The following is a 72,089-nucleotide window of genomic DNA, read 5'->3' on the forward strand; positions in this document are numbered from 1 at the left end:
ATGGAGGGGAGGCTGGTTTCTGTGATGTGCTGAGCTGTGTCCACAATTTTCTGCAGCTTCTTGTGGTCGCGGGCAGAACAATTGCTATTCCAAGCCGTGATGCATCTGACGTCTTCTACAGATGTACTGTTGCAGGTATCCTGACTGGTTGCATCATGGTCTGGTATGGCAATTCGGATGTGCAAGAATGTAAGAAGCTGCAGAGAGTAGTGGACTAAGGCCAATATATCAAGGGAGCATCCCTCTCCACCATCGGTTGTATCTACATGAGGCGCTGCCTCAAGAAGGCAACATCCATCATCAATGATCTCCACCATCCGGGCCGTGCCATCTCCTCGCAGCTACCACTTGGCAGGAGGTACAGAAGCCTGAAGTCCCACACCACTAGGTTCGAGAACAGCTACTTCCCTTCAACCATTTGGTTCTTGAACCAACTGGCACAACCCTAATCACTGCAGTTTAGCACCACTATGACCACTTTGCACCACAATGGACTTTATCTTTTTTTGGTTCGAATTGTGTTCTTTCTTATAAAGATTGTGTATAATTTATGTTTAATTAATGTTTTTCTTCTGAATGCTGCTTACCTGATGCTCTGTGCCTGTGATGCTGCTGCAAGTAAGTTTTTCATTCCGCCTGTGCACACCTGGACTTGTGCAGATGATAATAAACTTGACTTTGACTTTGGAATTACTCATAGACTGACTGATGCAATACAAAAGGTAAAGGAAATTTAATGAATACCCCAAACAGCTCACATTTGTAATTCATTTCTTCTTCAAAGTGATTTTAGATTCAATGCAGCCAGTTATGGCACAAGCTTTAATTTGCAGAGAAAGGGGAAGGGACAAGAGAACAAAAGGAAGGTAGGTCTTTGATAGTATGTTGAAGAGGAGTGACATTGGAGAGTGAGAGAGGGTGATAAAGGATTTAATGCTGTTTCTCCACAGATGCTGCCCACCAGAAGTGTCTATCCTATAGCTTCTTTACCATCTGTCTACTTGCCATGCCTGCCACATCCACTAATATACAAAATAAGAAATCAAAAAAGCTGCCCGCACTGTAGGTTTGCCAACGTCTTAAGAGCAAGCTGTTGCAACAAGCACTGCAGAGACTGCAGACCCGAGGAAGGGTTTAATTCCTCCTGATGCATGCAGTGTGTCTGGAGTTAGGTCCTCTTCTATGGTTTTACAAATAAAAGCCACCTGGATCTATGCTGCATTTTCGATTATTTGCTCCATGCCCTTTACAGAATTATCCTCCAGACCTCCAAGCAGTTGACGGCGTAACAAGAATGAGGTTAAAAGGTAAAGTCCAAAAACACTACAGATTATACTTGAAGAAATGTTCTCAATTGACAAGGGAACAGCAAGTTAATAGTTTTTAAAAAACTACAAATGCTTCAAATCTAAAATAGAAACTCAGCAGTAATACTGGAGAAACAAAGGACTGCAGATGCTGAAATCTAGATGAAAAACCTTATGATGCTGGAGGAAATCAGCAGGCCGGGCAGCATCTGTGGAGAAAAGCAGGCGGTCAACATTTTGGGTCAGGACCCTTCTTCAGGACTGAAGATAGGAAAAGGGGAAGCCCAATATATAGGAGGGAAAAGCAGAGCAGTGATAGGTGGACAAAAGAGGGGAGGTGGGGTGGGCACAGGGTGGTGATAGGTAGATGCAGGTAAGAGATAGTGATGGGCAGGTGCGGGGGATGGAAGAGCAGATCCACTGGGGGATGGATCAAAGGTAAGGTGAGAAAGCAAAAAAAAGGTAGAAAAAAAGGGAAGCAAGGTGGGGAGGGGGTTGGGGATTACCAAAAGTGGGAGAATTTAATACTCATGCTGCAAGGTTCCAAGACGGAAAATGAGGTGCTGTTCCTCCAGTTTGCACATGGAATTCTGGCAGTGGAGGAGGCCGAGGACTGACATATCAGTGATAGTGTGGGAGGAGGAGTTGAAGTGACTGGCAACGGGGAGATGCAGATCGTGGTTACTGACAGAGCGCAGGTGTTCTGCAAAACGGTCACCTAGTCTGCGTTTGGTTTTACCGATGTAGAGGAGGCCACACTTGGAGCACCATCTCTCTCACCTGAAAGGACTGTTTGGGACCCTGGATGGAGGTGGTGTAGGGGCAGGTTTTGCACCTATGGCAGGGGCAGTGGAAAGTTCCTGGGGTGGCAGCGGGATTGTGGGGGGAGGGGGGTGGAGGAGGAGTGAACTAGGGAGTTGTGGAGAGAACAGTCCCTGTAAAAGGCAGAAAGGGGTGGGGAGGGGAAGATATGCTTGGTGGTGGGGTCCCATTGGAGATGGCCGAAGTGGCAGAGAATGATGTGTTGGATATGTAGGCTGGTGGGATGAAATGTGAGGACAAGCAGGACCCTATCCCTGTTGGGTCTGGGAGGGGTGGGCGTGAGAGTGGAGGTGCAGGAAATGGCAGAAATCTGTGAAGAGAGAAAAAGAGAACTTTTCAGGTCTGGTACCCTTTGGCGTACTGATAAAACTTGCCACAAGACAAACTCTTCACTCAGATGCAAGCAGCCTAGGCTTGCACGGTAGGAATAACAATTAAAGAGTGACAAAAAAATGTCCAGTTGGACAGGAGAACGAGAGTCAAATGGCAAATCAGCAACTGATCACATAGCACAGATGAGGTGATCACTTTGCAGGGCACCTACGCACACTCTGCCAGGGTAATCCTGAGCTTCTTGTTGCATGCCGTTTAAATTCTCAAGCAACACACACAAAGTGCTGGAGTAACTCAGCAGGTCAGGCAGCATCTATGGAAGCAAATAGTCGACCTTTCAGGTCGAGACCCCTCATCTCGACCCGAAACATTGACTGTTTATTTCCCTCCAATAGATGCTGCCTGACCTGCTGAGTTCCTCCAGCACTTTGTGTGTGTTGCTCCAGACTCCAGCATCTGCAGAATCTCGTGTCTCCGTTTAAATTCTCAATCCCACCTCTATGCCAACCTGCCTGCAACCTCCTTCACCGCCATAGCGAGACCCAAACTAGAGGAACGACCGCTTATGTTCTTTCTAGGCAATTCACAACTTTCTGGAATGAACATTGAATTCTCCAAATTCAAGTAAACTGCTGTATCGTCGTTTCTCAAAATATGCCTTTCTCAGCCTGTTTATATAATACAACGCTGCTGGTCAGTACGCATACTCTATATTACCTGAACCTATCTTAACCTATCCTAACCTACCTCCAAATAGTCTTTTGTCCTCACTTCTTTTCTACGCCATGATTGGGAGGTCTGTCAACTCAGTCAATGATGTACAAGTCTCTGAGCTCACTTCCTGGAAGTGGTCATCTTGCGGAACCGTAATGTTTTGCGGAATTTCAGTCGTTTGAGTTTCCACTGTTTCGACTACCCGACATGTTGTTTTCTATTCCTTTCCTCCAGCTGCTTCTGCTGTCGTCGTTTGGAGCGGCAGGTAAGAATATCGAAAGGGGTTAGATTCTAAATACACCACGGCCGGTGCTGTGCTGGATATAGCAAAAGGCCCCTCTCCGGCCCGGGCTCACTTTCGGTGAGGATCAGGAAAAGACAGGCAGTAGTTGCAACAAAATAAGCGAATTAGTAGTACAAGTAGAAATAAATGAGTATGATTTAGTAGCCATTATCCCGAAGTGGTGGCAACGTAACCAGAATTAAATATTCAGGATACTTGCTATTTTGTCTGTTCCTCCTAGGAGGAGAAGCTTGTATGTTAAAGAATGGTATAAAGGCACAGTATAGCACAGGAACAGGCCCTTTGGCCACGATGTTGTGCCAAACTAATTAAGTTAATGACACTTAATCCCTCCTGTCTGCACATAGTCAATATCTCTCCATTCTCTGCATATTCATTTGCCTATCTAAGAGCATGTTAAACATCTCTGTTGTAACTGTCTCCATCATCACCCCTGGCAGTGCATTCCAGGCATCTGCCACTCTCTGGGGAAAAAAAACTTGCCCTTCGCATCTCCGTTGAACGTTTCCCCCCTTGCACCTTATGTGTATGCCCTGTAGTATTAGACAATTTGTCTATGCCTCTCATAACCTTAGAACTTCCATCAGGTTACCCTTCAGCCTCTGCTGCTCAAGAGAAAACAACTCAAGTTTGTCCAATCTCTCCTTATAGTGCATTCCCTCTATTCCAGGCAGCATCCTGGTAAACCTCTTCTGAACCCTCTGCATAGCCTCCACACCCTTCCTACAATGTGGTGACCACAACTGAATGCTGTACTCCTGATGTGGCCTAACCAGAGTTTTATAGAGCTGAAACGTAACTTCCTGACTCTTGAACCTAATGCCTCGACTAATAAAGGCATCTATATCCTGCTGTATCCTTTGGCAATCTATGGTGTCCACAATACAACCAACTTTTGTGTCATCAGCATACTTACTAACCCGCCCATCCACATTTTCATCCAAGTCATCAGGGATCCCAGTAGGGATTCCTGCAGAATACCACTAGTCATCGACCTCCAGCCATTGACTACTACCCTCTGCCTTCTATGGGCAAGCCAATTCTGAATCCAAAAGGGCAAGTCACCATGGATCCCATGCATCTTAATCTTCTGGATCAGCCTATAATGAGGGACCTTTTCAAACACCTTACTAAAATCCACGTAGATAACATCCACAGTTCTACTTTCATCAATCTCCTTCGTCACCTCCTTGAAAAACTCAAATCAAGTTAGTAAGACGTGACCTGCCTTGCACAAAGCCATGCTGACAGTCCCTAACTAGGCCATGCTTTCCCAAATGCTCATAAATTCTATCGCTAAGAATCCTCTCCAATAGCTTTCCTACCACTGAAGTGAGATTCACTGGTCTATAATTTCCAGGATTATCCCTATTTCCCTCCTTGAACAAAGGAACAATGTTAGCTACTCAGAAGCCCTCTGGAACCTCTCCTGTGGCTAGAGAGGACACACTTGGTTAAGGCCCCAGCAATCTCATTTCTTGCCTCTCAATAACCCGGTGTATATTGCATCAGGTTTTTGGGACTTATACACCCAATGTCACCTCTTTCCTTATCTCAAAATTCCTAGCATAGCAGCATGCGCCACACTGATCTCACTGTCGTCCATGGCCTTCTCTTTGTGAATATTGAAGCAAAGTACTCATTTTGGACTTCATCCACACAGGACAGAGAAAAGATATGCCTCCGAGCACAGAAAAATAAAGAATTAGTTTTCTTGGAGCGAAGGAAATTCAAGGGGCAGAAAACATTAGTCCATAGGCTCCAAGATGGTAGTTGTTATTGTAGAACATTGTATAAATCAGGAGATTAGAGGTGCATATAATGAAGGTAATAAAATAATCATGGGGGATTTTAATTTTCCATGTAGGCTAGGCAAGCCAAAAAAAAGCTAATAGCGTGGTGGGTGAATTCATGGGTGTATGGAAGGTGGTTTGGGAGATGAGTTTGTTGAAGGACCAATGAGAGGTTTAGTGTTGTACAATAAAAAAGGGTTAATTAGTACTGTTGAAACTATAGTGTCTTTGAGGAAGAGTGACCATATTATGACAGAATTTTGTGAAGATTAAAAGTGATTTGATTTGATCTGAAACCTGGGTCTTAAACCTAATCAAAGCACTGTATGAAATTGAGCTGAAACGGACTGTAAGAAGGAAAAGATTAACAAAAGTTATTGTTTCCCTCCATTCCCTTGTGGATGGAGACAAAAGAAATTGTGAAATAAGGAACTGGAGAGAAATTAAATATTTCATGGAAGGAGATATGGAAGAATTTCTGGAAATGGTTAAGAACAATTATTTTCGAGTGAATGGTGAGCTGAGGGAAATTAGCATTAGTTTTTAAAAAATCTGGAAGAATTAATAGGGCTGAAAGCCAATTCCAGATTGGAATGTTGCCTCACCATCTAAGAAAGAAGGGAAAGAGAAATCAGGAGACTACAAATCACTGAGCTTGAAATCAGTAGGATTTGCACAAATCTACTGGAGAAGTGGTAACAAGACGTTTAGAAAATAACAATAGATTGGGCAGAGTCGATAAGGATTTAAGAAAAATCATGCTTGATAAAACCTGGTAGAGTATTTTAAGATTGTAACTTGCAGAATAGATAAGAAGATGCAGTGGATGTGGTGCATTGGACTTATAGAAAGTTTTTGACAAAAGATTACTAAACAAAATTAAAGCAAATTGGATTAAGGATAATATCCTTGTGGGGATTGAGGATTGATTAATGGACAGAAAACAGAGCAGGAATAAATGGGTCATCTTCAGGCTGGTATTCTTGTTTTAGGCAATTGTCTCTTACAATTATTCTGAGTTCAGCTGGAACCCTGCCAGGCAGGGTAAAACTCAGATCAGCCTAGAATTCTTAGAAAAGTTTAAGACTGGGCAAGTGTTGCAAACAAAATAATATTAGATACAAGCACTGCAAATAACATAACATAAGGCATTATAAGAGATGACCAAAGATTGCATGTAGTAAAATATTACTAAATGCAGAGTATTATCTCTGTACTCTAATGACCTTGCAAAGCTTCAACTCACAGCTATAGCTTCAACTTGCATGTACTTCTCACCAACTCTGACTCAGAATGCAATTCACTTTGGTGATCACACGATCCAAGGGAAAGTGGCATATGAATAAAAATTGACTCAGTGTATAAAGCAAAGGGTGGTGGGAGATTTGGTGTATGCAGTGGAGTTCTGCAGAGAATACCAGGTTGCTTTTTTTTAAAGACACAGATCAATGATTTGAATTTCAAAATAGCAGAAGTTCACCAATGATACCAAAATTAGCAGTGCGAATCTTGGAAAGAAAGTGGTAGGCTGTAGAGAGTCACCAATAGATGTTATTTGTGACAATGGAATTCAGTCCAGAGAAGTGTGAGGTGCATTTAGGGAGGGCATAATTGGTAAAACAGGGGAGATGTGATTTAGAATTAAATGTCGGTGGCGTGACAAAGAAGCTTGTAGTTGATTCAAAAATTGCCTATGTAGTTGAAGTTATTGAAGAACTATTTGTATTTTATGATTGTAAGACTGAAGTGTGGGGCTTGAGACCCTCCCTCCATAGCATACTCCTGGCTAATGTGCAATCATTAGAAAACAAGACACAGGCCTTTGGAGCAATACTGCTGTATCAGAGAGACGTGAGAGGCTGCTGTGTACTCTGTTTCAGAGAGACATAGTTCAGCCCCAGCTCTTCGGACATGGCGCTTCAGCCCAAGGGTTTCACTGTCTACCACATGGATCAGATGGTGGTGTCAGGTAAAGGCAGAGGTGGTGGCGTTTGCTTCTTGATTAACTCGTCATGGTGCTCAGACATGGCGGTTCTGTCTCAGTCCTGCTCTGCCTACTTGGAACATCTGGTGGTCAGATATTGTCTGTACTATCTGCTGTGGGAGTTCTCTGCCGTTATCCTGGTTGCAGTATATATTCCAGCCCAGACAGGTGTCAAGCTGGCATCGGAGGAATTGAGAGCTGTGATTAACAGGTACAGAATGGCACACCCCCATCTCAAGCAGACTAGCTTGAAGAAGCCTCTGCCAAACTACAACCAGCATGTCACCTGCAACGCCAGAGGACCTAACACATTCAACCACTGTTACACCACCATCGAGCACCCATCAAGCCATTTCGCACCAGTGCTTCGGGAAATCTGACTACCTGGCCGTGTTTCTGCTTTCTGTGTACAGGCAGAGACTAAAGAGTGTGGCACCAGTGGAGAAGACCACAAAAGCATGGTCAAGGGAGCAGAGGAGGTATAAATGATTGCTTTGAATTGGTGGACTGAACCATATTCAGGGATTTATCAACGGATCTGAATGAATATGCCACAGTTGTCGCCGACTTCATCAAGATTGTGTGGACAAGTGTGTGCCCATTAAAAACATATTAGCTCTTCCCAAATCAGAAACTCTGGATGAACCAGGAGATTTCCTAGTCTGCTGAGGACTAGATCTGTGGAATTCAGAAATGGCAATCTAGAGACCTACAAGAAGTCCAGGTATCACTTCCAGACAGCTATTGTGAGAGTGAAGAAGCAATTCCGAATGAAGCTGGAGGTGTAAACAGGTGGTCAACAGCTGTGGCAGGGCTTGCATGCCATTACCTCCTACCAGGTGAGAACGAATAGCATAAATGGCACTGACACCTCACTCCCTGATGAGCCGAACGCCTTTTATGCACACTTTTAAGAGGGAGAATAATGACATGCCTCCACGAGTCCCCACAGCACCCAACAATCCTGTGATCTCAGTCTTGGAGCCTGATATCAGAATACCCTTCAGGAGGATGAATCCTTGCAAGGCATCAGGCCCTGATGGCATACCTAGTCGAGTGCTTAAAAACCTGCGCTGACTGGCTGGAGTGTTCAGGGACATCTGCAGTCTGAGGTTCCCACCTACTTCAGGATAGAATTTTACTGGTGCCCAAGAAGAGATGGGTGACCTGCCTCAGTGATTACTGTCAAGTAGCATTTACATCCATTGTAATGAAATGCTTTAATTCTCCTATTGCCACAATAAGTCTACAGCAGATTCTATCTTGCTGACTTTCTGCTCTGCTCTGGACCAACTGGAACACTTGTATCAGTCATTGTTCATTGACTACAGCTCAGTGTTCAACACCAACATCCCCTCAAACCTATTGTCCAGCTCCCAAGACCTGGGCCTCTGAACCTCCCTCCATAATTGGATCCTCTGACAAATTTCTACAGATGTGTAGTAGAAAGCATTGTAACTGGTTGCATCACAGCCAGTTATGGGAGCTCCAGTGCACAGGAACGCAAGAGGCTACAAAGATAGTTCTCCCTACCATTGAGGGCATCTACAAGGGGTGATATCTCAGGAATAATACAATATTAATATTTCTTTATTAGTCTCTTGTACATCGAAACACACAGTGAAATGCATCTTTTTCTGTCGAATGTTGGGGGTGGGGGGAAGGGAGTCCACAAGTGTTGCCATGCTTCCGGTGCCAACATACCATGCCCACTACTTCCTAACACGTATGTCTTTGGAACATGGGAGGAAACCGGAGCACCCAGAGGAAACCCACACAGTCACGGGGAGAACGTACAAACTCCTTACAGATGGTGGAATTAAACCTGGGTCGCAGGTCCTATAATAGCATTACGCTAACTACTACACTACAGTGCCTGCCATCCATCATTAATGACCCCACCATCCAGGCCATGCCCTTTTCTTGTACTTCCTGCCTCCTACAGGATTTGTACCTCCAGACATTGTCTGTACCTGACCCACACCTCTTGAATCTTGAGGTGTGGGTAAGGTATAGGCAGAGCCTGTACCTGGCTCGCATCTCAAAATTCAAGAACAGCTTCTTCCCTGCTGCCATCAGGTTCTTGAACTGACTTGAAAATCCCTATTTCTACATTGATCTATATTTCCCTCAGTTTGTACTAATGTCATTATGTTTATTTTTGTTTATTTTGTTGTGCAAGTTCTGTATAATTAGTTTTAATTTAAGTTTATGCAATTTTTTATGTTTGAAATGTACTGTGCTGCTGCTGCAAAAAGCTAATTTTCATGACACTTATACCCTGGGTATGTATGCCCATGAAAATAAACTTGAACTTGAATAATGTTGTACTATCATCTGAAGAGTCTACTAGACTCTTTGCTGCATTGGTGAACTCAGGGTGGGGGGGGGGGGAGTGGGTGGAGTTGTAGACTTGCTTCTGCAAACACAAGGAAAGGCTTTTTTTTAAAGTAATTTGATGCAAGTTTGTCATGTTTCATGCTTTGCATTATGATTTTTGAAATGACTACACAAAAAAATTCGCATTAAATAATTGAGTGACAGGTGCAATTACATTGGCCCATACAGCAAATTAATTAAACAGTAACAACTTAATTGCAAGTACATACCTCTGATTGTTATGCTATTTATGTTGTTATGCTATTTATAAGGTGAGAGCAGTTGGAGGAGCGAGAGCAGTTTCTTTGCAGTGATATTGTGCTGATCATTTAATGTATTTGGTGACTGTTTTTGTAATTGTCAATGAACTTTTAAGAATATGTGTAAATCTCATCAATTGTACCATTTCAGTAAATCTCAGTTCAATGTTGTTCAGCTAGCAAACCTTGCTCATTTGTTCAACACTGCTCTATTGGACCTGAACTCTGTTTAGTTCAGAGAAATAAACTGTGAACTCTATATTCCAGAAGCTGAATGGCAATCCATTCCCACTTGCTCCCTTGTCTCAACCACCCCACCCTTTGGACGGTGACCCCACCACCCATTGTTTCCCACACAGTGGATTCGGTTTGCTTTTGAAATCTTCCTAGCAGACACAATCCTGCTTTCGAAGACCTCTGGTTTTCACCATTCTTGCTGTGTTTATCATATTTGCTTTTTTTTTAACACCTCCTTGGACTGTTATAAATCTCATCACATCAGGAGTGAAAGAAACTGTACAGTCCTTTCTGATGCCAATGAACACCAAAAGCTTATGGTTTTCAATGTCATATTGGTCTCATTTTCAACTGGCATATGAAAATATCTGTACATAGCCATTCAGTACCAGGATGATCCAAAGTACTTAACTTTGAATAGAGAAGTTTCAGTCTTCCACCCTTCTTTGCCTAGCTAAATGTGGTCTCATACTGAACTTCTGACTTATTTCAATCACTTTTTGATTTTTAAGATGAGAGAAGATATCTTTATTAGTCACATGTACATTGAAACACAGTGAAATGCATCTTTTTGCATAGTGTTCTGGGGGCAGCCCGCAAGTGTTGCCATTTTTCCAGCGCCAACATAGCATGCCCACAACTTCGTAACCCATATGTTTTTGTGGGATATGTGGATTGTTCTTTGTTCTGTTAGATTTTCTACACCATCTGGACTGCTTCACTGGCTTCACACCCTTGACTGCCCTTATATCAACCACCTCTACTTGTTCTCCTCACCCCCTGCAACTTATCCTTAAGACAAGTCCCAACGTTGTCACCAAACCTGCCAACAAAACTGGTGCTGATATTAGCAAACTGGCCTTATCACATGGGTCCTGAACACAAACTCTGAGACTTCCTCCCACTGTCTGCAATTTAGCTGCATTGGCAGACATCAGGCCATCATTTTTCAGTCCCACGCATAGCCTGTAACCTCGGTTCATCAACGGGCAGTGCAGTGGAGTGCTGTCTCACAGCTCCAACAATCTGAGTTCAATCCTGACCTTTGGGGCTGTCTGTCCAGAGCATGGGTTTTGCTAAGTTAATTGCTTGGCCACTGTAGATTACCCCTCGTGTGTAAGTAATGGTAGAGTCTGAGGAGGAAGTTGATGAAAGTGTAGTGAGAATAACATTTTGGGATTAATATAGAATTAGTGTAAATAGGTGGTCGATGGTCACCATAGTGGGCCTGTTTCTGAACTGTGTGATTCTGAGGGTGGCTGTACTCTAGAATGCAACATTATCCTACCACCAGTCATACCTTCCCCTCTCCTCCCCTTTCTACTTTTTGTAGGGACATAACTCCCTGGTCCACTCTTCTATGTAGACCCTGCACCATGTCCCCCACCCCCAACCCGCCAGTCATAGTACCTTCCTATGCAACTGAATATACAACACCCATCCATTCACATCTTCCCATCCCACTGTCCAAGGACCAAAACAATCATTCCAGGTAAGTCAGTGATTCATTTGCACTTCTTTAATTTTGATCCACTGCATTCAGTGTTCACAGTGTGGCCTCCTCCACAATGAAGAAACCGAATGCAGCTTTGAATGCTTTGTGGAGTACTTGCACTCTGTCAGTAGAGGTGATCCTGAGCTTCTTATTGCATACCATTAATTTTCAATTATTTTATTATTCTGACCTGTCTATCTATGGCTTCTTTCACTGCCACAATGAGGCCCATTGTAAGCTAGAAACATGACACCTTATCTTCTGTCTAGGCAGTTTGCAACCCTCTGAAATGAATACTGAATTCTTCCAACTTTGGGTAAACTGCTCTCTCATCATTTTCCATTATCGTGCTTGGGTCCCTTCCTCACACCATTTCTATAAAATATCTCACTAATGGTCAGTACTTGCTCCCAGTCACTTAATCTGTCTTAATCAATCTTTATACAGTCTTTTCTTCTTGCATCTCACTCCTCCCGCAGCTCTGCTTTCAAAACTGACACCCTTCCACTCTTCCCCCAGTTCTGAGGAAGGATCCTTGACCCAAAAAACTCGTTTCTCTTTCTGTTGATGCTGTTTGATTGGTTGAGTTCTTCCAGCATTTGTTATTTTTCAGATTCCATCAGCTTAATTTGTTTTTCTTCCTACTGTACACTTTCCATTTTGTTCACTCCCTGCCCCTGCACCCACTCCCACCCACCCCCCCCCCCCACTCCACCCATCCACACCCACTTTTCTCTGGAGACAAAAAAGACTGCAGATGCTGAAATCTTCAAAAAAAACACCAGAAGAACTCAGCAGTATCCACAGAAGCAAAAGTTGTATGTTGACATTTGGGTGGGACTGAGAGAGAAGAGGAAAAATTTACTAGTATGTAGCAGTATAAGGGAGGGGGTGGACAGAGACTAGTAGGTGACAGGTGTAACCATATGGGGGGGGGGCAGAAGGGAGGATGGTGATGGGATGGGAAGGTGAACAAAAGAAGAAACCTAGGTGGACAAGTGAGTATCTGTGGGAGAAGAATATCGGGGGTGTCGGTTACCAGAAATTGTAAAATTTAATGTTCATACCAATAGGTTGCAAGTATGCCAAGTGAAATATGAGATATTGTCCTTCCAGTCTGCATTTGGCCTTTCCATACAAAAGAGAAGGCTGAGGACAGACAGGTCGGTGTGGGAGTGAGAAGGAGAATTAAAATGACATGCAACTAGAAGCTCAAGTGTAGGTGCTCCACAAATCCGTTGTCTGGTGTACATTTGGTTTCTCCAATGTAGAGGAAGCCATATTGTGAGCACTGAATGCAATAGACCAGGTTGGAAGAGGTGCAGGTGAATCTCTACCTCACCTCTGAAGGCTGTTTAGGTTCCTCGAATTTGGTGAGGGAGAAGTTGAAGGGACAGGTGACAGGGACAGTTGCAGAGGAAAGTGCAAGGAGGCAGGGAAGGTGGGTGGTGAGGGATGAAGGGACCAGAGAGTCACAAAGAGAGTGGTCCCAATGGAAAGCAGAAAAAGAGGGAGGGGAAGATGTGATTGATGGTGGGATCATGTCAAAGCTGGCAGAAGTGTCAAAGTATAATATTGGATGGGGGGGCGGGGGGGTTGATAATGGTGAAAGGTGAGGACCAAGGGAGCGTTCGCACTTTCTGTCTGGGAAAAGGGAGCTGGTGTGGGAAAATGGAGGAAATGTGTGTGTGGGCTCCACCAACTATGGTAGAGGGGAAGCCATGTTTCAGGAAGGAGGGGGACAGATGCAGTGGAGGTGGGGAAATTAAGGAAAAGTGATTGCATCCTTTTAGGAGGCAGAATGGAAGGTGTAATTGAGGTAGCTGTGGGAGTTGGTACATAGAAGATGTCAGTGGCAAGTCTGTCTCCTGAGATGGAGATGCAGAACAGGAAGAGAAGTGTCCGAGATGGTTCAGATGAATTTGTGGGCAGGGTGAAAGTTGGTGGCTAATGTGAGGAAATTGAGTTCTGCACACATGTTGAAATAGGCTTGGAAAAAGGATTATTCCACGAAGCCAACAAAAAGTCATGATAGCTAGAGCCTGTGCAAGAGGCCTTGTCTACAGCTTTGGTCTGCAGAAAGTGGGAGGAATCAAAAGAAAAATTGTTAAGCCTAAGGACAAGTTGTGCAAGTAGATGAGAGGAGGGAAATTGGTTGAGTCTTTGTTCGAGAAAGAAACGGAGGTCCCCAGGAGCTTCCTGATGTGGGATGGAGGTATATAGAGTCTGGACGTCCATGGTAAAGCTGTGCCAGTTGGAACCAGGGAATTGGAAGTTATCAAAATGGTGGAGGGTATGAGAAGCGACCCGTATGTAGGTGGGAAGGGACTGGATAAGGGAGACTGGATGAAGTCCAAGTATGAAGAAATGAGTTTGGTGAGGTAAAAGCAAGCAGAAACAATGGGCCTACTGGGACAGTCCTGTTTATGGATCTTGGGTAAGAGATAGAAGTGGGCAGAGCAGGGTTGGGGCACTGAGGTGGGAGGCCATGGAGGGGAGATCTCCTGATATGAGATTTGTAACAGTCTAGTAGCCTGATGTTTGGTAGTCGGGTCGTGGTCCAGAGGAAGATATGACGAAGTCCTTCACTAGGCAAAAGTTGGTGTGCCATTTTACAGCGGCACTGACTTTGTTTGTGGGTTTGGTCTGGGATGGATCTGATTTTTTTGTTTCTGCCTCTTCAAATCTGTTTATCCGTAACTTTCTGTAGTTCTTGTTTAGATCATTACTGATTTAGATGGGGTAAATAGAGGAAAGCTGTTCCCAGCGGTTTCAAGGACCAGGGTACGGATGATAAAATATGTGGAGAGTCTGAGGGAATGTTTTAAAAACAAAGATAGTTCTGGTATGGAACTTGCAGCCTGCCAGAGTGTTGGAAACGATGGGACTCCTGAGTCATGTCAGGACTTGTGTGTAAACCTCTGGTAGAGACCATCCTTTAGTCTACGTACAGCAGATTTTCCATATTATTGGATGTTGTTATTAATGACCCATCAAACATTTATTTCACTTTTCTTTAAATATTATACAGTAGAATAATTATTAATGCCCCAACACATTTAATTCACTTTTTCTTAAAATTTATTATTCTACTGTGTGATATTTAATGACGAACAACAACTTTAAAGGAGCATGGGTAATAAGTTTAAAAGGAATGTGGGAAACAAAACCAGGTAAGTTTAAGTGGAGCACATCAACTGAAAAGGTGTGTTTTAAAGAATACAGGAGTCAGGATCCCAGCAAGTGAACGTGGAGTGCCAGAAACATCACATATGGAATCATAGGTAATCAATGGTGCCTTTTGAAAAGCATCAATTTGAACAGCTGCACTTGTCCATTTGCCTCGTTCCTTTCCTTTACCAGAGCCAGATGCTAAACCATTGGGATTTTCCAATAGGTGGATAGCAGATTGTATACTGTATTCTGTGATTTAGGCAATGGTGTAGTCACAATAAATGTCAGGAATTGAGCTTCTGAAACTTGTGTAAGAGGAGAAATTGGACTTAAAATTGGGTTATTTTCAATTTGATAAACATATGAGAGGTTATTTAAAATTGCTTAAGCTATGCTGAACAATTCATAAGATGAACAATAGACATAAGAAATTAAACAGTTTTACTTATGTACTTCAAAAATTTATCTTTGTGTCTTTTATTGTGTGTAATTTGAAGAGCCTTCTCAGTGCACTGTGAATGGTGGAAGCTTGCAATGCTGTCTGGGAGTGTGGCTAGTTTGTGACAGGACCTAGTCAGGGCAAACTGAATCTTAAATGAACATAAAGAATCAAGAGCAACATAATCATTGTAGATGTAACTTGTATTTAAATTTCCCTCGAATCGAGTGGAAACTCTGGTCCCATGTGGCCATGTCCTAGAACACCAGTGTATAATTCCATCAATATTTGCTCATATATGTTCTTGCTGCTGAATACCAGTATGTCTCTGTCATGCTTTATTTATTATATTTTGTCTTTTATCTTAATCAGTTGAAAAAAGAACAGTGTATGGCACCTATGGTTCATCAGTTTTTCTGAATCCTGAATACCAAGGTAATCTCAGCAAGAGTGAAGTTTTATGGAGCTTCACTGACAGCAGCAACAAATCTGTCATTATTTTGGATCATTTTCCTGGTAAACCTACAGAGCAGCCAAGTGAACATTTCAAATCCCGTTTACAGTTTTACGATTCTAACGGCTCTTTGTGGATAAACAACCTAGCATCTGAGGATCAAGGTTATTTTACCTTTCGTGTAAATGGACAAGAAAGAAGAAGAATATATTTGATTCTCATCGGTAAGTGGTTTCACATGTTTGTAAATTTTAGAAGTACTGAAGTTTGTGAATTATTAATTTATTCAAGAACTTTACCTACAGAATTTGTGGTTATCAATTTGTGGTTCATTGAGGACTAAAATGCATGCCTCCCCCGACAGAGAAAATGTTCAAAATTGAATGCAACTGGTCAATCATCTTTTACAGCTGTGATATATCTGCTATGCCATGTTGTTGTTCCCATGGTATTATGATTTATCAGCCTATGCTGTGCTAGTGGGCTGAACCAGAGCCAAATCAGAACAACTGAAGTTTAGTTTGTGAATGCATGGTAGAATGGAAATGTGAAGGAGGAGAATATTGGAGAATCAGGAATAGATTGGGAGATGAAGGATGGAAATACAGGGGGAAAAGGACGTGGAAAGCACAAGGTTTATGAAGGTTAATTGTATGCGTGATTCTCATCCTGTGGTGCTCTGCCTGATGTTGTCTCAGTATCTTTCTGTAAATACTCTAGAATATCTGTGGAAAGAGAAAAACAGTTAAATTTTCAGATCAACATCCTTTCATCAATGCTAATGAAAAGCCATTGACCTGAAATCCTTATCTCTTCACAGATGTACCTGACCAGTTGAATGTTCCCTGCACTTTCTTTTTTGTTTCAGATTTCCAACATCTGTGAATTTCACAGCTGAAATAGTCTTTGGATTGTTGTCATGGTGTATCTTTATCAGTCCTATGGTCAACTCTGATGTAATCAACCTTGCATTTATTTCTCTGAATCTTCAATTGACCACTTTCGGAGAACATCTCTCCCACATGTTTCAGTGCAGTCTTGCAGTTCATAGAATGTACACAATTAGTTGGTTTTACCTTGCATGCATTGGGAGTACATTACACATTGCTTCAGGTCATTGAATATCACTGGTTGTTCCTCTGCCACCATCTTTCATGCCACCTTTGACACCTGGTACATGGTGTTCAACTGCTCCTCTGAATCTGCCTCTGTCAATCCCTCTCCATGGCTTATTCTTCACTCAGTTTGATGTCCTTGTCACAGTACATTTCCATTGGCATAGAATTTCTTCTTTAGCCTCTTGTATTGTCATCCACAACACGCAACATCTAAGCCACTGTGGCTCCATGATCCCTTTTTTGGCTTTTGTCACAGTTTCCTGTGGCCTACTAAGAATGTCAAGGATGGTATTGAATTAAAAGAAGTCCTATAATGTCGTGAAGATTAATGAAAGACCAGGGATTGAGAATTTTTTTAAAACCAAAAAATTATGGAGGGAAGAAGATGAGTTAATAGAGTAAACCAACAAATGAGTATTAAAAACAAACAGCAAGAGCTTCCTTTGTACATAAAAAGGAAGAGAGTAGCTAAAGTAAACATTGGTTACTTAGGAGATTAGACTGACGAAGTAATAAATGAAAACAGAAATTGGAGAGCTTCTAAATAGACAATCTACATAATTAAAAATATGCCATTAAAGCATGCATAGCTAAAGAGCTAGTGTAGGAGGGAGGGCTTCAGAAACCTGGTTCATTGGGATCTCTTCTAGGGTGGATGGAACCTGTATAAGAAAATTGGGTTGCATTTAAACTGGAAAGGCACCAACTTCCTTGGAAGGAGTACAGTGGGTAAGGCGGATGAGCTTGGAGCCTGGAGCAGTATATGGAACTATGATATTGTAGCCAATACAGAAACTTGGTTGAGAGAAAGGCAGGACTGGTAGCTGTTTCAGATATGAATAGAATCATAAATGAGGTAGGGGAGTTGCATTACTCATTAGGGAGAAAGTCATGGTTGCACTTAGAGGACATCTTGGAGGGTTTATCTAGTGAGGCCATATGGGTGGAACAGATATGCAGGCAGGTCATTTGGAAAGATGTAAAAACAACAGGGTAATTGTAGGTGATTTTTAACATCTCCATTATTAATTAGGACTCCCTTGGAGCCAGGGCTTGGATGGGACAGAATTTGTTTGGTGCAATGAGGATTGTTTCTTGAAACAATTTGTAGTACTAGACTAACTCATGGACTGTATTAGACCTTTTATTGGGGAATGAGCTGAGCCAGATGACTGATGTTTCATTGGGAGAGTATTTTGGGAATAGTGGCCATAATTCCGGAAGTTTTAAGATGAGAATAAATCTGGTCTTCAGGTGAAAATGCTAAATTGGAAGAAGGCTAATGATAGTATTAAGAGGGAACTGGAGAAGGTGGATTTGGGAATGGTGGTTTAAGGGTAAATCTACATCTTGTTTTAAAGGTCAATTAATCAGAGTTCAGAACGAGCACGTTCCTGTGAGGATGAAAGAGAAGGATGGTAAAGTTTGTGAACCCTTGGATGACTAGAGACATTCTAAGTTCAGTCAAAGATGGAAAAGGACACAAATGTAAGGTTTAGGAAACTGAAATCAGAGGAAAGTAAAGGAGGCAGGAAGGAACTGAAATAAGAAATTGGGAGAGCTAAAAAGGGCCATGAAATGTCCTTGGCAAGTAGGATTAAGAAGAATCCCAAGGCAGTATATATGTATATGAAGATTAAGAGGGTAGCTAGGGAAAGGGTAGGTCCACTTGAGGGCAAAGGAGAGAATATATGCTGGAGCCAGAAGAAGTGGGTGATGTCCTTATTGAGTATAGGTAATTCTGCTATAACGCATGTTCCCACAAAGCAAATTAGATATAACGCGATTGACGAATTAGAGAACACTACTTGTATTGTGTGGGCCAAATTGGTTATAATGTCATTTCAATTAGCAACTAGAGAACCACTTAAGAGTTAGAAAACTGAAGAGCAGAAAAATGCTGTCTTGTAAACAGTTTCTTTTTCCATGTAAGGTGGTTAAATCCCCAGAGCCTGATAGGATCAATCCCAGAATACTGAGGGAAGCAAGGGGGGAGATTGTTGGGGTCTTGACAGAGACCTTTATATCCTATTTATCCATGGGAGGTGCCAGGAGACTTGAGAATAGCCAGTGTTGTCCCTTTGTTTGAGAAGGACAACAGGGACAAACCAGGAAATTATAGGCTGGTGAGCCTGACATCAGTAGTACAGAAATTATTAGAGAAGATTCTTCAGGACAGGATCTACTCGTGTTTGGAAAAACATGGACTTGTTAGGGATAGTCCAGCACAGCTTTGTGCAGAGGAAGTCCTGTCTCTCAAACGTGAGGAAGTAATGAAGACTATTGAGGATAGGGCAGTGGATGTTGTTTACATGGACTTTAGTAAAGCATTTGACAAGTTGCATTATGGTATGCTGGTCCAGAAGACTAAGTCACACGGAATCCACAGTGAGTTGGTAACTTGGATCCAAAACTGGCTTTGTCAGAGAAGATGGAGGGTAATGGTGGAGGGACGTTTTGTTTTACTGACTGAAGGTCAATGACCAGAGGTGTTCTGCAAGGATCAGTGGTGAACCTCTGTTATTTGTTAAATGTGTTCTTTCTTTCTCTCTCTGTCTGTCTCTTCCACACCCCCCCCCCCCCCCCCCCCCCCCCCCCCCCCCCCCCCCCCCCCCCCCCCCCCCCCCCCCCCCCCCCCCCCCCCCCCCCCAGCATAAGCTTGATGAATGGTGGGCAGGCTTAAGCAACTGGATGGCCTACTACTCCTGGTTTTTTTTTGTGTACATTAATGGTCTCAATATTGACATGGATATAATGGTAAATCACTCTCTCGCAGTAAATTTCCCTGCTTGAAAATGGGGGTAGGGGAAACTACAGATACTAGAAATCTGAAATTAAAACAAAATGCTGGAAACACTCGGCATGCTCGGACAGCATCTGTAGAGAGAAGCAGTTAATGCTTCATGTCCGAGATCCTTCATCAGAATTTCAGCATTGGCAGACTGTGGTCTCGACTGGGCCCTCAATCTGTGATTTCCCAGTGAATGGGGTTGGGTGTCCTGCCGGAGAGAGATCATCTTACTTGGCCTTTACCTGCTTCCTGTAGGAACAAGAAATCTAAGCTCAGGATTTGGTTGATTTGCTCTTTGAGTACCAGAGCACCAACACTCCCAAAGGCATCCCATAGCATCCATTACTACTGTGAGTGCCAGAGCTGTTGCACCATCATCATGTGTGCTGTGCTCCAATACCCAAGCCACAATGAGTGCCAATGCCACAGAAATATGCAACTGCAAGGATCAGCCCTTTAATACTGGTACCAGGTTCTGCAGTAGGAGGCAACTATTCAAAGTCAAAGATGATTTGAATTTGTACAAATAGCTCAAATGCAACTTCTCACAAATGAGAAAAAGAAATCATGTCATCAATCAATTAGGTAACAGAACCTCGAGCACTCTGTTCCCTAGTTGTTAACATGTTAATGTAATGGGAAATGACAGAAGAACAAATTTGTTGATGGCTCGTCTCTGGAGCATCTGGGCAGTAAGACACCTACGTTAGACTATTGTTTATTGACTACAGCTCCACCTTCAATACTTTAATTCCAAGTAAACTCACCACCAAACTCTGAAACCTGGGACTCAACACCTCCCTTTGCAACTGGATCCTTGACCTTCTGACCAACAGACCACAATCAGTGAGGATAGGCAGCAATGCCTCCAGCATGATTATTCTCAACACTGGTGCCCCATAAGGCTGTGTCCTCAGTCCCCTGCTCTACTCCCTGTACAGTCATGACTGCAATTGTGCTCTAACTCCATCTACAAGTTTGCAAATGATACCACCGTAGTAGGCCGTATCTCAAATAACGATGAGTCAGGAGTACAGGAAGGAGATAGAGAGCTCAGTGACATGGTGTCATGATAACAACCTTTCCCATCAATGTCAGCAAAACAAAAGAGCTGGTCATTGACTTCAGGAAGGGGGGTGGTGCACATGCACAGTGTCTACATCAATGGAGCTGAGGTTGAGAGCTTCAACTTCGTAGGAGTGAACATCACCAATAGCCTGTCCTGGTCCAATCATGTAGATGCTATGGCCAAGGAAGCTCACCAGTGGCCTCTACTTCCTCAGGAGGCCAAAGAAATTTGGCATAGTCCCCTTTGACACGCACCAACTTTTATCGATGCACTATAGAAAGCATCCTATCTGGATGCATCACAGCTTGGTATGGCAACTGCTCTGCCTGGGACTGCAAGAAACTGCAGAGAGTTGAGGACACAGCGCAGCACATCACAGAAACCAGCCCCTCCATGGATTCTGTCTATACTTCTCACTGCCTCAATAAAGCAGCCAGCATGATCAAAGACCCACCCACCAGGGACATTCTCTCTTCTCCCCCTCTCCCATCAGGCAGAAGATACAAAAGCCTGAAAGCGCATACCACCGAGCACAAGGACAGCTTCTACCTAGCTGTTATAAGACTATTGAACGATTCCCTTATCTGAAAAGATGGACTCTTGACCTCATGATCTACCTTGTTATGACCTTGCACTTTATTACTTACCTGCAATGCACTTCTTCTGTAGCTGTGACATTTTGCTCTGCATTCTGTATTGTTTTACCCTGTACTACCTCAATGCACTGTATAATGAATTGATCTGTATGAACCATATGCAAGACAATGTTTTTCACTGTACCTCAATACAAGTGACAATAATAGAACATAGAACACTACTGCACAGTACAGGCCCTTTGGCCCATAATGTTGTGCTGACATTTTATCCTGCTTTAATATCTGTCTAACTCTTCCCTTCCACATAGCCCTCTATCATTCATGTGTCTATCTAAGAGTCTCTTAAATGTCCCTAATGTATCTGCCCCCACAACCTCTGCCAGCAGTGCGTTCCACACACCCACTACTCTGTTTTTAAAAAAAACACTTACCTCTGACATCCCCCTTGTACACCTCCAATCACCTTAAAATTATGCCCCATTGTGTTAGCCATTTTCTCCCTTGGAAAAAGTCTCTGACTATACACTCGATCTATGCCTCTTATCATCTTGTACGCCTCTATCAAGTTACCTCTCATCCTCCTTCTCTCCAAAGAGAAAAGCCCCACCTCACTCAACCTATCCTCATAAGACATGCTCTCCAATCCAGGCAGCATCATCGTAAGTCTCCTCTGCACATCCTTCCTATAATGAGGCGACCAGAACTGAACACAATACTCCAAGCGTGGTCTGACCAGAGTTCTATAGAGCTGCAACATCACCTCGCAGCTCTTGAACTCAATCCCCCAACTAATTAAGGACAACATGCTATCTGCCACCTTAACAACCCTATCAACCTGTGCGGCAACCTTGAGGGATCCATGGATGTGGACCCCAGGATCCCTCTGTTCCTCCACACTGCTAAGAGTCCTGCCATTAACCTTGCCTTCAAATTCAATCTCCTGAAGAATATCACTTCACACTTTTCTGGGTTGAACTCATCTGCCTTAGTGCAGGATTCCCTAAAGGTTAACTTGCAGGTTGAGTTGGTAGTAAGGAAGGCAAGTAGAAAGTTAGAATTCATTTCGAGAGGACTAGAATACAAAAGCAAGGATGTAATGCTGAGGCTTTATAAGGTGTTGGTCAGACCATATTTGGAGTATTGTGAGGCAGTTTTTGGCCGCATATCTAAGGAAGGATGTGCTGGCAATTGGAGAGGGTCCAGAGGAGGTTTATGAGAATGATCCCAGGGATGAAGTGTTATCCAATTTTAAGTTCCCACTCCTACCTACTGCAAAATCACACAGTGCCACAGATTAACTCTGTTAAAACGTGTTTATTAGCAGTATACTGCCAGGGAGAATTCTCCTGACTCTCACATAGAGTCGTTATCAGAGGTCTCCACAATACAGAGGGGCAGACATCAATTTATACAGTCATTGTCACGCACTTAAACAATGCGACTACACCAATTTTTCAATTGGGAGCCTAAGATAAAAAGACAACCTTCACACTTATTGTTTAGGACAAACCTCACACTTATTGTTTAATATAATTGGCTTACAGTCAATTTCCAGACACAGTAATCACCACTTGGTCCTGAGTCAGGGGTTTGCGTGCGTGGTATTTTTCATTAGTTATATGTATGGTCACAATTTCTTAACCCTTTACTTCCCCAAGAAAGGTTAATGTACGAGGAGCATTTGATGGCTCTAGGCCTGTACTTGCTGGAGCTTAGAAGAATGAGAAGGGATCTCAATGAAAGCTACTGTATATCGTAAGGCCTGGATAGAGTGCATGTGGAGAGGATGTTTCCGGTGGTGGAGAGTCTAGGACCAGAAAGCACAGCCTCAGAATAGAAGGACATCCTTTTAAAAAACAGAGATGAGGAGGAATTTCTGTAGCCGGAGGGTGGTGAATCTGTGGAATACGTTGCCACAGGCGGCATATATAGGAGATAGAATGTACGACCATCTGGAATCCAATGGCTTGACTAGGTGAAGCCAGCATGGCATTGTGCGGGGCAAGTCAGGTCTTACTAATCTGGTTGAGTTTTTTGGACAAGGTGACGAGAGAGATTGACAAGGTAGAGCTGTGGATGTCATCTATATTTGACAAGGTCCCAAATATAGGTTAATCAAGAAAGTTCGGATACATGGGGTCAGTGGAGAATTGGCTGTGTGGATTCAGAACTGGCCTGCCCGTAAGAAGACAGGGTAGTGGTTGAAGGGACTTATTCGGGCTGGAGGCCTGTGAGTGGTGGTGTTCTGCAGGGCTCTGTACTGGATCTCTGCTGTTTGTGATGTACATAAATGACCTGGATGAGTATGTTGATGGGTGGGCCAGTAAGTTTGCAGATGATACCAAGATTGGTGGAGCTGTAAATAGTGTAGAAGACTGGCGATGGATACAGCATGATATAGATCAGTTGCAGATGTGGGCAGAGAAATGACAGATAGAGTTTAACCTGGATAAATGTGAGGTGTTGCATGCTTGGTAGGACTAATGTTAAGAGGCAGTACACTCTTAAGGGCAAGACCTTAACGGCGTTGAAGAGCACAGAGAACTTGGGGTGCAAGTCCATGACTCATTGAAAGTGGCTACACGGGTAGACAGGGTGGTTAAGGTTTATGGAATGCTTGCTTTCATTAATTGAGGTGCTGAGTATAGGAGTCAAGAAGTTATGATGCATCTCTACAGAACTCTGGTTAGGGCCGCATTTAAAGTATTGCGTGCAATTCTGGTCACCTCACTATAGGCTTAGAGAGAGTGCAGAGGAGGTTTACTAGGATGCTGCCTGGATTAGAGGGCATGTGCTAATTGGCCTCTCTTTCTCTGGAGCGGCGGAGGCTAAGGGGTGATCTGTTGGAAGTGTATAAAATTATGAGGGCTATAGATAGGGTGGACAAGCAATATCTTTTTCCCATTATTGAGCGATCCAATACCAGAGGACATGCATTAAGGTGAGAGGGGTAGGTTCAGAACAGACATGAGGGGTATGTTTTTTACTCAGATTGGTGGATGCCTGGCATGCATTGCCTGGTGGGGTGGTGGAGGCAAATTCATTGGGGGCTTTCAAGAGGGGCGTGAATTGGCACATGAATGAGAGCAAAATGGAGGGATATGGGCATTCTGTAGGTGGTAGGGATTAGGTATGTCGGCACAACATTGTGGGCCGAAGGGCCTGTTCTGTGCAGCACTGTTCAATATTCTATGTGATCACCTCAAAGCATAGAAGGGAATTCTTAATGGAGGTCTTCAGAGTGAAGTGGTACTGATAGAGAGGGAGAAAATTTTGTCATTAGGAGTCTATTCTGTATCCAGATGAATAATCATTGTCTTTGTTTATTACATTGCACAACATAACATTTCCATGAGCTATGCATCTTTCCCTGAATTCATGAGGCTGAAAGGTGTTTTGCAAAGGTTTTGCAACGGGAAAAGATCAATGAAAATGCTGTTTCTCACAGTACAGAAACCTCCTGTTTCACAAGAGTATATGCAACACTTTCTCTCTTCCCATACAATGCTTAATTTATCCTTCACTTCTTTAATATCTGAAGATGAGGGTGTTTCAACCAACCAGAAATCATTGTTCAAAACAGTCCATTTGAGAATAATGGGTATGTTGCTTCATTGTTTAATTAACAATATGTATTATAGCTAATTACATGGGCCCATGCTGTTGGCTTTAGTGACTGTAGAACCACCAACAGTACCTGTGGAATTTCCCAATTGGCAGTCCCATCCTGTGACTGGAAAGCTGCTGTGGAAATCCTGACTGTGGAGATCTCCCAGGGAATTGCACACAACTTAAAAGAGATCCAAATAAAGCAGAAAGAGTCTCTACCTCATTCATCATTGGACTAGGTCCTGATTCTGCGTAGACTGTTAACCAATCATGATTCATCTATGGTGTACACTAGCAATATAAGTGCATCCTAAAATGTGATCATTTCTGTGCTGTGCAATGAATCATGCCTGAAGAAGCAAGACATTGTATTCAGTTGTGATCTGTATGAAAGTGTCCATATCTGCTATGAGCGCTCAGTGTTTTCTTTCTCTTGTTCATGCATGGGTCACGGTGACTTGTATTCAATATCCTGGGCTTCCTGGCCTAGTATGTGCTATTTGACATCGGGGATCCTGTTGTTAAAGGCATCTCCCTACTAAGCATCAGCACCTCTCTGTATAAGCAATGATGTTTCATTTGAAGTGGTTGTAAGGGACATGGTTCAGAGAGGGAGCACACATTCCATTTTGGACACAAAGCTTGACGGCCTTGGCTGTGAGTTTGAGGGGAGGATTTAAATCTGGTCAGGAGTACCAGCTGATGAAGTGGCAGAAAACTTTCTGGAGGGACTTTCCCTGAACTAAGCAGCTGAGGATGTAATGGTGTGGGTGTGTAGGTCTTCTCAGGCAGTCTCTTGGGGTCAAAGATAACTTGCTTCCACTAGTTCTGTGGATTCTGAGGTGGTTTATAAGGCCAATGTGGGAACCCCAGACTCAGCCACAGGTGGACTATAGGTGTTTGATAAGATAAAGATAAGATATTTATTAGTCACATGTACGTCGAAACACACAGTGAAATGCGTCTTTTTGCGTTACTGAGAATATGCTGGGGGTAGCCTGCAAGTGTTGCCACACTTCCGGTGCTGACATAGCATGCCCACAGCTCCTAACCTGCACATCTTTGGAATGTGGGAGGAAACTGGAGCACCTGGAGGAAACCCACGCAGACATGGGGAGGACGTACAAACTCCTTACACACAGCGGCAGGAATTGAACCCAGGTCACTGGCGCTGTAATAGTGTTACGCTAACCGCTACACTAGTGTGCCGCAATGTGGTAAAGGGGATGGTGCAATCTTTTTGCTGTTTTCGCTGGGTTTCCCTGTGCTCCTGACAAACTTTTTGACTTGAGGTTCTCTGTGCCATCCCAAGTACTGCTTTTCCAGTTGAGCATTAATGGGCCACAGGTTCCTATGAGTTGGTAAAGCACATTTTTGAGGTAGCTTTGAGGGTATCTTTGAATCTTTAGCCTGCAGGTAATCTCTTGCCATGGTGGAGCCTAGGATGTATGTTTTTGGGCTTGCAAGCAATATAGCCTGTGCATTGGAGCTGGCTGAGTGAAACTATAATGTCAATGCTGGGGATGTTGGCCTGGGCAAGGGCAATGATATTAGTTTGCTTATACTGCCAATGATTAGGAGCATTTTCCAGAGATGATGTTGTTAATACCCCTCCAGTGATTTGAAGTGACTAACTGTAGGAGCTCAAAGGTCATTATTTCCCAGAAGACAATTTACTTTGAGAAAATTTAAGGTCTGGATCTGCCTTTGGTGGGGGAGGGGTGGCTCCAAAGATACAAAAAATGGCCCACGTTTTCCAGGATCATGTCCTACAATTTTATGGTCAGTATTCAGTGTTGTGGAATAGGGCAGATCTGTAGTGTACTTCTGTTTTGTGGCTATCTGGTGTAAGACTCTCATCAAATGAGTCAATAATGACTAGGAGCATGGCCTCCAAACCTGGAGATGGGTAAGTGCAAAGTTTGAGGAAAGTGTCGAGCTGATGATGTGAACCCCCCTTTCCCCAATGAATCCCATGTTATAAGCAGAGATGTGTTCCTATGGGATGTTTTTCTCTCATATTAAGCCATTATATCGGCCATGACAAAGTGACCCACCGCTGCTTTTTAACAGCTGAGGCCAATGTTAGACTGGGGGATGGACAAGGCTCATGCAAAAGAAACAACAAATTTGTCACTTTTTATTTTTAAAGGAACAAGAAGTAGGTGTATGTCAAGTATAGGCAGCTGGAATCAAGTGAATCCCTTAAAGAGTATAAGAGCTGTAGAAGTACACTTAAGAGGGAAATCAGGAGGGCAAAAAGAAGATATGAAATAGCTTTGGTAGATAAAGTAAATGAGAATTCTAAGGGATTCTGCAAGTAGATTAAGAGCAAAAGGGTAAGTAGGGGTAGGTCTCCTTAAGGATCAATGTGGTCCTCTATCTATGGAGCCAGGCAAGGTTGTTAATGAATATCTCTCATCTGTATTTACCATGGAGAAGGTCATGGAAACTAAGGAATAAAGGGAAATAAATAGTGATGTTTTGGAACACATCCATATTACATCAGAGAAGGTACAAACAGTTTAAAGGCATGTTAAAATGGATAAGTCCCAGTGGCCTAATCAATGTATCCTAGGATATTGCGGGAAGCTAGCAAAGAAATTGTAGGGGCCTGGAAAAGGTACTTGCATAATCTTTAGCCACAGCTGAGGTACAGAAGGTAATGTTGTGCCTTTATTTAAGAAGGCTGCAAGGACAAGCGAGGGAACTATGGGCCGGTGAGCCCGACATCAGTGGTGGAAAAGGTACTGGAGGGGATTCTGAGAGTCAGGATCTACCAGCATTGGAAAGGCAGGGACTGATAAGAGATAGTCCGTATGGCTTTGTGCATGAGGAAACTGTGCCTCACAAATTTGATTGCGTTTTATGAGGAGGTAACAAAGAAGTTTAACGAGGTTAGGGCAGTAGATGTCGTCATGGACTTTAGCAAGGCCTTTGGCAAGGTCCAGCATGGTAGGCTAGTCTGGAAGGTTAGATCACACGGGATCCAGTGTGAACTAAATGAATAGAAAATTGGTTTGGTGGAAGAAGACAAAAGTTGGTAGTGGAGGGTTGTTATTTCATATTGGAGGGCTGTGACCAATGTTGTTCCATAGGGGTGCTGGGCCTGCTGTAGTTCGTCACCTATATTAATGATGTGGATGACAATATTGTTAACATAGTGAGTTTGCGGATGACACCAAAATTAGTGGTATAGTGGACAGTGAAGAAGGTTATCGAAGATTACAACAAGATCTGGGTGAACTGGAAAAGCGAAGGAATCGTAGATGGAATTTAATTCAGACAAGTGTGAGGTGTTGCATTTTGGCAAGTTAAACCAGGGCAGGACTTGCACGGTAAATGGTCAGGCCCTGGAGAATGTCGTAGAATAGAGACACCTAGGGGAACAAATATCTAGTTCTCTGGATGTGGCATCACAAGTAGACAGGGTGGTGAAGAAGGCATTTGGCACACTCGCCTTCATTGGTACTGGAGTTGGGACATCATGTTGCAACTGTACAAGTCACTGGTGAGAACACGCTTGGAGTATAGTGCTCTCATCTGGTTGCCCAGCTATAGGAAGGATGTTGAGTTGGAAAGGATGCAGAAAGATTCACAACGACTTTAGCAGGACTGGGTGGCTTGTGTTATAAGGAGTGGCTGGATAGTCTGGGACTATCCAGCCACTCTGGAGCATAGGAGGCTGAGGGGTGACCTTGTAGAGATGTATAAAATCATGAGAGTCATGGATAAGGGTAGGGGAATATAAAACTAGAGGATGTAGATTTAAAGTGAGAGGGTAAAGATTTATAAGGGACCTGAGGTGGTGGGTATATGAATGAGCTGCCAGAGGAACCTGTGAAGGCAGGTACAGATGCAATGTTTTAAAAGACATTTGGACGATACATGGATAGAAAAGGTTTAGAAGGATATGGGCTAAATATAGACAAATGGGACTAGCTTGCATAGACATCTTGGCCAGCATGGATGTGTTAGGACGGAGCCTGTTTCCATGCAGTATAACCCTATGACTCTGTTTTAGTCACTCAATACTATGCGGCAATAAAATTGGTCGTCCCTCTTCTGCTATGCCCTCTCCGGTCCAAGGACATGTGAACAGACATCTCAGAGTGCAGCACTGCTGTGCTATTCACCAGTGAGGCATTTTCTCTGACTCACAAGGCTCTTGGATTAGGAAAAGGTTTAGGAAGCGGGGATATCAGGGAAAGGGATGGGATTTGAAGATCGTGATTCAGGAAAAGGTGGTGTAGGAATTCATGGGGATAATGGTTAAAGTGCGATGACTTAGTGGAAGTGGAGTAAAGGCCAAGGGATTGCTTTAAGTAGCTGGCCATGGCTACTGAGGCTCCCCACAATGCAGTGCGTCAGAGAAAATGCCTCACAGATGAATAGCATGGCAGTGCTGAACTCTGTTTACATGTTCTAATGAGGGTGTGGCAAAGGAGGTACTCTGATATGACTGCCAACCCAATCAATTCAGTGTCATATCCAAATCTTATTGCCCAACAGTACTGAATGTGTAAAACAGAAATTGACAAGATGCATTGTTTCTTTCACATTTGTTTAATTATTTATTTCTCTTTTATACACACACACACACACACACACACACACACACACACACACGTTCTATAAGAGTGAATTTTATTTCATGTTTCAAATTTTTGGGTAGTCATTTGTGAGTTCCACAGGGACAAATTTCCATTACCTGAATGTCTGGAATATGGGTGTTGCGTGTAGTTCTACAGCAATAACCTCTTATGCACCACAGCTAGCTCCCAACACCACAGTCTCTCAGACCTGCTTGTTATTGCCTATCGCCCTCATTTTTTTGGTAACTCTGAGTGCGTGCAGCTTTCCATGAGACCATCTCATGCAGTCACACGGGGGGGCCAGGGGTGAAGAATGGTGGGCATGGGAGTCAATGAACAGAAACAGTAGTGGCCAACAAGCTGGGTTGTAAACAGGACTGAAATGCATAATGGAAAGTACTGCAGATATTGGCGATGTGAAATCAAACCGCAAATGCTGGAAGTAGTCAGGACAGGTAGTATATGTACAAAAAGAGAATTAATACTTTGAATTCAACATCATCAGAAATAGACAATGTACTGCACAATTTTGGGTGGAAAGCCTATAATTAGGATCATTTTAGGTGCCTTTAATGGCACTACTTGATTGCACTAAATGATTCTTCTGGGAAGACTGAGAAATCCTGACAAGTACAGCTGCTGATGAAATCAGTGATGGAATTTTCAAAACTGAAGGTAATATCTTCCCATTGCTTTGTCATTATTGCATAGGGCTCACCTGCACTTTATTGGTAGTTATTGGCCATGTACAAACATTGCAGGTTTTACTGTAGATAAGGACAAAGGTTTTTCAAGTGCAACTGTAAGTGAGACTCTTACTATTGAGATTACACAGAAACCTCTTGTAATGGAACATTAGCCGTTAAGTATCAAAACCTGATAGTATTGATGGCAACCTGACATTTCCCAAACTGTTCCTGATTGGTGTGGAACTCATGGAGTGGGGTTTCTGGGCAGAAGATTAGCCCTGAAAGCAAGTCTATAAAAGGCTTCTTTTGATATCATTTATCAACAACCTCCTCATGCTGCTGGTCCTCCTGATAGCAAAGTTATGTTGAAAGCAGCTATTGATGATGAAGGTTCCAGTCCTCCCTGGAAAGTACCATAGGGTGCTCAAAGAGCACTGCAGATAACCGTCTCATGGATGCCAGTGGCATCCTCCAATAGGTTACTGATTAGTCCTGTGGCTCTCAGTTAGCTGCACTGGGCTGGACACATTTTTGCATGCTTGACATCAGCCTCCTGAAACTGAACTCTGTCCTGGAAAAGATTACCAGTGGACAGAGAAAATGATTCAAGGATGTGATTAAAATTTCCTTGAAGAAGTGCAATGTCCCTCTGACCACTGGGAATCTCTGGCCCAACTGCTCAACATGGAGAAGAGGCATTTGGGATGATGTTTGAAAAACCTCGGTACACACAGAAGCCCTGCATAAGCAACAGAAGAAGCACACCACCTTTAAAAATGAACTTGTTGGGAGTGACCTTTGTGTATTTGGAATCCCAGAGTGCTTTGTACTGCAAACTTTTGTAGTCTCACTTCTTTTAAATAATATTGCCTCTAACCACATGCTCTTTTGCCCTTGGCTTTTAAAAAATTTTTAGGTGGCAGCTTATGAAATGTCTTTGGAAATTCAAATATAATACATCTCATGGTTCCATTTGATCTATTCTGTTTGATACATCTTAAAAAAAAACTACCAAATTTATCAGATGTGATTTCCCTTCCACAAAATCATAGTGACTCCTTTCAGTTCTCTGAATGGCCCACTGATATTCGATTCCAGCATTTTCCCAATGACAGACATTATATAACTGGCTTATAATTCTTTGGGGTTACATATGCTGTTTTCTACCTTCTGGGATTACTCTAGAATCCACCATCTCTGCAGGCACTTACATTCAAAATCCAAAAAAAACCCCACGTAAACTGTGACCCACCATATTCCTGTTCATACACAACCATGGACAGACGTGGTGGTTTAAAATTTTGGTTTAAAAATGTTCTCATTGGGAGTGACCATTTTTGGTTTGTCCTGTGGATGTATGAATGTTTCGTAAAATGCTCATATTTGTTCCTATTGCAAACTTTACTGCAAAAGAAGTTTGAAATGTCACAACTCATTAATCAATATTTTCCCCTTTTAGTTAAGCTGTCGAAAATTTCAATACAGAACAACTCCAGCTCCAGTGGTTCTACTGTCCAGCTAACATGTGAAGTTTCTGGAGACGCTCATTCATATCAATGGTTGAAAGATGCAGAAGAGATCTCCCAGGCTTGTCAGCTAATAAATGGGAACAGAAGCCTCATTATCTCAAGCGCTTTGAAAAATGATTCTGGAACTTATACTTGTAAAGCAACCAATCCTTTCAGCTCGATCCAGACAAGTTACAACTTAACTATTTATGGTAAACTTGATTTGTGGATGACATTCTGCTATTAGTGAACTTTCAGAACAACCTATCCAAATTACACTGTAGCAGAGAAAGCCAAGAGCAGAACTAATGGGGTTCTTATTGTAACTTTTATAAAGGGTTTGATAAAGTGAAGATGATGATATGTTCTGGTTGGGGAGTCATTGAGAAAAGGTTTATCAATTAGTAAATTAGTAAAAAGGTTTATTAATTGGATTACTGAGGTAGTGCTGTATTGTTGAAAGTGCCATTTTAGATATTTTTAGGCCTACTGCAGAAGTTCAGGTGGGGATTAAATACCCATCACACTTTACAGATAGAGTAGGACATTTCCCTGTTTCCTAGTTAACTTTCTTCTAACTCCCTACTAATCACTTGGAGAAAGAGAGTGGAGGTCTGCAGGCATCATCTCATGGCATCTCCCCACAAGGTTACTGGTTAGTCCTGTGGCTCTCAGTCAGCTGCATTGGGCTGGCCATGTTGTCCGTGTGCTTGACATCAGCCTGCTGAATCTGAGCTCTGCCATGAGTCTAGACCCAACCTGCACAACTGTTTTCTTTAGGCATCAACTTCTCATCCCTGGAATCAATCGTGAACCTCCTCTACAGTCCAATGCCCTGTGAAGATGTGTCAATCAAGGCCAATATTCCATAAGCTCTTCTAATTGCTGTACCTGCATGCTAATTTTGTGCTTTGTGTACTTGGACCCCCAGAGCCCTTTGTACTGCAAATATTTGTAGTCTCACTCCTTTTAAATCATAATTTCCATCTTTTTTTCTTCCAGTGTGAATAACCCTACATTTTCCTACTTTATATTTCCACTGCCAGCTCCTTGCACACTAACTTAATGTATCTCTATCCATTGCAGGCTCTTTTATGTCCTCCTTGCAATTTGCTAAACCCACCTATCTTTGCATCATCAGCGAACAGTAATATCAATTCTAAATTGTTAAGGTCTCTGCATGATTTCTATGGCACTTGTTCTGGATTGCCAAACCGAAAATGATCCATTTATTCTGACTGTTTTCTGTTGATAGCCACTTCCTTACCATGCAAATATATTGTCTTCAACCACGTGTTCTTTTACCTTTTTGCTCTTTTAACTTTTTATGTGGTATCTTGTGAAATGCTTTTTGGAAATTCAAATATATTACACCTCATGGTTCCATTTAATCTATCTTGTTTGTTACATCCTCAAAAAAATTTTAGCAATTTTATCAGATATGATTTCCCTTTCATAAAATTATGACGACTCTGTTCAGTTACGATTTTCTTGATGTCTGATTAATATTGGATTCCAGCACTTTCCCAGTGACAGACATTATGTAATAGGTCTACAATTTCTTGCTCTCTTCTTCCCTCCTCTCTTGGGGTTACATTTGCTGTTTTCATGTCCTCTGGGATTACTCCAGAAACCTCCATATCTGTAGGCACTTTCTTTAAAACACCAGGATACAGACTGTCAGGACCAGGGGACTTGTTGACCTTTAGCACCATTGTTTGCCAAGTGTTTTTTTTCCAGTGATAGAGATTAAGTTCTTCCCTTCCCATAACCCCTTGATTATTATTACTGGTATGTTTATGGTGTTTTCCACTATGAATTAATTATTAATTAATTTAAAAATAATTATTTAGAACTTCTACCATTTCTCTCTTTCCCATTATTAATTCCACAGCTTACTCCTCTAACGACTCAATATTTAGCTGTTTACTTTTTAAAAAAATTCCTTTAGAAGCTCTTACTATTTGTGATATTACTTTCTAATTTACTCTCGTACTCCATCTTTAAAATATTTGGTCATCCTACACTTGTTTCCCAAAATTTGCAATCTTCAGACTTTCTGCTAATCTTTGCAAAATTGCATGTCTTTTCTCTCGGAGAATTTGAGTTTCTTTTTTTTCTTCTGACTCTAATTTTAAAATATGTTCCTTAGACTCAGACACTTTATCGGTCAAATTGATGAAATAATTTGATTTCACTGACAATTTATTACTGAGGGTATTTAGTATTGCTGACCAAATATATTAGCCTGATGTCAGTGCCAGAATCAATATGTAATTTCAGTGAGTGTTTCAGCCCTTTAGACTGTTTGAATGTTAAGTTTTTGTAAATTGATCCACAGATTTGAGCACCCAATATAGAATCTCAATGGATTACTGAGGTAGTGCTGTATTGTTGAAAGTGCCATTTTAGATATTTCTCTTTAGACCTCATTTGCCTACTGCAGTAGTTCAGGTGGGGATTAAATATCCCATCACACTTTATAAATAGAGTAGGACATTTCCCTGTTTCCTAGTTAACTTTCTTCTAACTCCCTAGAAGCTACATTAACTGTCACCTGCCATATTCCTGTTTATATACACGTGAACAAATCCACTGCCACACACGGTAAAAAGCTGTGCTTTAAAAATGAACTCATTGGGAATGACCATTTTTGATTTGTTCTGTGGATATATGAATGTTCTGTGAAATTCCTACATCTGTTTCTTTGCTAACCAATGAAACTTAACTGCAAAAGAAGATTGAAATGTCATAACCCTTTAATCAATATTTTCCCCTTTTAGTTAAGCTGTTGAAAATCTCAATACAGAGCAACTCCAGCTCCAGCGGTTCCACTATCCAGCTCACATGTGAAGTTTCTGGAAATGCTCTCTCATATCAGTGGTTGAAAGATGGAAAAGAAATCCCACAGTATTATCAGCTCAAAAATGGGAACAGAAGCCTCATTATCTCAAGTGCTTCAAAAAGTGACTCTGGAACTTATACCTGTAAAGCAACCAACTCTGTCAGCTCCGTTCAGACAAATTACAACTTAACTATTAATGGTAAGCTTGATTTATGGATGACATTTTGCTATTAGTGGACTTTCACGACAACCTGTCCAAATTGCAGTATAGTAGGGAAAGCTTTTTCTTATTCTAACTTTTATGAAGAATTTGATAAAATGAAGATGTATTCTACTTGGGAAGTCCTTGAAAAGGGTTATCAATTAGAAATTGTCACTTGGAGCATGAGAAGGGAGGTCTGCAGACACCATCTTATCCTGCGGCTCTCATGAGTCTTGAGTTCTGTCCTGGAAAGAGACTATCAGGTGGACTGAGAAAACAATTAAAGGTTATGGTCAAAGTTTCCTTGAAGAGGTGCAGCATCCCCTCTGACTACTGGGAATCTCTAGCCACGACTGCTCAACTTGGTGAAAGATCATTCAGGGTGATGTTGAAATCCTCAATCATGCACAAAGAAGTCCTGCATAAGCAGCGGAAGAAGTGCACTACCTCAAGCTACTTGCTTATCTATCCCTTAAATGACCACCTGCCCCATCTGTGAAAGATTCTGCAGTTCCCACATTAGTCTCATCAGCCACTTCAGAACCCAGTCATCCTCAATCTCAAGGGACTGCCTAAGTCAAAAAAAGATTTAGCTGCACCCACAGGAGTATGGACAAGATTTTGAGGCCAAGGAAGCATGTTATCACGCTTGTCCCTCAAGATCTCCCTCTGTGCACAGTAGTGCTGGACTGCCTCAGAAGAAGACTCATTCATCCTCCCTGGATACTTTTGCATTTACAATGGGAAATATTTTTCTCATGGTTGACCCTGTCAGATGTCCAGGGACTTGTGAAGAGCTCTGGATTCTCAAAGGAAGACTAAAGCATGGATACTGTCTACGATTTTCTGAACCTTCAGAAACTTGCAATCGTTGTAAATTGATGGAATTTTGAATATTAATGGATATGGGGGTTCGTGCATAAGAAACAAGCAAGTTTAGGACAGTCAGCTCCTTGAGCCTGCTGCACAATCCAGTAAGATCATAAGAGCCCATCTTGGCCTCAACATCTCTATCCACATACTCCCCTTGTAGTTTAAATGTCTGTAGCTCTCCAGTATTTAATGACTCTGCTTCCACACCTTTTTGGAGTAAAGAATTTCAGGGTCACTACTGTTGAGAGAAGATGGTCTGCTTCATCTTCACCTTAAATGTGCAGTTCCTTATTCTGAAATTATGCCCCCTTAGTGCTAGGTACTCCTGTAGAGGAAACATCCTCCATATCCATCCTGTAAATCCCTTCAGAAACTTTGATGTTTCCATAAGTGTCACGAACCAGCAACAAAAGAAACACACTGAGCATGATTTAGTGTTAAAACTATTTTATTAATCACTACTTATGATAATACGTAAAATAAAAGTAAAAATGTTAGTATGTTAGAATTCAAGAATGTTAAACCTCGAACGTTAACCCCAAAACTAAACTCTTCGTGTGTGTGTGCGACAAAGTCCAAAACTCCCAGTTCCTGAATGGTTCTTAAAGTTCAGTTCCGCAAGCCATAAGGTGAAACATGAGCAAGGGCTTCTTCAACAACCACCGTTGTCTGAAGATAAGATGTAGATGTAGAAAAACATAGAGAGAGTACATACGAAATCCAAATGTTCCACGATGGAACCCAAACGACACTTCAGTGTTTACTCGGTAGTGACTTCCTCACCCCGAAAAGCATCCGAACCGTGGTCGTCCACATACAAATACCTGTTTCCTTCTACAGGTCAGCAACAAAGTGAACTCCACCGGATTACTTCCAACTTTTATACATGGATTTCAGTGGTAAACACAGTTATTGTTTCTCATCCATCGATAGAGAAAACAAGCAGGCTGGTCTCTCTCTTCCTTCTTCTGACTTCTTCAACAACGTCATTACGTCCTTTATCTTCTATTGACGTAAGCACGCCCCACACACACATACACACACACTCTCTATCTTAAAGGGACTTTCACTGAGTCTGTAACAATAAGATCATGTGTCATTTCTGTTTACTCCGATGACTATAGATCCAACCTGCACAGCCATTTTCTTTAGGCATCAACTCCTCATCCCTATAATCAACTGCGAACCTCTCTGCAGCCCAATGCCCTGTGAAGTTACATCAAAGTTTCCCTACTTTTATGTGCCATACCTCCTGCAACAAAGGTCAATATTCCATAAGCTTTTCTAACTGTTGTACCTGCATACTAATGTTGTGCTTTGTATACTTGGATGCCCAGAGCCCTTTGTATTGCACACTTTAGTAGTCTCACTCCTTTTAGGTAATAATTTCCAACATCTTTTCTTACAAAGTAGGAAAATGTGAGGTTATCTGCTTTGAATTTCCACTGCTGGCTCCTTGCATGTTAAATATTGCATCACACTTTATGAAGAAGAGTAGGATATATCTCTGTTCCTTAGTTAATTTTCTTCCAGTTCCCTAAAAACCATATTAACTGTCACCCATCATAAATTCACTGCCACAGAGGTAATAAAATAATTGTGCTTTAAATCTGAATTTGTTGAGAGGACCATTTTTAGCTTGTCTGGTGGAGGTGTAAGTGTTCTGTAAAATGAGCATACTTATTCCTATGCCAAGCAATGAAATTTCACTGCAAATGAACATTTGAAATACCACTATTCATCAATAAAATGTTCACTGAAATAACATATTAATTCTGTCACTGATATCAGGTTAATATGTCACCAATACTGAAGCCTCTCAGTAATAAATTGTCACTGATATCAAATTAATTCATTAATATGACGAGGTTTTCCTCTTTAGATAAGGTGTCAAACGTTTTGATTCTGAACAACTCAAGTTCCAGCGGCTCCATTATCCATTTCACATGTGAAGTTGCTGGAAATTCTCAATGGCATCAATGGTGAAGATGGAGGGAAAAATATCTCAGCAACATCAGCTAATAAATGGGAACCAAAGCCAAGTGCTTCAGAAGGTTACAATGTATCTGTGTCATAACCAATTCTGCCAGCTACATCGAGGCAAATTACTCCTTAACTATTTACGATAACCTTGATTTATGGAAGGCTTCTTGAAAGTAGATTTTGTGACCTTTTGCCATTAGTGGACTTTAGAGTACAGAGTGTGTAAATTGCACTGTAGCACAGAGAGCCAAAAGCAGAATTTGGAGTTTTTATTACCCTTTTTATGTAGGATTTGATAAGATGATGATGATATATTCCAGGAGTCATTTAAAAAGGATCGTTAATTAGAAATTATCACTTGGAGAATAAAGAGGGAGGTCTGGAGGAATTACTCAATATTGTTGGAGCCTGATCTCTTCTGTCACAGGGATTGTGTGAGGCAAAGTCCATTGCAGTTATCTGAATTTTAGTCCGTTAATGAGCCAAGCCATGCTCAGAGCAGCCCACAACTGTTTGCTTTATATTTGCCCATTTCTGTGTCCTTATTTCCAGAGGATGCTGATACAGTTTTCTGGGTCTTCACATACCTGGCCCAAAGGACGTGCAAACGTGGGAACCTTAACAGTGATTGTAGACAGGATATTTGAAAATGGATAGCACTGTATCACTGCTGCTTGGCATCAATTCATGGGCTGAGATGCAGTGGAGTTCTTTTATCAGTGAGAGTGAATGGGAAGCTTTGATTTTATTGTAGGGCATTGATGCCATTTCTTGTATCTTGACCACTGCTCTGTCTCTGATAGAGCTAATTTTGTATAGACTCCGGTTGTCTGGTCAAATAACCTTCCAGCCCCTACTGCATAGTGTTATATGGAATCAGCAGCAACTTGGGCAAATAGGGCAGCAGTCCCTAATGGGCAGAGAGAATGGCAGAGAAGGGAGATGGAATGGTGACAGAGTACAAACCCGGCTAATTATGTCTTTCCCCCACCTATGCAAGTGGAAAAAAAATGGTTAGTCGTCACCATTTTGTGCACCTACACAAGACTAATTTCCTCATTTTCCACTTTTTTCGTGGTGCCCCCTCCACTTGACCCTAACTCCTTCATCAAAAGTTTAAGTGACATGTCCTTGGTTTGACAAGTTTCCAGATGTTTTCTCCTTTCATATAGAAAATAAAAGAATTTGATGGGTTCTGGGAGAATGCATTCCTCTGCCTTTCCTTGCCAGATTTTCTTGTACAGTCAATTGTCCCAAGTGGAGGAAAAGGTAGAAATTGCACCCAAGTGTTTAGGACTTCTCAGATTCAGGCCTTTAATGAGGCTACAACTATTTCCAATTAGTTAGTGACACCTGTACTCCTGGATGTCATCTTTGAAATCAGAAGAGGTTTTTATTTTCATTCTGGAGGAAGTTTTCACTTTGATTTCATTTATAGTATTACACTCTTGTAAGTAGATCAGGTATTGGGTTAACTTGAAGAAGGCTGCAGTCCAGCACCACCCAATGAAAACTCACTCTATGATTCAAGACTCACTCTCCATAGGAAGAGACAGTTATTGCAAGCTTGAAACAACATTGGCCTGACCTGGCTAGGGGCAGCAGATTCCCTTCTCTGAAGGGATTCAACAAAAAAGTCGGCTTGTAGCAACAATTGAAGTTTTGATTGTCATTTTCTCTATGCTATGTAATATACTTCATTGTGTGAACATTTTAATTTCAGGTTATCTCTGGGAAGACTCTATAATTACAATTGTATCGGTCACAGGACTGTTGTCGTCTTTGGTATTAGTTGTTGGATTCTTGATTGTGGGATGTTCGGCCAGGAAATTAAAGCAAGGTATCTGCCAAATATCATTATTTTGGATCGCTGTGAAGTGGTTTTCAATTCTTATGGCACACTGGAATGGTTCCAGAGTAACCTGAGGCTTAAGTTCAAAGAGGTCTTTTGGGAGGAATCTCCTGGAGAGGAGGCTGCATCGACTGGGTTAACAGAGTCATGCAGCAATACAGCACGGATACAGGCCCTTCGGCCCAACCTGTCCATGCCGACCATGGTGCCCACCCAGCAATTTCCTGCATTCGGCCCATATCCCTCTAAGGCCTGCCCCTCCATGTACCTATCCAAGTGCTTCTTAAATGATGCTATTGTACCTGCTTCAACCACTTCCTCTGGAAGGTCTTTCCATATACTCGCCACTGTATGAAAAAGTTGCCTCTCAGGTCCCTTTTTTTTAAATCTTTCCTCTCTCGCCCTGAACTTATGCCCCCTGGTTTGGACTTCCCTACCCTGGGAGAAAAGACTGTTACCATCCACCTTATCTATGCCTTCATAATTTTAATCACTTCTATAAGATCGCCCCTCATTCTCCTCTGTTCTAAGGAAAACCCAGGCCCTCGTCCTGGCAATATTCTTGTAAGCTCTCTCTGCCCTCTTTCCAACTTAACTACGTTTTTCCTATAACAGGGTAATCAAAATTTTACACAGTACTCCAGCCTGTACGCAGCCTCACCAACGACTTGTACAACCGCAGCATAATGTCCCAACTCCTATACTCCGTGCCCTGACTGATGAAGACCAGTATGCTCAATGCCTTTTTCACCACCCCATTTACCTGTGATGCAGCTGTCAACGAACTATACACTTGTACTCCTAGGTCCCCCTGTTCCATTACACTCCCTAGTGCCCTACCATTCATAGCACAAGTCCTATGCTGGTTTGACTTTCCAAAATGCATCACCTCGTGCTTGTCTGTATTGAAATATATTTACTATTCCTCAGCCCACTTCCTTAACTGATCAAGATTGGTTTGAGATTGTGGTTGTGTTTACCCTTACTGCAGTACTGGTAGCAACAGGGAAAGCCCTCCCCTGGTTCTGGCAGTTTGGAGATAGGCTGCTAATTTGCAAGATTGAGGGGTTTTTTTATGCAAAGGGGTGATGGCAGATTTGAAAGCATGTGCAACTTTACCTGAGAAGAGAGTCTCATTAGTTCTTCACTTTATAAAATGTGAAATGTTTCCAGTGATTCCAGTCACAAGGGATTTTAACTCTCCCTGTAGCTGCCACTTACTCCTGGGGCAAGTGACAATCTTAACCTCCTTCACTTCTCTTCCATGTTCCAATGTCCTGCTCATTTTCGAGCCTTGCACCTGTGACACTTGATTTCAGGCTAATCATCTGAGAGTCCCTCACCATAACCTGTTCACCCTGTCAATTGTTTGTTGTTTTATTCATTTGTAGATAAGTTGTAAAGTAGATTTCAGCATTATTAATATAACTATTAATTTCTCTCTAGTGTCTCAGAGACTGGTTATCTATAATGCTTTGCCGCTTATTGCTACCTTCATTGCCCTCATTTTCTGGATTGCATTTAAAGGTAAGTGAACAAATAATATCGTTCATTATGTGAAAATGATCTGTTCAATACCTCTGTCTGTAAATTAAGCAGTTTTGTTTACCTAGACCATTAGTATCTCTACTTCCAGATCCCACAGGTGGTTACAGATAAACCTCCCATATTTTATTAGACTGTAGATCAGGAAGTACTGGTCTCAGTGGTTTTAAATTTGAGTGTTTCTTTACCACATTTGAGACCTTGGTTAAAGTAGCATTTTCATGCATAGTAGTAAAGAGATGCTGCTATTTAGATGCGCAGTTAGTTGTTCATGCAAATTTGAGGTTGTATTTAAAAAAGTTTTTGTCTAATGTTCTAGTGCTCATTGTAAATTAACCAAAGCTTTTAGAGCAGATTCTGAAGTAGCATATAAATATTAAGTTACGGGCTATGTGTCTGAACTATAGAATGTGGGAATTTTGAAGGGAGCAGGACTGTCCCAAGCAATAATTCTATGGTAAAAGCCTGTGTCTTCTATTTTACCAGCTCAAGTCATTTGAGCTTATGTCGAAGGCACTTCAGAACATAATGGAGGAGAATCTAGACTATTTGCTGCAGACTTTGGTCACATCTTTTAGAGGCACAGTATGAAAGATATTAAACAAATGAGATGCTGTGGGGACAACTTTGGGAGTTAGCAGATCGCTGAAAATGGCACCTTGGAATCAAGTGTTCAGAGGGAGAAGGAGGGGAAATTCAATGTAGTAGTAATGCACATTTCCCTAATTAGGGAAGAGATAGCATCCATTGTAAGCCGGATCAAGTATCCTATATGCAGTCTGATGTAAGGGTCTTTATTATCCAGAAGTTCCAGAGATGAGTGTAGGGCCAGGGAGATGGCATTGGCTGTGGACCTGTTTCAGCAGTGGGCGAATTGCAGAGGGTCGTCAAGGTTGTCTGGGAGGCCACGGCCAGCCCTTCAAAGCAATTGATACCAGGTCATTTATTACTTTGAAACCCAAAACAGATTTTTGCTCACCAAAGGGATTGAAAGGAAAAACAGTTATGTGGATCTGGGTCAAAAATCAACCATGATTTCACTGAACAATGTCTTGTCTAAAAAGCGTGCTCCTAATTCAGTGTTCCAGGTGCTTCCCACTGGTTTACCCCAATCCAGCCTTGGTAGCAAAGTAATTTTAAGACTCAAATCCTTGCAGTTGATTACAGTATAACATCAGCACACCCAACTAAGGAGTGGTGATAGCACATTAGCTGACTCAAGCAAGTACATTACAATGTGGGCACATGTGACTTGGAAGTGACAACAATGAAAACCTTTCAGTGGTGATGTAAAGCTATTAAAACTTCAACAATTTGAGTGCTGACATACACAGCTAGGAAGCAATGATATCAGCATTAGCACAAATAAGTGATGACATCACAGTGCCAACATGTAAAGCAGACAAGATGACATCAATTGTATATATACGTTTGTACACAATTTGGGCAATGAAATTTGGTGTCAAGTTACGTACACCAAGCCAGTTTGCTGTCACTGGTGTATTCTAGCCAGCACCACCATAAAAACTGGAGAGGTTCCAGGAGAAGGCAAATCACCTTCCCAAGACTTGGGAATAAAATGTAGTCTTGCGAGTGTTACCCATGTCCCAAGAAAAAAAAAGACACATAATGCTGTGTTAGTGAATAATATTACAACATCTTATCAGTTTAATCCTTTTATTAGATTTAGTGTGGATTAAAAAACTCCTGTTGTTGGATTTTTGCTGCAGGTGCTGCCTTTATATCTCTGCTTGCCTTAAGCATTGTGCTTTTCTGGCTTTTGTGTGTGATTGCACCAATTGTTACTCCAAAGTTAGGCATCTCATTTAATTGGAGTATCCAAGAAAAGAAAAGTAAGTAACAGTTCATTAGTAGTTTAAAATTTCCAGATATAAAAATAAAACTATGCATTCTAAATTGCTGCATCATCTGTACTTGACAGATTCCCTACCTTCTATTGACTTAAGTGGCTACGTGGTGATCTCAATTTTGTGTCTTATGTTAAAGGAAAAGATTCAGCAAAACAGTGAGTTTACTGACAGCCTTATATTACTGTGCATAATATTGCAAAGAACTGCATTCACTTGAGTGATCAAAATACATTTGCTGTATTCAGAAGTACTCTGAGACTGTCATTCCCATCGCTACTGTTGAGGCAAACTCCTTCTGCAGTTGATTTGTGTGGATAAGGAGAATTACCATCACATTGGTTACCTGCCTCTCTACCCTGCCCCACCACAAGCTCCTTCAGAACTCTGGCCATAGTGCCACTCTTAGTGAAGAACATTGAAGACCTCCTATCATCAGCTGAAGAAGGGGGCAAGTGGTAAATGGGAGGCATCCTTGTACACATGATGTAATGAGAATTTGTGGTTCTAGAATCAATCATGAGAACTCGCAGCCTTCTGACTATTTACCATGTACTGCTTCTCTGGTGGGTCTTTCTTACAAAGATGCACCCAGGGATGATAAACTCTGGAGCACACTATATGTTTCCCAGTATATCTTTGGGACAGTTCTTCCAACTTTAGCACAATGTCCCAGATGTTAGAAACGTAGAAACCCTACAGCACATACAGGCCCCTCGGCCCACAAAGTTGTGCCGAACATGTCCCTACCTTAGAAATTACTAGGCTTACCCATAGCCCTCTATTTTCTAAGCTGCATGTACCTATCCAAAAGTCTCTTAAAAGACCCTATTGTATCCACCTCCACCGTTGCCGGCAGCCCATCCCATGCACTCTCCACTCTCAGATTAAAAAATCTTACCCCTGACATCTCCTCTGTACCTACTCCACAGCACCTTAAACCTGTGTCCTCTTGTGGCAACCATTTCACCCCTGGGAAAAAGTTATGTGACTTGTCCAGTGGTTGGGTCTCCCACTGTATGTCATAACATCCCCTTGTGTTTCGATGCTGAGTTTTCTCTGATAACTTCTTAGCACCTTTACCATGCTAAAACATCCTAGCTAGTGTAGGTTTTTATTATATTTTGCATTGAGAAATATTCAGTGTGAACTTATTAAATGTATTTCTTTGTTGTACATTTTCATTTCAAGGTTTTGATACCAGCACTTTCATTTGGAGCATACCTATTGCATTGTTGGTCAGCAGTGTTATAGTCTTTTCTGTGCTCAGAGAATTATGTCATTGTAAGTATCAAATCATTTGATCACTTTCACTTTCTAAGGAATTTGGCAATAATGAAGTATTTTATCTGCAAACTTTTATCATGGTATCTGCTTTTAAAATAAAACAGCTGTGGAGAAGTTGCTTGAGCACATTACTATTCTTTCTCTTCACATACCCCAGTATTACAGTCAATTTGATTCCCCAAAATAGGTGTTACAACAAGGATTCACAAGGTTAGCACATGCATCAAGTTTCTAATCTACAACAAATTGTGGTAATGTTTCTTCCAAACTTGCTGTGAGACTCATCCTGGAACCACAGGCTACCAAGAGTTCCCACCCTGTCAGCTAAAGTCAGATCTACACTTGTACAATGCTCCCACCCAAGGTCATCCCCTTTACCACTATAAGATTAGGCATGTGCTGCTTCCCTCTCCATCCATGATTCCTGTTGCTTGTGTGTCCCATGTTGAACTGTGGTATGGGAGTGATTTGCCAATTCTTAGAACTGCAGGTAGTGGGCGTCATCCATTTCCTGGGAGAGGGAAAAGGTAGTGGGTGTGGGTGATGTCGAGAGGAAGAGGCGAGGAACAGAAGGAGAGAGAAAGTGAAACCCAAACCTCTTCAAGACATGGCCCAGATTCTTGCTCCTTTGTTTGCAAGAGGCTTGTTTGAATGCATGCTTTTTAGCCACTGACTTGGGCAGCACAACTAGTGTCCTCTGTCTTTCTCTCCTCCCTCTTTCCCTCACACAGATCTTCCTAATGTTTGTGAGTCCTCCATAAGTGAAAGGTAAGGAGGATCTATTTGGCTACCTGTTTCAACAAAGTCTTAAAGGGATACACATACTGCCATGACAGTATCCCCCATCCCATCCCACTCACTAGTAGTGCTCCTCAACCCTGACTTGTGCCCTCACTGAATCCCCTCTCACTTAAGTACTGCCCAATATCCCCCTTCCCCTACAGGGCAGATGATTTGTTGCTGTGGCCACCTGCCCCCACATCAATCGTAATTGCTGATCTGCCAAATTATTGCCACATTACTAACAGTGGGAATTATTTCATTCTCCAGGCTCCATAACACTGGATTCTACAGCAGGATATTGGTGGGGATATAGGATTTCTGGGAGGGTGATCCTTTCTGGGAAGGGTCTTTTCTACCTGTAGCCACTCTTGTGGCAAAATGAAGTGAAAGGTTCTCATGATCGTAACCCTAGTAATGTGAAGGAAATGTCGCTCTTTGAGAGCAGATATCAGAATTTGGAGATTGAATTTGCACACACTTGTCCATCCATTGATGTTAAATGTTTGGAAGATTATTTGATATGAACCTCTGCATGTAGAAAATAACTCCCATGAACCAGAACATGAAGGAATATATTACAAGAGTACCTCACATTTGGGAGCTGATCTATAATGAGAAGACATATTTTCTATCCTGGCTTCCAATGTATAATGGGAGACTATCCAAATTCTGGGCTGCAAATTCTGATCTCCAAGAGCACAAAGCTTCTAACCAACTACAGTCACAGGTCATGTGAGCACAACTTCACAGTAAACTCTGAATGAAAATCAAAACCTGCAGATTTTTGAATACCAAAATAAAAACGGAAAATGCTGGATACACTCAGCAGGTCAGACAGTGTTATGCCATGTTCTGAGTGTTTCCAGCATGTTCTGCTTTACACTCTGAATGAAGTTACTTTATTTGCATTGCTCCATAAATATTTTTGCTATTGAAAGTTTAGCCTTTTCCTACCTGCCTGAAGCTGCACCTTCCCCTGAGATATCATCAGCAATTTTGAGGAAAAGTGCATTGATATGTACTAAAATATCAGAACCACTGAGTCCTTTGTGACTTTCCAATGGAAACTGTTGGTGAGACGGAAACAACTTCTGATTATATTCTGGAATAAATATCCAGAATTAATAGTCATTCATTTGATTCAATATAGGTAGAAATGAAGATGCAAGCAATGATGTCATCAGTTTGGGCCAAAGGGTCTGTTTTCAAGCTGTATAACTCTATGAAACTATGATGTATGCATTGATCTTGGGCAAACAGGTATGTTTTGATCTATAGTTTAACAGTTGTTATAAGCGATATTCTAGGGCTAGTTTTAATTTGTTTTATAGTGTCACTAGTACAGACAGACTAGAGGGAATCTTAGCTTTGTGCATTCTTAGAACATAGAACATAGAAAACCTACAGCACAATTCAGGCCCTTCGGCCCACAAAGCTGAGCCGAACATGTCCCTACCTTAGAAATTACTAGGCTTACCCATAGCCCTCTATTTTTCTAAGCTCCATGTACCTATCCAAAAGTCTCTCAAAAGACCCTATCGTATCCGCCTCCACCACTGTTGCCGGCAGCCTATTCCACGCACTCACCACTCTCTGAGTAAAAAAAACTTACCCCTGATATCTCCTCTGTACCTACTCCCTAGCACCTTAAACCTGTGTCCTCTTGTGGCAACTGTTTCAGCCCCGGGAAATAGCCCCAGACTATCCACACAATCAATGCCTCTCATCATCTTATACACCTCTATCAGGTCTCTCCTCATCCTCTGTCGCTCCAAGGAGAAAAGGCCAAGTTCCCTCAACCTGTTTTCATAAGGCATGCTCCCCATCCAGGCAGCATCCTTGTAAATCTCCTCTGCACCCTTTCTATGGCTTCCACATCCTTCCTGTAGTGAGGTGACCAGAACTGAGCACAGTACTCCAAGTGGGGTCTGACCAGGGTCCTATATAGCTGCAACATTACCTCTCGGCTCCTAAATTCGATTCCACAATTGATGAAGGACAATACACCATATGCCTTCTTAACCACGGAGTCAGCCTGTGCAGCTGCTTTGAGCGTCCTATGGACTCAGACCCCAAGATCCCTCTGATCCTCCACACTGCCAAGAGTCTTACTATTAATACTATATTCTGCCATCATATTTAACCTACCAAAATGAACCACTTCACACTTTTCTGGGTTTAACTGCATCTGCCACTTCTCAGCCCAGTTTTGCATCTTATCTATGTCCTGCTGTAACCTCTGACAGCCCTCCACACTATCCACAACACCTCCAACCTTTGTGTCATCATCTTGTGAGAATTAATCTCAATGTGTCTGCTTAAATTAGTGTATAAAAATCTGTTGCCATAGAATTATTACAGAACGAAAGAAGACCATTTGAGCCGCTGGGTTTATGCCAGCTCTTATTACAAAAATTCCATCGGTCTCATTCCATTGCTTTTTCCCAAAAGCCCAGGAAGTAATTCTCAATTACTTCAGGTACATATCCAAGTCCCTTCTGAAAGCCTTAAATGATTCTGCTTCCAACAGATCTGCAGATAATGGGTCCCAGGTGATCATTAAATTTAAAAAAATTACATTCCCTTCAGAAGTTTTGAACAAATTTTTAAGTCCATAACCTGCTGGTCCTTGAAACGCCTGCTAATGGGACCAGCTACCCTATGTTTACCCCATCTAGACCAGTCACCATCTTGTACGCCTCTCTCACATCCTCTCGGCTTTCTCTGCTTCAATGGCAATAATCCCAATTCTTGTCTAACTCTATAGATGAAATCCCTGATCTCAGAACCATTCAAGTGCATCTTTCCTGTACCCTCTCTTGGACTTTCATTAAGTGACTAGAATTTGATAAAGTGGTCTAACCAATATTTTTTAACTGGTTCAACATAACATTCCTATTTTTTCACTATCCCTTTATTTATGAATTATAGGATGTCATATACCTTACTAATGTCAGTTTAAAGAATATATGCACATATTCCAAGGATCCTCTGTTCATATGCACCCATTTAGAACTGTGCCATTTACTCTGTTGTCTTTCCCATTATTTGTTTCTGAATACATCACTTCACACTCCTTTGAATTAAACTTCATCTGCTATTTAAACTGAGAAGGGTGCAAAAAAGATTTACGAGAATGTTACTGGGACTGGAAGGTTTAAGTTATAAGGAGAGACCAGATAGGCTGGGACTTTTTCCCCCGAGGCATAGGAGGCTGAGGCGTAACCTTATATAGAAGTTTATAAAATCATGAAGGTCATAGATAAGGTAAAAAGGACAGTCTTTTTTTCCATGGTGGGGGTGTCTAAAACTAGAGGGCATAAGTTTAAAGTGAGAAGGGAAAGATTTGAAAGGGACCTGAGGGGTAACTTTTTCCACACAGAGGGTGTTGCGTATATGGCACACTGCCAAAGGAAGTGGTAGAGGCAGGTATAATTATGACATTTAAAAGACATTTGGATACGGGCCAAGCACAAGCAAATGGGACTAGCTCAGTTGGACAACTTGGTCAGCATGAATGGCCTATTTCCGTGGCGTATAGCTTTATTACTCTATGACTTGTCTGCCTATTCAGCTAGCATGTTTTCTTGCCATGTATGTATTGATCCAGGACAACATTTTTGCTGCGTACCACACACTTAAACTGTGTCATCTGAAAATTTGGAACCTTTACCCTACACACCCATGTCTAAGTCATTAATATTCACCTAATAAAGCAGCATTGACCCAGAGCAACACCACCGTCTCGACCATACCCAAAATCACTGGCTTAAAGTCATAGAATTGTGGTAAACCAGTTTCCTCTCCATCCTTTGATTTCCTGGATTATCTTTGTTAACCAGGTTTTGTGTGTGCCTTAGTTAAATTTGTTCTGAAAATCCACTCAGATGACATCTGCATTCGCTACATCAAGATTCTATTACCTCATCAAAAAGTTTAATCAAGTTTGTCAACCACAATTTGCATAAGAACACAAGAAAATGGGAGCAGGACTAAGTCACTCGGCCCCTCAACCCTGTCCTGCCATTCAGTATGATCATTGCTGATTTACCTCGGGTCTCAACTTCTCTGTGCCAGTTCCCTATAGCTTTCAATTCCCTAATCTTTCAAAAATTATATGCCTCTACTTTATGTACTCTTAGTGATCTAGCCTGCACAACTTTCTGGGGTAGAGTATTCTAGAGATTCACCGCACTCTCCAAAAAGAAATTTTTTGCCCCTTATGTTGAAATGTGCCCCCTTCAGAGATTCTCCCACTTGTGAAAATAGCATGATATTTACCCCTTCATGCCCTCTTGCAATCTTGTATGTTTCAATAAGACCATTCCTGATTCTTCTAAATCCCAAAGAATACAGGCCCAACCTGTGTAGTCTGTCTTGACAGACAATTCTCTCATCCCAGGAATTAGCCTGGTGAATCTCCTTTGGACTGCCTGCAATCCTGTGTACAATTTCCTGTGCGCAATTTAGGTGGGGGGGGGGGGGGGGGGGGGGTCCTTTAACATTGATTTTCATTTGTTAATTCAACTTCCAAACTCTGATTATTTTTTTCCCTCATTATTATTTCTAACAGCTTAACCATTGTGGTTAAGCTAAATGATCTGTGGTTGTAGCACTCCTTCATGCTCACGGTTTTTTTTGAGAAAAAGATGTCGTATTTTCCATTTTTCAGTCCTTTTGGCATTCTCTAGTATCTGGAGAAGATTGGAAGGTTATAGTAAGTTCATCTGAAAACTCCACTCCCACCTCTCTCAGCAACATGGCATCCCATCTGTAGCTGGTGACTAACTTTTACTCTAAGCACAGTATTTCTTGCAACTTTTCAATTTTAACCTTGTCCATTATCTTTGTGACCTCAATTTCACTGTGACTTTAGTGGCATCCCTTCATTGATAGAGACCAATGCAAAGTACTCATTTAGTATTCCAGCTTTGACTTGTGCCTAATCATTTCCTTCACCTTTAAGTGGGCTCCATGCTATTCACGATGATGTTTCATAAGTCCCTTGTCTGGACTTGCCTCCTGTTCAATTTATTGAGTTTAGCTATAATTATGACATTTTCTCCCAGTATGCATCAGGCTATGAGGATTGTTGTTTATTTAGGTACTTCCTCTCTACAATTATTTTGTCAATTTTTCTGTTTGTCTCTGTTTGCTGTCTTTCTGCTGCTAGTGTTTGTGTGTGAAAATTTTATTGCTGCATACAACAAGTATATTTTGGTCATTTTAGGATTTTGAAGAAATCCAAGCCGTCAATGTTACTGAGCCAGGTCAGCAAGCCACATCTTAATCTCCTTGGATCTTTTAAAATGATTGTGATGGGCATCATTTTTGGATGTTGTTACCATGAAAAGGTTTTAGCAACAAAGCAGCAAATTTCCATCTGCACTACTATAGATTGGATTTTACCACTTCAAGCAACTCATTCTCGCTTTTCCAGTTCTGATAAAAGGTCCTTGAACTGAAACATCAACTTTCATTTGCTCACCGCTGATATTACTTGACCTGTTGAACTCTTACAGCACTCTGCTTTTAGCGATCAAAATGTTCCAAATTTCCAACATCTGGGTGTTTTCCTCCAGTTCGTGGTGCTGAGTCATACCGAATGGTGCTGGAGAATTGGAGGGTGGCAAATGTTGTCCCCTTATTCAAAAAAGGTAGTAGGGATAGTCCAGGGAATTACAAACCAGTGATCCTTGCGTCTGTGGTGGGCAAGCTGTTGGAAAGGATTCTTAGAGATAGGAGCTATGAGCATTTAGAGAATCATGGTCTTGAGGAGGTGACCAGGAAGATTGATGAGGGTAGTGCAGTAGATGTGGCCTACATGGATTTTAGTAAGGCATTTGACAAGGTTCCACGTGGCAGGCTTCTTCAGAAGGTCAGAGGGCATGGGATCCAGGGAGGCTTGGCCATGTGGATTCAGAATTGGCTTGCCTGTAGAAAGCAGGGTTGTGGTGGAGAGAGTGCATTCAGAATGGAGGGCTGAGACAAGTGTCCCACAAGGATCGGTTCTGGGACCTCTACTTTTCATGATGTATATTAATGACATGAGGGGGTAGAAGGGTGGGTTAGCAAAGGTCGGAGGTGGTGTGGATAGTGTGGAGGACTGTCAGAGATTGCAGAGGGATATTGATAGGATGCAGAGCTGGGCTGAAAAGTGGCAGATCGAGGTCATTCCGGAGAAATATGAGGTACACTTTGGAAGGACAAACTCCAAGGTGGAGTACAAGATTAATGGCAGGATTCTGGGTAGTGTGGAGGAGCAGAGGGATCTTGGGGTTCATATCCACAGATCACTGAAAGTTGCCTCATAGGTGGATAGGGTAGTTAAGAAAGCTTATGGGATGTTAGCTTTCATAAGTCATGGGATCGAGTTTAAGAGCCACGAAGTAATGATGCAGCTCTACAAAACTCTGGTTAGACCACACTTGGAGTACTGTGTCCAGTTCTGGTTGCCTCATTATAGGAAGGATGTGGAAGCGTTGGAAAGGGTGCAGAGGAGATTTACCAGGATGTTGCCTGGTTTGGAGAGTATGCAGAATGAGGAGAGACTTAGGGCTTTACTCTTTGCAGAGGAGGAGGATGAGGGGAGACGTGATAGAGGTATACAATATATTAAGAGGAATACATAGACAGCCAGCGCCTCTTTCCCAGGGCACCAATGCTCAATGCAAGAGGGCATGGCTTTAAAGTAATGGGTGGGAAGTCCAAGGGGATATCAGAGGGAGGTTTTTCACCCAGAAAGTGGTTGGTGCATGGACTGCGCTGCCTGGGGTAGTGGTGGAGGCAGGTACATTGGTCAAGTTCAAGTTCATTGTTAGATAAGCATATGGAGGAATTTAAAATAGGGGGATATGTGGGAGGAAGGGGTTAGACAGTCTTAAGCGTGGTTTAAAGGTTGGCACAACATGGTGGGCCGAAGGACCTGTATTCTGCTGTATTGTTCTATGGAGTCACTTGGTGGCAATTGTTTGATTGTAAATCTTGACCCTGGAGGTTTGGTACCAATACTGTCATAGGGCTTCCAGATTGGCTCGATCAGTGTTTTAAATGGAGACTGAATTAATTCATTCCATTCACAAGATCACGAGATAAAGGAACAGAAGTAGGCCATTTGGCCCATTGAGTCTGCTCCACTACCTCACATGAGCTAAACTATTCCCATCTAGCCCCTATTCCCGGCCTTTTCCCCATATCCCTTGATACCTTGACTAATTAGATACCTATCAATCTCTGCCTTAAACACCCCCAATGATCGGGCCTCCATAGCTGTATGTGGCAACGAATTCCATAGATCCACGACCCTCTGCACGTAGCATTAGGAATAAAGTAGATGACCTAGTGGCACAACTACAGGTTAATAAATACGACATTGTGGCAATCACCGAGTCATGGCTTTATGACGGATGTGATTGGGAACTGAGTGTCCAGGTGTATAGGAAGGATAGGTGGGTAGGCAGAGGGGCAGGTGTGGCCATGATGGTTAGTAATGATATAAGATCAGTAGAAAGGAAGGACATTGGTTCAGAAGAGGTGGAGTCCTTATGGGTGGAGCTAAGAAATAGCAATGGTAAAAGGACAATAGTAGCAGTTATATATAGGCCCCCTAATAGCAGTCAGGAAGTGGACCATAAGTTGCAGTTTGAGATAGAAAAAGTGTGCCAGAGTGACAACTTGAAGATAATTATGGGGGATTTTAACATGAAGGTGGACTGGGAAATACAGCAAGGCAGTAGATCTCAGGAGAGTGAGTTTGTGGAATGTCTATGGGACGGTTTTTTTGGAGCAACTTGTTGATGAGCCCACCAGGGGATCAGCTATTTTGGATTGGGTGCTGTGTAACGAACTGGAGGTGATTAGGGAACTAAAGGTGAAGGAACCATTGGGAACTAGTGATCACAATATGATTGAGTTCAGTTTCAAATTTGAGAAGGAGAAGCTGATAACTGGTGTATCGATATTTCAGTGGAACAAAGGAAATTACAGTGGTATGAGAGAGGAGTTGGCCCAAATTGATTGGAAAAGTAAGCTAGCTAGAGGAACGGCAGAGCAGAAATGGAAGGAATTTCTACAAGTAATAAGGAAAATGCAGGATAGATATATTCCAAGAAAAAAGGTTTTGAATGGAAAAAAGGGACAAATGTGGATAATGAGAGAGGTGAAGGCTAAAATAAAAGCAAAAGGGAGGACATACAAGGAAGCAAAAATTAGTGGGAAAACAGAAGACTGGGAAACTTAAAAACCTGCAGAAAGAAACTAAGAAGGTCGTTAGGAAAGATAAGATGAATTATGAAAGGAAGTTGGCAGATAACATTCAAAAGGATACTAGAGTTTTTTTAAAATATATAAGGAGTAAAGAGAGACATGGGTTGATATAGGACCAATCAATAACGGTGCGGGAGAGATTATAATGGATGATAAAAGAGATGGCAGAGGAACTAAATGAGTATTTTGCATCGGTCTTCACTGTGGAGGACATCATCAATATACCAATATCCCAGCAATAGTCAGGGGTCTCATGGAATGGAACTGAGTTCAGTTAAGATTACTAGAGAGAAGGAGCTAGGAAAACTAAATGGGCTAAAGACTGATAAGTCTCCCGGATCGGATGAGGTGCATCCCCAGGTTCTGAAGGAGGTGGCTTTAGAGATAGCAGAGGCATTGGTGATAATTTTCCAGGAATCGATAGACTGTGGCATGGTTCCGGAGGACTGGAGGGTTGCAAATGTAGTTCCGCTGTATAAGAAAGGTGGGAGGCAGCATAAAGGAAACTACAGTCTGACGTCAGTGGTGGGAAAGTTATTGGAATCGATCCTCAAGGAGGAGGTTATGGAATACCTAGAAGTGCAAGGCAAGATAGGTCCTAGCCAACATGGTTTTGTGAAGGGAAGATCTGCCTGACCAACCTATTGGAGTTTTTTGAAGAAATCACAGGTAGGGTGGATAAGGGAGAGGCGGTAGATGTTGTGGCTTTCGACAAGGTGCTGCATAAGAGACTGATTAATAAGATGAGAGGTCATGGAATTACAGGTAGGATAACAGAATGGGTGGAGCATTGGCTGGTTGGCAGGAAGCAAAGGGTGGGAATAAAAGGATCTTGTTCTGGTTGGCTACCCGGTTACTAGTGGAGTTCTGCAGGGGTCGGTGTTGGGGCCGCTTCTTTTTACCTTGTACATTAACAACTTGGATGATGGAGTAAATGTTTTGTGGGTAAGTTTGCGGATGACACCAAGATAGGTGGAGGAGTAGAGAGTATTGAGGAGACAGGAAGGTTGCAGAGACCTAGATAGTGTTAGGAGAATGGGCAAGGAAATTGGCAGATGAGATTCAATGTTGAGAAATGTGGCAGTTGTACACTTTGGAAACAGAATATAAATGGGCAGGTTATTATCTAGAAGGAGAGAAAATTCAAAGTACAGAAGTACAAAGGGACTTGGGGGTACTCATGCAGGATACCTTAAAGATTAACCACCAGGTCGGATCGGTGGTAAAGAAAGCGAATGCTATGTTGGCATTCATTTCGAGAGGTGTAGTGTATAAAGTAAGGAAGTGTTGATGAGGCTCTACGGGGCACTAGTGAGGCATCATTTGGAATACTGTGAACAGTTTGGGGGCCCCATATCTTAGGAAGGATGTGCTGATGTTGGAGAGGGTTCAGAGGAGATTTACAAGGATGATTCCCGGAAATGAAAGGGCTTGTATATGATGAGTGTTTGTCGGCTCTTGGACTGTACTCACTGGAGTACTGAAGAATGAGAGGGGACCTCACAGAGACATTTAAAATGTTGAAAGGACTGGACAGAGTAGATGTGGTCAAGCTGTTTCCCTTGGTGGGTGAGTCCAGGACCAGAGGGCACTATCTTAGAATTAGAGGGTACAGGTTTAAAACAGAGATGAGGAGAAATTTCACTACACACAGTATTCCAAATGAGGCCTCAGCAGTGCCCCATAGAGCCTCATCAACACATCCTTACTTTTATACGTTACACCTCTTGAAATGAATGCCAACATTGCATTAGCTTTTCTTACAGCCAATCCAACAATGGAGTCACATTTGCAGTTTTCGAATACACTGGTACTTTCCCAAAACTCGGTGAGTTTTGAGAAACCTCAACCAATGGCTACACTGTCTCTGCAGCTGCTTCCTTTAAATCTCACCAGTGCAGATTATCGGGACCTGGTGACTTGTCTGCTTCGGGTAACGTTACTATTTCTTGCAATGTTACAATTTCTTCCATAGTACAGGTGACCTCCACATTACAGATTTACATTCCTAGAAAATTGTCTGTATCGCAATTTTCCATATGCATAATGCAAAACCCCATTTCCCATTGAATTCCAGATTATAAGTGAGGATGGGATGTTTTTTGCTCCACAGTAATGATGTCACAGGTACTCAGTCTATACACAAGGGATTTCTGATTGTATTGGAAGCAGAAGAGAAAGTTGTTTTAATTAACAAGAAAATATCAGAAGAGCTGATCAGTTTCCAAAGCAAATTTCTTCCCAGTTTTCAAAGTATTAAATATTTGTTGAATTTTGTAAGGGCGAATTTCCATTATCTGAATTGCCATAACATGGGTGTCACTGTATTTCAAACTAGTTTACTTGTAAATAAACTGTGTGTTTGAATATGGATTTTTAATACATAATATCTATTTCTAATGTTTTTAATAAATTTTTTTCATTTTTATTGTACAAAGAAAATGATTAAGGAATGTAATTATTATAATTCAGCTTCTCGTGTATTACTTTTTTTTAATGTATTCATGGTTGGGATGTGAGCTAGATTTTACTGGCCATCCCTGATTGCATTTGTGAATTAGGGTCCACCTTGAATCACAGTTTTCCTTCTGGTGAAATTGCTACCAATGCTGTTTATTTTTTTTTGAAATGAGAAAGGATGTATATGGTCAGCACTAGAAAAAGTACCTTTCCCTTCTTGGTGGTAAAGATCACAGATCTGGGAGAGGCTGTTAGAGTAATCAATGTGCATGCATCATGTAGATAGCACACAAAGCAACCACAATACCCTGGAAGGAGTGAATGTTTAAGGTGGTAGGCATGGTGCCAATTAAGCAGATTGCTTTGATTTGGATAATTCCAAGTTCCTTGAGTGTCATTGGAGTTGCCAGGTAAGTGGACAATATATCACTCCTAGTTTGTGCCTTGTAGATGGATGTCACTCAAGGTGAGTCACTCGCACAAACAAAACCATGCTAGCTATCCCTAATCGGTCCAAACTGTTACAAACACAAATAATTCCTGTCCCTCAGGATCTCTTCCACTAACTTTCCCACAACTGATGTAAGGCTTGTCCCTGTAGCCTTCCTGAAATAAAGACAGAAGTTTAGGCATCCTCCAATCTACCCCACCCATGGCTAATGAAAGTACAAAACCACCTCCCTTGCTTCCCATAACATCCAAGGATACATCTTGTCAAGCTCCGTGGATTTACCTACTTTTATGTACTTCAAGATTACCAACACCTAATGCTTCATAGTGTCAATATGCTTCAGGATATCACTGTTCTCTTTCCTAAACACACTAGCTTCCTTATCCATCTCCACAGTAAATACAGATAAGCAGTAGTCATTTAAGACCTCATCCCATGGCTCCACTATCACGCCACCAGCCTACACAAAGGGGATCAAGATCCCCAGTCCTTGCCCATCACCCCACCAGCTTGCGCATCCAGCACGTCATTCTTCACAATTTCTGCCAGATGCAACGTGATCTCACCACCAGCCACATCCTTCCTTTCTGTTTTTGCTCTCTGTGTCTTCCTGGTCTGCTCATCCCTCCCCAGGCACATTCCCCTGTAACCATGGCAAGTGTAACACTTGGCCCTGCACCTCCTCCCTCACCACTATCCAGGGCCCTAAACAACCCTTCCAGCTGAGACAGACATTCACATACAAATCTCTGGTCTTATTTATTGCATCCAGTGCTCCCAATGTGACCTTCTCTACATCGGTGAGACCAAGCACAGACTAGGCGACCATTTTGCCGAGCACCTTGGCCATCTGGATCTCCTGGTTGCCAGTCATTTTAATTCCCCTCCCCATTCCCACTCCAACATGTCTGTCCACGGCCTCCTCTACTGCTGGGTGAGGCTAAACACAAACTGGAGGAACAGCACCTCATATTCCACCTGGGTAGTCCACAACCTGATGGTATGAACATTGAATTCTCCAATTTCAGGTAAACTGCACTCCTTTCTCTCTCCTCCTGATCTACCCAGTTCCTCCAACACTCACCCCAGCCCCCTCCTCCACCCATTTGATCTGCCCACATACTCCTCCCACTGGTTCTCCATTCCCTGCAACTGTGCTAAGTGTTACATCTGCCCCTACACCACCTCTCCCACCACCATTCAGGGCCCTAAACAGTCCTTCAAGGTGAGGCAGTCCTTCACATGTGAATCCATCAGTGCATCCATTACTCCTGGTGCAGCCTCCTCTACATCGATGAGACCCGATGCAGATTGGGGGATCGCTTCATCGAGCACCTTCGCTCCATCTGCTGTAACAGCCAGGATCTCCCAGTGGCAAGCCAGTAATTCTACTAACCATTTCCACACCAACATGTCTGTCCATGGCCTCCTCTGCTGCCAGATTGAGGCTAGACACAGATTAGAGGAACAGCTTTGGTAGTCTCCAACCTGATGATGGCATGAACATTGATTTCTCTAACTTCCGGTAACCACTCCCTCTGATTTCCCTTTTCCCACTGGCCCCATCACCCCTTCTCTTTTCCCTCCCCTGCCCTCTTGATCTTCCTTCACCCACACATACCTCCCTCCAGTTCCCCTCCTCACCCTTCACCCCCTTTATTCCATGGTCCACTGTCCCCTCCAATCAAATTCTACCTTCTTCAGCCCTTTGTCACTTCCAGCTATCACCTCCCAGTTTCTTGCATCATTTCCACTCTCCCCCTCCCCCACCTACATATCATCCCTCTCTCACCTGGATTCACATATAACCTGCCAGCTCTTGCTCCATGCCCTCCTACCTTTTTATACTAGCTATCTCCCCCTTTCCAGTCCCGAAGGGTCTCGACCCAAAATATCAACTGTCCATTTTCCTCCATAGATGGTGTCTTACCCACTGAGTTCCCCCAGTATTTTGTGTGTTGCTCCAGACTTCCAGCATCTGTAGTCTTTCATGTGACACAATACCTAAAATGCAGTCTAACTAGTGTTTTGTAAAGATGTAATATAATGTCCCAACTCATGTATTCTATGCTCTAACCCATGAAGGCAAGTATGCCATATGTATTCTTCACCACCCTATTGATCTGTGTTGTTACTTTCAGGGGACATGAACTTGGACCTCTAGGTCTCTCTGTTCATCAACATCCCTTAATGTCCTACTTCTAGTTGACATCCCAACATGTATCACCTAACATGTCCTTGTTGGGATTAAATTCCATCTACCAAAGCTCCACCCAACTTTCCATCTGATCTACATCCTGCTGTAGCCTTGGACAACCTTCCTCATTTATTCACAACACCACCAATTTTCCTGTCTTCCACAAACCTACTAATTATATCTCTGACATTCATATCCATGGCATTAATGTACATGTGTCATAAACAGCAAAGGTCCCAGCACAGATCCCTGTGATACACCACCAGACAGATTTCCAATCAGAAAAACATCCTTCAACTTCTACTTTTTGCCTCCTATCATCAAGTCAATTTTGAATCCAGTTAGGCACCCTGCCTTGGATCTCATGTGCCTTAACTGTCTGGACCAACCTACCATCCTCAGGACCTTGTCAAATGCATCACAAAAGTCCACATAGACATTGTCTACCACCCTGCCTTCATTAATATCCTTTGTTACCTTCTCACAAATTAATGAGACAAGATTTTCCACACACAACCATGCTGACTCTCCCTAATCAGTCCCTGCCTTTTCAAGTAGACTTAAATCCTGTCCCTTAGAATTTTCTCCAATAATTTCCCACCCACTGATGTTAGGTCCATTTGTCTGTAGTTACCCGGCTTACCCCTGCTGATTCAAAAATCTCCATCGAGACCCCAGCGATCTTTCCTTGTTTCCTACGTCATTTGGGATGAATCACATCTGGTCCTGGCAATTTATCTACCCTTGTACATTCCAAGACACACAACACCTCCAACTTCTTAACACTGACATGCACCAGACTATCAACATATCCCTTGCTGAACTTGCTATCCTTCATATCCTTGGTGAATAAAGAGAAGTATTCAGTTACAACCTCACCAGCATACCCTGATTCCACAGATACATTACCCCTCTCTTGTATACTTAAGGGAAAACGGAATTGGTGGATCAAGTAAACAAATACTTGGAGTTTGTCTTCACAGAAGAGAAAAGAAGTAACTTTCCAGAAGTGTTAAGAAATCAAGAATATAATGAAAGTGAAGACTAAAAGGAAATTAGCATTTGTAAGAATAGTGCTGTAGAAATTAATGGCATTGAAAGCTGATAAATGGCTGGGGCCTGATGAGTTGCCTCCCAGAACAGTTAAGGAAATAGTCATGATAATAGTGGATGCATTGGTTATCATTTTCCAGAATCTGCAAACTGCTGTGAAGGACGTGTTTCTGAATATATAAAGGTATACTGTAGATAGGTTTCTAGACACAAAAAGCATGAAGGTTTATTGGAATAGAGTCAGAAAGTAGATTTGCAACTACACCTGTCCCTACACTACCTCCCTCATCATCATTAAGGATACCAGACAATCCTGTGAATCTGAGGGTGTCATTTATTGCATCCGTTGCTCCCAGTGCAGCCTCCTCTACATCGGTGAGACCCGATGCAGATTGGGTGACATTTCATCGAGCACCTTTGCTCCATCCACTGCAAAAGCAAGGATCTCCTGGTGGCCAGTCATTTCAATTCCACACACCACTCCCATACTGACATGTCTATCCACAGCCTCCTCTACTGCCATGTTGAGGCCAACTCAGGTTGGAGGAGCAACACCTCAGATTCCACCTTGAGAGTCTCCAACCTGATGGCCTCAATGTCGACTTCTCTAACTTCTGGTAACTCCTCCTTTCCCCCTCCCCTTTTGTTTTCCCCCATCCGTGGCCCCCTCACCCCTTCCATTGACCCTCCCCTGCCCTCATGACCTGCCCATCCATTCCCTCCCTCCTTCCCTTTATTCCATGGTCCACCGTCCTTTCCTACTGGATTCCAGCCCTTTGTCTCTTCTACCTATCACCTCTCAGCTTCTCACATCACTTCCTTTCATTCCCCCCTCCCCCACCCACCTACTGTCCCCCTCTCACCTGACCCAACTATCACCTGCCAGCTTGTGCTCCTCCCACTCTCCAGATCTTCTTATTCTGGCTTCTTCCCTCTTCCTTTCCAGTTCTGATGAAGGGTCTCGACTCAAAACGTCGACTGTTTATCTCCCTCCATAGATGCTGCCTGACCTGCTGAGTTCCTCCTCCATTCAGGGCCCCAGATAGTCCTTCACACATTTTGCTGTAGAGGATTAGCCATGATCATATTGAATCAAAGGACTGAATAGCCTAGTAATGCTCTTATTTTTCAATTTCTCGGTCTGCTGTTTGAGTTACAGCCACAAAGACAGCTTTTCATGTGGAATGTTGGTCAGATGATGTGATGACAGTTTGCTATTTCCCCAGCAATGGGTGGGACTGTTTAAAAATGAGAGTCATGACACCTGTGGCTACATGGCATTTACCTTGGGGAATTTTCCTAATGGTTGACTATGATGAACATTCAGGAAATGGATGCCCTTGCAAATCACATACAACTGCCTGATTTTAGTGAAAGAAAAGTGCATGAAATTAATCGTTTTTTTTTCAATGAGCTGTTTGATTGTTAATACCTAAATTAGTAGGCACAGTTCTTACAAATAGAATACTTTGTAGATCTGAGCATGTACCATACTGTTTCCACAAAGCATTGCTAGTATTATCAATGCTGGTGTTTTAGAAGTATCATTTTAAGTTGAGGCCCAATTTGTCCAGTAGTTCTGTTGGAGACTAAGCATCCCACCCTACTTTGCAGAGAAGACCAGGACATTACTCTGCTTCCCAATCAATTTCCTTCATTAAAGTTATTGACACTTATAATATTCCTACTTTTTACACAGCTGGGGACAAATTTACAATTACAAAATAACTGTTCTTTAACTGAACTTACTGGCAGTGAACATTTATGGTTTGTCCAATGGATTTATGAACGTGCTGAATAAATGAAGTTATTTCTTCCTACCTCAGCCATCAAAATTGGAAATAAAGAGTGAATTATCACAGTTCATGAATCAATGTTTTCCTCTCCAAATCAGCTGTTGAAAACTTTGATACAAAGGAACAGCATCCTACTCTGTGAGATCCTCATAATTATCAGTGGCAGATAGATGGAGATGAAATCTCCCCCCACCACCGATCAATAAATAGGAATAGAAGCCTCATTATCCTAAGATCCTTAAAGGATGACAGTGAAACTACCAATCATGTCAGCTCTATCCAGTTGAATTACACTTTAATTGATTCCAGTAAGCATAATTCATGGATGACATCTTGAGAATATATTGATGTATATTTGAATTTCATCTGTAGAAATCATTACTGCAGCAGAGACAGCAGTATATTCAGCAGCATAGCCTTCACAGCCTTCTGTAGATTCCAGCTGTCTCTGCTGTAATAAATTTAAAGAATTTTTACTATAACTCAAGGTTTGACAGAGTGATGAAGATAATTTGTCTCCACAAGCCTGGATGTTCTGTCACAGGGAGCGATCAAGGTAGAACACATTGCAGCTCTTCAGGGAGATCCAATTGATTTTATAACACAGCAACTACTTTCTACTGCTTTTTAAATTGCAAGTTGTAACATTAAGGAATGGCAGGGCAGCTTGGCCAAGTGGAATGTGTATCCTGTGTCATTGTGGAAAGATGTGGACCCTCCCAACAACTGAGACAAACACATATGAAAATGAATCTCCAATTGCAACAGCTTAAATATAGCTTTTGGAACTGAAGGGGCATCTGGACTCACTGTAGCATAACTGTAAGGCTGAGAATTTTGTGGATAACATGTTTAGAGATGGTCACACTGAAGCTTAAATGTGTGCAGAGCCAGAGAGAATAGGTGATTACCAGACAAAGTAGAAGGAGCAAGCAGTCCCCTAAATCCATTTCCCTCACAAACAGAATTTCCCTTTTCGATACTGGTGATGGTGATATTTCTTCAGGGGAGCACAGATGGAACAAGCAAAGTAGCACCACAGCGGCTCAGCTGAACAGGATTTAATAATTAGGGGGACTGACAGGCAGTTGTAGATGTGACTCCATCTACATGGGGCCAGGGTCAATGACATCAAATGACAGCAGAACATCTTGAAGTTAGAGGGTAAACAGAGAGAAAGCACCAGTGACATAAGGAGAAAGAGGGAGAGCTTAAGGAGATAGGACCTCAAAGTAAGTAATGTCCAGAGAAAATGAATGTGTAGCTGGATACATAGTTTATAATGGAAAGCTTTAGATTCCTGAGGAATTGGGATTCTTTCTGGTAGAGATAGGATCTCTACAAGCCCAATAAGTTGTACATTAACAGCAACAAGAACAATATCCTCACAGTGAACTTTGTCAGTGCTGTCAAACTAGTTTGACATGGGGTTGGAACCTGAAAGTAGAAACAGATGGGAGAAAAGTTGGTAAGAAAACGGTAAGAAAAAAATTAAAGGCAAATGACATGGAGAATGTTTAGAATAGATCAGTGTGAAGATCTTGCTGTGCTTGGTGAAAATGGAAGCAAAATACCAATTAAATCTAGCTAACTATTTATTCACTCTCCATGTATTCATATGCAATAAAGTTTATGGATCACAGGCACAGATAACTACATACGAACATGGTGCCATAACAGAAACTAGGCTCAAAACAGACAGGAGTGGGCAATAAATATTCCTGGATACAAAGTGTTCAGGAAAGATAAGGAAGGATAAAAGGTTGGGGGTGGAGAGGTAGCAGAATAGATTGTAGAGAATATTACAGAGTTGGAGAGAGGGAATGTTGCAGAGAAATCAAAGACAATCTGTTTAGTTAGAGAAGGAGCAATAGAAGGAAAAATACACTGTTGGATGTATTTTATACGTTACCAATGAGTGGGAAAGATATAGAGGACCATATGCGCAAGAAATTACGAAGTGCAAAAACAATAGGGTAGTTATAATGGGAACTAACCTTGGACATGTTGGTAAAGAAGGCATTTGGCACACTGGCCTTCATCAGGCACTGAGTATAGGAGTTGGAACATTATGTTGCAGTTGTACAGATGTTGATGAGACCATATTCAAAAGCCATTTGGATAAGTACGTGGATAGAAGGGATATGGGTCAAATGCGGGCAAATGGAACTAGCTTGGTGGACACCATGGTCAGCAATTGTTAAGGTTGCATTATAACCATCAAAATAGGAAATATCAGGCTAATAAATATTTTAACTGTAAATTTTACCAATTTAGTTACTTTTTTTTCACAGGTCCTCCTATTTTGCATTGGGTAAAAGAGCACAACAGAACTGTGTGAACTCCAGTTTTTAGGAAGCAATTTATGTCTTCTGTTTTGCATTTCTTTCTATCTCCCTCAGTGTCTTAGAAACATTGAAACTTTGTCTCAAAGATGCAAGTGATTAGCGTTAATAGAACACAAATGGATAATTCATTAGATTTAATATTAAATTTGTGCTTTTACCCACGCTGGAATCCATGGAAATTAAGAGTATTGATTTAAATAATTCTACTTCAACACCTTATCTGTGGACCAGTGAGAACACACAAGTAAGGAAGAGGTCTTTGGTTCATTCACATTATATTTTAATTCTTTCATGAGATATGAGCATCATTGCACTTGAGAAGTTGCTGGTGAGCACTTCTTGAACATTGCAGTATGTGAGCTGCAAGTACTCCCAAAGTATTACTAATTATGAAGTTCCATGATATTCCCAATGAGAATAAAAGAAAATGAACCATTTCCAAGACAGGATGGTGTTTGACCTGTAGGGGAATCTACAGGAGCTGGTATTCCCATGCACCTGCTGCCCAATATTCTTCTTGGTGACTACAGTTATGAATTTGTGAGATGCTGTCAAAGAAGTCTTGAAAAGTTGCTCCAGAGAATTTTGCAAATGATACTCACTGCAGCCCATGGTGGAGGGAGTGAATCTTTAGGGTTCTGGATGGCATACCAGTCAAGTGAGCTGCTTTGTTCTGTTAAGTTTCTTGAGGTGTTGGAGCTGCACTCCTCTCTCACTATTGAACACTGTCACTTTCATCTCACTGCTGGAATTCAGATTTTGTCCATATTGAACCAGAGCTCTAATGTATTCCAAAGTAAAATGATCCAAACAGGACCAAAATAATTGGTGCTACTTACTACTTCTGTCCATAATACCTTCCATCACTTTTACTGCTAATTTGAGAATATTTGATGGGGAAGTAGTTAATCTGGTTGGATTTGCCTTGCTGTTTGTAGGTAGGATAGATCTCACAGAATCATTGTAGAAGGAAGCCATCACAGCATTTAGTTTTTAAAATTGTTTCCAATTTTAGGTAAACCTCCATTCTGGTGGGACCCCGGCCCCCCGCCACCCCCCCCCCCCAACCCCCAACCTGTGTTCCATCTACCCACTACACACAATAGGCTTAGCATTCCACCTCCCCAACCCCAATCTGGTATTGGTTCCATCTGCCAATCATCTCGCCCCAAATGGTTCCCATTGTCACTTCCTTTACTTATAAGATTCCAGCACTGGTTGGTCTTTGTGTTCCTGCTTATCACCCTCCAGCACCTTCACCCTCCCCTCTTCCCACATCACTCCTATCTACCCCTCATTTTTTTTCCTCTTTGTCTGCCTCCATCTATCATCAGCCTGCCACTGTCTCTCACTCCACCCCCTCCCCGACATGGCACAACCTGCCTGTCATCTTTCACCCTTCCTCAGTCCACCAATCACCTCTCCTCTTTATACTGGCCATCTCCCCTCTCAGTCCTGATGCAGGATTTCGACCTGAAACATCAACAATTCCTTTCCTCCCAGATGCTGCTCCACCCGCTGCAGATTGTTTGTCGCTCCAGGTTCCAACACCTGCAGTCTCGTGTCTCTCTCTAGTTTGCGGCAACTATGTGCAAGAGTAATGCAGTCATACCCCTTGCCCTCAGCCATAATCCTGCTTTTGTTCCACACTGAAATATCAGCTTTTATTTTCAATCTCCAGGGTGGAATTTAAGGACACAACTTCACAACTCTAGGCTACAAATACTACCAATTGAGCTACAACTGAGTTCATGTGGAAGAGACTCTGGCTGCTTGAAGCTGAACTTGGAAATCCTGATCCACTCTAATTTCTACAGTAAAGACTGAGGGCTGAGAGTTTCCTAGTAATATTTTCCAGGAGGTATTCACCCAACAGCCCCAGAGTGTTGGGTGAATACATCCAGTAGCGTGCAAGTACAGTAGGGGAATTATTTGGGAATGTGGTGCTAAATAATTGTTTTTCAGTGCTGAATACAATAAACAAAGGAGTGCATGGGTCTATAGGACAAGAAGGAATAGAGATGCAGGAAGGGACAGGCAAAGTAAAACAGTGATTTTACAGAAACTAACAGATGGGACAGACAGGACTCTGCAACTACTAGTATAAATGTTGTGTGATTTGTTGCCCTACTGATGACAGGGTGAAGGACAGCTTGCAATGCTTCCTGGAAAGATATGATGTTCATTTTTACTTCTGTCCACCAAGAGATGATACCGCTAATATCAACTATTCTTTTCCTTCTTACATTCTCAGCGGCATTGCTCTTAGCTGTACTAATCAGCTAACTGCTATTTTGTCTTGACTCGCCTAACCATGCCTGAGTTTTCAGACCCATTCCTTTCTCTGGTAACACCTAAATAACCCTCCAGTATGGATGCCCGAAAGATCATACCTTCCTATAGCAGGAAGCTACATCTGTAGGTCCTCCAATAAATAGATCTCTTGGGATTGACTGTTGAGTAGTGAACTGTGTTTCAGTTCTGGTTACCCCATTATAGGAAGGATGTCGAGGCTTTGAAGAGGGTTCAGAAGGGGTTTACCAGGATGCTGCCTGGATTAGAGGGCATGCGCTATGAGAGGAGGTTGGACAGGCTTGGGTTATTCTATCTGGAGTGGTGGAGGCTGAGGGGAGATCTGATAGAGGTTTATAAGATTATGAGAGGCATGGATAGAGTGGACGCTGTATCTTTTTCCCAGGGTTGAAACATCTAATACCCGAGGGCATGCATTTAAGGTGAGAGGGAGTAAGTTCAAAGGAGATGTTCAGGGCAAGTTTTTTTTATATACAGAGAGTGGTGGGTGCCTGGAATGTGCTGCCTGGGGTGGTGGTGGAGGAAAATACAATAGGGGCATTCAAGAAGCTCTTAGGTATGCACATGAATGTGAGGGAAATGGAAGGATATGGACATTGTGTCAGCAGAAGGGATTAGTTTAGTTGGGCATTTGATTACTAATGTAATTGGTTTGGCACAACATTAATCAGGTCTGTTTGAAGAATCAGCAAAAGGCTAGTATGAAGGTATGCAAGTAATTAGGAAATCTAACAGAATGTTATCATTTATGGCTAGGGAATTGAATACAAAAGTAGGTAAGTTGCACTTCAGTTATGTAGGGCATTGGTGAGATTACTTCTGGAATACTGCATACATTATTGGTCATATTGTTTAAGGATGTTAATGCATTGGAAGCAGTTCAGACATGTAATAGACTGACATGAAATGGACAGGTTGTCTTACAAGGAAAGATGGACAGGCTAGGCTTCTATCTGCTGGATTTTAGAAGAATGGAGATGATTAAGACATAAAATCCTGAGGGGTCTCATCAGAGTGAATGTGCTCTTGTGGTAGAATCCAGAATTAGGAAACACCATTCAAAATAATGGGTTGCCTATTTAGGACAGATGAGGCAATTTTTTTTCTGTCTTTGGAATTCTCTTCCTCAAAAGGCAGTGGAAGCATAGTCTTAGAATATTTCTAAGGCAGAGTTAGATACTTCATAATCAAGTAGGATGAAAGGTAGAAGGCAATGCTGAGTTGCGTTTACAATCAGATTTATTAAATGGCAGAACAGTCGTGAGGTGCTGAATGGTCTACTAACTCCTCATTTGAATGATTTTAAATTGGCTTGGATATTTATTCTTAAATCTCTAATATATTAGAAAAAATTCTGAGGAACAGGATTAATCTGCACGGAGCAGCAGGGATTAATCAAGGATGGTCAGCATTATAAAAGGGAGATCCAGTATGACTAACTTTAGTGAATTTTTTGAAGAGGTTATTAAGTGTGTGATACAACTATAGAAGATACTAGTTGTCCACAGCTAGGGTACTGTGTGCAGTTTGGTCACCACACTATTGGGAAGGATGTGATCGCATTGGTGAGAGTGTAGAGAAGTTTCACCAGGATATACATTCCAGTTTTGAGTTCGATTGGATAGTCTGGGTTTGTTTTCTTTGGAGCAGACAAGACTGTGTTGGGACCTGACTGAGATGTACAAAATTATGCGGGACATACAGAATATAATATAGATGGTGAGAAATATTTCCCCTTAGCAAAGTAAGTATAGTTTAAGGACAGGACAAGAAACTTAGACAGGATTTGAGGAAGAATATTTTTCAATCAGATAAATCTGGAACACATTGCCTGAGAGAGTGGTGGAGGCAGGTACTCTCCCAAAACTTACAAAGGCTATGCACCAAGTGCTGGAAAATTAGATTAGCATAGATAGGTAGCTGATAGCTGTTACAGCTTGTTTCCATGCTTTATATCTCCATATCCTATGTGAAACAGAGGAACTGGCATCAACTGTGCTGTTTACAGAGCCACTTGTACAGTCTCCTACTGCCTGCAAGTTTCACAATATGGAGTCAAACCCCTGATGGGTGGGGTGATGCTACTGGCAAGCAGAAGGTCTGCACACGAACATAGGACTTAAGGTGGCATAGAGTCATATGGCATTGGAACAAGCATTTGGCCCAGCTCATCTATACCAACCATCTGTATTAATGTCATCTTCCAGCACTTAACCGATCGCCTTTTATGCACAGGCGATTCCAGTCCTCATCTAAACACCTCTTAAATGATGTCAGCGACTCTGCTAACCACTCTCTCAGGCAGTGTATTCCAGATACCAGTCTCAGAGTGAAAAAGGTCTCCCTCAGATCTCCTCTAAATCTCTTGCCCCTTATCCTAAATTTGTGTCCTCTACTTTTACCTACCTCTGATATGGGGAAAAGTTCCCTGCAGTCTACCTCAAGCATGTCCCCTGTTAACCTCTCTGCTGCAGGAAAAACAGATGTAGCCTCTCCAGTCTCTCCTCATAACTGAAACGGTCCATCCCAGGCAACATCCTGGTGAATCTTCTCTGCATCCTCTCCCATGATATCACATGCTTCCTAAAGTGTGGTGACCAGAACTGCATGATATAATCCAGCTGAGGTCTGACCAAGGTTTTATAAAGTTGGAGCATAACCACCTCCCTGCTCTTGCATTCAATGCCCCAACTAAAAAAGGCCAGCATCCCATATGCCTTCTTAACCATGTATCTGCACTGCCACCTTCAAGAATTTTTGGACTTTTATAGAAGGTCCCTCTGTGCTTCAGTACTCCCTAGGATCCAACAATGCACTGTGTATCTCCTGACCTCATTAGTACTCCCAAAATGCATCACCTCACATTTATCAGGATTAAATTCCATCTACCATTTCTCAGTCTATTTCGCCAACACATTGATATCTCCCTCTAGACCAAGACTATTTTTAACACGATCAGCAACTCCAGCAATCTTTGTGTCATCTGCAAACTTACTGATCATGCCCCTACATCCACATATATTACAAACAGCAAAGGTCCCAACACTGATTCCTGTGGAATACTGCAAGTCACAGGCATCCAATCACAAAAACAACCCTCTACAATCACCCTCTCTCCTCTATTGACAAGCCAATCTTGCTATCTTGCCCTGGATCCCATGGTCCCTAAATTAAGTCCAGATTAACCACATCCACCGCACTGCCCTCATCAATACACTTACAACCCAATGGTATGTCAACATCTCACGTTCTGTTTGGGTAACTTACAACCCAATAGTTTGAATATTGATGAAAAAACTATGATGCTGGAGGAACTCAGCAGGCTAGGCAGCATCCATGGAGAAAAGCAGGTGGTCAACGTTTTGGGTCAGGACCCTTCTTCAGGACTGAAGATAGGAAAAAGGGGGGAAGCCCAATATATAGGAGGGAAAAGCAGAGCAGGGACAGGTGGACAGAAGAGGGGAGGCAAGGTGGACACAAGGTGGTAGTTAAGAGATAGTGATAGGCAAGTGTGGGGAGGAGGGGAGAGCAGATCCGCCAGGAGGTGGGTCAAAAGGTAAGGAGAAAAAAAAGGTGGAAAAGAGATAGGCTGGGAAAGGGAAGAAAAGAAGAGGTGTGGTTGGGTGGGGGGGAGGGTGGTGGTTGTGGGGATTACTTAAAGTCAATATTGAATTTTCCAATTTCCAGTAACCCACATCCCCATGCTCTCCTGTCCACTAAATTTTCTTCTCCCTTTGTGCATCTGTCCCATCTCCTTCCCCCACCTGGTTCCATCTCCAGTCATCCCTTCCCCTTCTGGTTCCACCCATCACCTACAAACCTCTATCCCATCCGCCAATGCACCACTGTATACTGGCTCTTTCCTGTTCCTTGTCAGTCCTGATGCAGGGTCTCAAATCCATATGTCAACTTACACCATTTGCCTCCACAGATGCTGCTTGACCCACTGAGTTCTTCCAGCTTTCTACTTTTGTTCTAGATTCCAGCATCTGCATTCTCTTTTCTCTCAATACACTTTGTTACTTTGGCATGTGTTATATCTTACAATACCATGCGCAATTTTGTTCTCTTTGCAAAGTGGTAAATATTCTTGCCAAAAATTCCATAGATCCAGGCAGGTGGAATTCTAAGGACAGGCAAGATGGATCAGTGGTCCTTTCTCAGGTATTTCTGTATATTCCTGTCATGTGAATAATGGGAAGTGTGTGATATTCTACACACCGAGAATTGTTCTAGAGGCAGAAGATCTGATAACAACATTAAAAAGTAGCGGGGCTATAACATTTAGCCCCTCAAGCCGGCACTATATTTCAATAAAATCATGGTTGATCATGTGCCACATCTACTTTCCTGCCTAATACCCCATAATATCCAAATAATCTCGGCCTTGAATATAGTCAATGACTGACCATCAACAGGTAAAGAATTCCAGAGCTTTCAAGTCCTTGGAATTCCTTCTCATCTTGGTCCTAAATGGCTGCCCCTTTATTCTAAAAATATGCCATCTCCATGCTAACTAATTCTGCACTCTCCCATCAAGATTTATGCCTTGGGTTGTTGACTCTGCCCAACTCACCTTACAAACTCTACTCCCTTCCATCCCCAACTCCACCATGCTGCCTCACCGGCAGTAATCTCCAGCAGAGTTAACAAATAAATAGCATTGAAACTGAATAACTGCAAATATCCATACTCCCCATGAACTGACTGACTTAAGACCACTAAATGAGAAGTCACATCCTGATGAATCTCCTCTGCATTCTTTCCAGCACAATCACATCCTTCCTATGATGTGGCAACCAGAACTGCATATAATATTCCAAGTGCAGCCAAGCTGCAACTTAATGTCCCAACTCTAACATTCTATGGCCCGACCTGTGAAGGTAAGCATACCATATGCCTTCTTCACCACCCAATCAACCTGTATTGGCAGGCACATTCGTGTTGCAGTTAGCCTAACACTTTACAGCGCCAGCGACCCGGGTTCAATTCCGGCTGCTGTCCGTAAGGAGTTTGTACATTCTCCCCGTGACTGCGTGGGTTTCCTCCGGGTGCTCCGGTTTCCTCCCACATTCCAAAGACATACGGGTTAGGAAGCTGCGGGCATGCTATGTTGGCGGCAGAAGCATGGCGACGCTTGCGGGCTGCCCCAGAACACTACGCAAAAGATGCATTTCACTGTGTGTTTCGATGTACATGTGGCTAATAAAGATATCTTATCTTATTGCCACTTTCAGAGAATAATGGACTTGGAGCCCCAAGCTTCTCTGTTCATCAACATTCCTCAGTGTCCTACCCCTATTTAACTTCTCAAAATGCATCACCTTGCACTCATTGGGATTAAATTCAGGATTAAGGTGCATTACTGTGATCTTCATAATTGTGTATACCTCTATCAACGTTCTCCGTCTCAAAGAAAACCAAACCAGCCTATTTAGTCACTCCTTGTAACTGAAATTGTCATTGAGGGCAAACGTAAACTGACAGATTGAAGGCCACTGGTCATAAGAAGGTTTCCAAAATCCACCCCTAGTAAAAAAATATTGTTAAACAAATGTGTGTTTCACTATATAGCGTTCTCTCTAATAATTGCACTAGATATGGAGAAGACAAAAGATGAGATAAGTGTCAGCATCAAGCCTGTAAGGCTCTGGGATGTTCCAAGGAACTATGTGAGAAACTGCAATCTTTCCAGGCCTCAGAGAATTTGTTTGTGGCCACATAATAGATCTCTGTCTGGAGCATGGCATAGAACCTTTTGTATTGAACCAGAAAATGCTGGGGTCTATATGTTCAGAATTGTGATGCAGACTCAATCAACTTCACCAACTCCACAAGCATTTCAAAGAGGTGTCTTATTATGAGACTGATATTTGTCTTGGATTAAGAAAGGGCGGAAATGACCAAAGCAATAAAATGTGTGAGTAGCTTGTCTATGTTTCACTCTCTTCACCCCACTGTCAGGACGGTACCTTCAACCATCCAGGTTCTGAGAAATAGAATTCCATCCACAAACCCTGTCTCTCCACCCCTACTTACTTTCTGACCACTTTTTTGGCCATCTATCTCACTGGCTCCTTATCGATACTTCTGTCTGAATATGCTGTTATCAAGCACTCTGGGATTCAAGCTGCCATATAAACACCAACTATTTTTGTTTTTCTTGAGGAAGGATTGTTTACCAAGAGTTCGGGAATCACCCACCCCTCCTTTCTTCAAACAGGGAGGTGGGAACTGCCAGAATATAAAGGTAGATGGCAGCTTAGGCAGCATCTGCAGGGAGGGAAAAAAGAGTTAC

At 42.2% G+C, this 72,089-nt stretch overlaps 1 protein-coding gene across 4 annotated transcripts; it reads left to right on the forward strand.

The window, feature by feature from the left end:
• Positions 1-3,320: 3,320 nt before the first annotated feature.
• Positions 3,321-53,240, forward strand: LOC127586099 (carcinoembryonic antigen-related cell adhesion molecule 6-like). Of its 4 annotated transcripts, XM_052043917.1 has the most exons (11): positions 3,321-3,441; positions 15,614-15,919; positions 31,622-31,882; positions 34,454-34,714; positions 39,297-39,413; positions 40,872-40,952; positions 42,701-42,823; positions 42,913-42,996; positions 44,030-44,122; positions 46,059-46,168; positions 50,139-53,240. In XM_052043917.1, the coding sequence occupies exons 1-10, from the start codon at positions 3,384-3,386 to the stop codon at positions 46,124-46,126; spliced, it is 1,452 nt and encodes a 483-aa protein (XP_051899877.1). In that variant the 5' UTR covers positions 3,321-3,383; the 3' UTR covers positions 46,127-46,168; positions 50,139-53,240. The 4 variants fall into 4 exon arrangements, with proteins under 4 accessions (XP_051899877.1, XP_051899878.1, XP_051899881.1 ...); XM_052043918.1 differs by lacking the exon at positions 42,913-42,996; XM_052043921.1 differs by lacking the exon at positions 34,454-34,714.
• The last annotated feature ends 18,849 nt before the right edge of the window (positions 53,241-72,089 follow it).

Source organism: Pristis pectinata, chromosome 34 (genome assembly GCF_009764475.1).
Source record: "Pristis pectinata isolate sPriPec2 chromosome 34, sPriPec2.1.pri, whole genome shotgun sequence".
NCBI classification, from domain to species: domain Eukaryota; kingdom Metazoa; phylum Chordata; class Chondrichthyes; order Rhinopristiformes; family Pristidae; genus Pristis; species Pristis pectinata.

Coding starts and splice junctions, on each gene's coding strand:
- LOC127586099 (XM_052043917.1), top strand. CDS start 3,384: ATGTTGTTTTCTATTCCTTTCCTCCAGCTGCTTCTGCTGTCGTCGTTT. Junction 42,824..42,912: donor GAGTATCCAAGAAAAGAAAA/GTAAGTAACAGT, acceptor TGTACTTGACAG/ATTCCCTACCTTCTATTGAC. Junction 42,997..44,029: donor GGAAAAGATTCAGCAAAACA/GTGAGTTTACTG, acceptor TTTCATTTCAAG/GTTTTGATACCAGCACTTTC.